The sequence below is a fragment of the Megalops cyprinoides genome, chromosome 4, assembly GCF_013368585.1.
Source record: "Megalops cyprinoides isolate fMegCyp1 chromosome 4, fMegCyp1.pri, whole genome shotgun sequence".
Classification (NCBI taxonomy): domain Eukaryota; kingdom Metazoa; phylum Chordata; class Actinopteri; order Elopiformes; family Megalopidae; genus Megalops; species Megalops cyprinoides.
Genome location: NC_050586.1, coordinates 29,361,633 through 29,422,447, shown reverse-complemented (window position 1 = coordinate 29,422,447; position 60,815 = coordinate 29,361,633). Strand labels below are relative to the sequence as shown.

The window sequence follows — 60,815 nt, the reverse complement described above, 5'->3', positions numbered from 1 at the left end:
GTTTGAAATGTAGTGTAAGTTAGAGCATAAAGTCATGTAGTGTAAGTTAGAGCATAAAGTCATACACCTTTTAATTTGTTCTCAATTTTCTCTTCTGTCTTCTTTTCTGAGGCATCGCGTTGGTGAAGTACTTTGCAGTAGATTAAACTGACCCCTTGATGACCCAAAAGTCATGGCAGTAGCTGTTTACATAACTAAATGGGTGTGTCTTGGAGGGGTGTGGGGGGCAGGGTCATTTTTAATAATATAATTGTGAAACAGAGGTTTTGGCATAATTAAATGAATGAAAATATGTAAATGATTTTTTCCTTTGTAAATAAGTGTGCATATTTTATAGGACCTTTTCTTCTACCAGAAAAGACTGGCTAAAGATGAACAAAAGCATTAAACACAGAAGGGAATAACCGGAAACAGCTTCCAGCGAGCTGCGCACCAGGAATAAGAGCACTACGTTTTTTCTCAACTGAATTTAAAAAAAGAAGCTCAAATCAAAACTTTAGAAGAAAATCAAATCAAAACTTTATTTCAATGTATTTAATTTTATTTAGGTACCTATTGTTTTCTACTCTTTTTTATGCTCATGTGTCCGGTCTTTTTCTGTTGAACTGTTATGAAGACATGCAGCCTCAAATAACTTAACACTTGGTAGTTTTTTTTGGCAAATGTTGCTTTGTTCCTGAAAGACCATGAAAATCTGATGAAGGCTTTGGCTTTTCTATGTTTCAGCTCTGTCCTCTGAGGGTCAAGAATCAAATGCAAGCCGTCACTTAATGCTGATTGTCATACACAGCAAACATGCTCTGTGCATTATGATGTCAAAACAGAATTGATTGAGGGGGAAAGTTTGATTTTTTTTAATGAGTTTTCCCTTCCAGGACAGCCATCTTTCATTCCTGCGTGTTTTACTAACTACGTATTTGGGGTATGTGTCTGTGAGCAGACTGTACTGGGTCTCTGTGTTCCTCTGACAGAGTGAGAGACTGAGCACCTTTTGCTGACCAGACTACACTGGCACTCTTCTAACCTTCAGTTCTATTCAATCTTCATATGCAGAGCATGTAATTCACTTGCATATTATATTTGCTCTTGACCAAATCTTATTTCCCCAAATGTCAGGCATAACAAAGAGTGCAGTTTTCTATGTAGTAGTCCAAATAGACTTTGACCCTCGCTGTTGACCGGGTTTGATTTTAACTACAGGATTCACACTCAGAATGAAAGAGTATGCTGAACTAGTCAAAAATGATTACCTGCATTGTAATGATGATCTGAAATATCCAGCAGATAGACTGTTCTCCTACCGATCCTTTTCCGATTTCTTCCATCCTTTTTCACACAGTGGTCATGGTTATGATTTTAGTTTATGTGACCTGATCCAGGATAAGCTGAGAGGAGCAGATAGTGTGTTGTGCCCTGGTTGAAATATTGTTTGCCAACTTGCAGCTGACTAAAATGGTAATACTTCTTGTGCCTCTCTGGCCAATGTAATTACACTCCCTCATGGTGTCCACCAATAAGCAGCATAGTTCTCTTGGACTGAGTTCCATCCACAGAGTCTCTGTACCCACTGCCACCTGCACTGAGTTCCCATTCATCAGTACACCAAATCAGTACTGGCTTGACTACTTGGAAGAAAACCAGTGCAGTGCTTGTTACTGAGCCAACTGGTGTTATGTTCAGAACAAGCATTCAACTTGCCGTGTCTCACAGTTGCCCCCCAGAGAATAAATCAACTACAAATAAACTTTATATTAGTTTTAAGCTTAATATGATCACAGTATGCATATATTGACAGCCTGGTTGGTAATGAAATATTTCAGAAAGACATCTGTCAATCATAAAATTAAGGCAAAGAAGAACTCAGTGTGGGAATATGGGAGAAGTTCTGTGTATGGAGCACTAACTGCCTATCATCATAAGAAGGACTTCTCATTGGACAGTGTACTTCCGTGTTCCCACCCTTATTTGACACTCTGCTACCAAGGGTCATCTGTAACCTATGAAAAAGACACATCTCAGTTTAGCCTGAAATAAAGCACAGTCTACAAAAAAACATTAATGTGCGTCATACTGCAGTATGTCAGTGTGAGTGTTTGGGTGTGCAAGTGTTGGGGTGTGTGTGTGGGTCAGAAATAGAAAAGCAGATGTATATTGTATAGGGTTATAGGGTTATCGCTTTGTTACCTTCAACTTCTCCTTCCCTCCCTCCCTCCCTCCCTCCATCCTTCTCACAGTTTTTTGGGAACCATAAGCAGAACATTATGACTGACGGGATGGAAATGATTAGCTTGTAGCATTGTGTTATTTCCACTTTTCCTGTTAGCCCTGTCCAATTTGCCTCGTACAAAACTGTCAAAACGCCCCTCCCCCCTGCCGTGTCGAACCCCGAGTAGAAAGCCTTCAGTCAAGAGAATGCTGAATTATTCATTAGCTTTTCTTCAAAGATAAAACAAATCTTGAAACACCTTTAATCCCAGGTAATTACAGCAGAGGGGCGCAGTAATCAGCCGTGGGGCAATGTGAGGAGGTCGCGGGATGTATGCTGGCCGACCTCTTCACTGCGTCACCCTCCCTCACGTCCCACACACACGAGAGCTGGGCATGTGCAGACCAGAGCAGGAGGAGGTGGGGTGTGTTGCAACAGTATAACAAAAAAGAGCGCAACCATTAAAGAGTTCCAAGACATTAAAGGAATCCTGTAATATCCAGTCATTTCAAGTGGAACCCATCCAATGGGCAGAAGTGTGAAGGTCTGTTTTTTTTTCCACAGGGAAAGTGTGTAAGAGCCAGAGAAGCATGGGGAGGGGTGGTCAGGAACAGACAGCTATCAGCTACACTCTTAGACTTGGCAAAGACCAGAGAGGTAAGTTAACACTGCAAAGGGAACGACGGAGCTAACTAAAAAGCGTACCCTGGTAAACACTGCCGCCTACAGACTGCATGCTGCCAGTGCAGTTTAAGCAACAGACCTGAAGTAAATGCCTTTTCTGAAGGGGAGAATGTGCACACAGCATTGTCAGAAGATGATGGAGTGCATCGGGGATGTCACTCTTCTTGTCAGCTACATGCTGGACCATGATTGCGAGGAGGACCTAACAGCTTCAGTGTTTTCCAAAGGTTCTCTCTTTGCAGGGATGCTGCAGTGAGACTCAGGCTTCTCAGTGGCAAACAGACTTGTGCCTTCATGTGTCACTGTGGTGCCTTCATACCAGAGCTTTGGGCATATGCGGTATATGAAAATGATGGTTCCTATGTAAATACATCTTAATTCTGGTGAGTGGTGGGTTATGATGAAGATTAATTGATTGATTGGTTGGTTGTAAAAGCCTGCAACGTCCACACCTAATCAGTCATAATATTTTGACCTTGCATGACAGAATGTATTTGAATCTACTATTCTGAGCCCAAAACATGCTCAGAAAAGTGTTTCGCAGTTACAGTGGTGCTGTGACTGAAATAAATGGTTTTAACTGTGTTGGTCTTGCCTAGCAGTAATGACGTGTAAACTGATCCTTTAGGTGTTAATATGGGATGGAACAAACACCAAATACCTTATGCCACAAATAGCACTCGCCTATTATGATGTCACAGACAGCACATCCCTCCAGCCAGGTATTTTCAAAAAGAAACAGTTCACATCTACTTTCATTGATATTCACTAAATGATACAGTATCTGTATGCAGTTAACTACAGAATCTTTAATATATACATTCAAATAGCATGCACACAAACAAATAAGAACAAATAGCATTTACGTCTTGTTTTAGTTATATTTAAGAAGTCTCAAGATCAAACACAAAATGGCTACATTTTATTGTGAATAGAACATCAAAGGTTCAGAACTGTGATAACAGTGAATGCTGCTGTTATCCTGACACCTTCCTGTATCAGGTGAATTTGTATGAGTAAGTGAAAGAGCCAAGATTAAGGTTACAGCTGTGTGTCCGCTCCCCATATCGGACAAATGTGGAACAGGTGCCCAGGAGGTCATCAAACCACACATCATTGTCCCACACCTCAAGCCTTAGAAGACTGCCACTACTGATGTCGTTAAACTCGAAGACCTCGCCCCATACTGGCCGATCATTATCCCTGAACCAGTGCGTATAACGGAGGTGATCCCCAACCATCAATCTCACGTAGGGATCGGCGTGGCTCCAGAAGTCTCCCTGCAGGCCCCAGGCCCTGAGCTGGTACACCTGGAGTTTCCCTCCATGGACCCCACAGAGGCCAGACAGTACCAGGAGGCACAGGTAAAGCACAGGTGGTGAGATTGACTGGGTCTTTGGGGATGTCATCATCACCTGAATCACTCCTGCCCTGATCAGGGATTAGATCTGTTGAAGAAACATCCTGAGAGTCAAAGAGGTTCCATCATAGCTTTGGGAAAATAAACACAGCAGTGTAAAAAAGCTAAGAGGAAATATCTTTCTGATGTTCTTCTTCAAAGGCTTTATTCACAAAATCAGATCAGCTGTTGGCTCTCGAATAATTACCCTTTGCACACAACCTTCAAATTGCCCACCCATCCAATCAAAACAAACAGCCAACTAACTGTCCCTCTGTGACTACAGTTGTATTAATCTGCAGGATTATGCAACGTAATACCTATCAAGATAAAATAGCACAGTCCTTTCAGTTACTGTCAGGCAAACACAGTTTAAGCTGTTCCGTGTCAATCCACCACCCATTTCATAGCAGACAGCTCTTCGCTGTTGGTCTGTGGCAGGTGTCTTACCTGTGCACTGCAACTCTGGTGGCTCTTCTCCTTCCTCCAGGTGTTTACTAATGATAAAAACAGGCAAGGCTGGCTGTACCGCTTCTGTCTATCACAGTATCCAGTTCCTTGACTGTCCTCTAAGGTGCTTTCCTCATTTTTACAGTCAGCCCATCCCTTGCTCCACCCCACTCTTGCGGCATAACCAAATCCATGGACACTGACCAACAAAACATAACATTGGGTCACAGACGGTCACTGACTCAGGTCACTGATCACAGATGAAACTTTCGGATTTCTTCTATCTCAATTTTCGACTAATTCCTTTCCTCTCGAACTCTGACTGAAAATTCCCAGCCAACTAATATGCAAGTCTCCCTTCAATTAAACCACAGAAAATGGAAAAATCATAATCTTTTCAATGCTGAAATCAGATTTTTATGAAGTGCTACCTGTGTTTTGAAGGACAGAGCTGTTACCTGGAAACAAGTCTAATAGAGACAGCTGGATATGGTCAAATATAGTTTCACAGAGTTTGTAAGAGACAGTACAAATACACTCCTACCTGGAGAGATCACACATTACTCTTTTAAATTATGGCTTCATCACACTCAAGATTCGTTTGGGACAAGGTTGGGAGGCACTTTTTATCTTTGTCCATTAAAAGAGGCAGTCCATAAAGATTGCGAAAATATTTTTTAAATTCCCTGAAAATCTCCTCTCGGTATAAACCATAGGGCGACATGTATTTACCACCAAGGTCCGTCAACAAAAAACTGTTGACGCTTACCTTAGGGGCGATCACCCTTTTCTGTTTGTGATAAAAAAGCAATGGCTCAATGAAGTTATCTTTTTTAACATTACAAGAGTGTGTCAGGAGAGTACCATGCATTTTATGGTTCTTTGCCCTGGTCTAGGGTTTTATTAGGGTTGCTTTCTTCCCCCCTTCTCCCGTTCCTGAGCACAATCAGCATGTGTGCATGTGTGTGTGTGTGTTTCCTTGTGTGTATCTACATGTTCAGATCATTTACCCTTTTATACCTCACAGTTAATTGTACCCTCATGTCATGGGAAAAATGTTGAAAACCCCAATGTCATGTGATAATGTCTATTTCTCAATATAGTGGCCAAACCACCATTTTACCAATTCCTCTCAGCCAAGTCTCTCCTCTCAACCCATGCATATTAATGTTTGGTATCACTGCGATGCTCATGAAGACCTGAATGTAAAAATGATAATCTCAAAAATATATCTAGTATTTCCAGATGTTTGGATCTAAAGCACAAAATTAAGTCCTGAAGACACTTTCAGGCTCTCTCCCACCATAAAATTAATTATGCGTGGGTCAGGGAGGTGGAGAGAGCTTCTTCTTAAGTCAGGCCTAGAACAGGCCTCGACGCTCAGTCATCCGCTCAGTCATCCAGCTCAGTCATCCACTACGCTCAGTTTTTGCCTATGCTCAGTCCATGGCTCAGTTTTCATCTGCACAGCTTGGCTCAGTTTTGCTTGTGCTCCATTCCATCTGCTCAGTTTCTCCTGCAACTTTTTGGATTTTTCCTTTTAGAGTTTTGCTGCTGTTGTGAGTGGTTCCTGTGTTGTTCCTTGGGAGAGGTAAACAATTGGCTTGGGTAATTTTCTCTTCATGCATTCATTCATCCATTCCATGATCCATCCATATTCTTGTTTTGTTAATGTCTTTATGTAATTTAGTGTCTATTAAGGTAGTGGACCAGGTCTGTAGCCCAGACTCTGAAATTTGTCTTTGTCTTAGTGTAACTGCTCAATAAACCTTTTAATTTGTTCCAGTTGTGATTGTATATTTCTGGCAAAGGTTGATCCATCAGACTGCTCATTTCCTATCAGCGAAATCTGTGATTTAATTGATAATTAATATATTTAATAATAGTCTTTACATTAAATACATTTTTAAAACTTATTTTACATGTTGGTTAAGTGAGGAGTTTTAGTAATTTTCGTCATTTGTGTTCGGTATTCAGAGTGCCGGACAATAAACAAGGCAGTAATTTCTAAGACCACTGGGCTCAGACCATTTAATTTTTATTAAATTCTCACTTCCCCGACAAGTGAGAAGAAAACAACTCTGGCTGTACATGAAAAAAAAATCATTAAAAAACTGATTAACAATCTTATGTGATAAAAAATATGAATGTGTGTGCGTGTGCCCTCTGCTACACGCCCTGGCCTGACATCTGGCCCAAGCCACAAAAGATGAACAGCTGACTTCCTGCTGGCGTACGAGAATAAAGCTTTGCTCTCCTGGACCAGCCTGAAGACGGCACACAAGTTAATCTTCAACACTCCAATATACTCCATGATCACAAAGACACACGTTTAAGTCACCAGCAGCACAAAGATAGGTACATATGTGATGACCTGCACATAGTACAAAGGTGTGGGATGTTGAAAAAGACACATCTCAGTTTATGGGATGCTGCAGTAAGACTCAGGCTTCTCAGTGGCAGACAGACTTGTGCCTTCATGTGTCACTGTGGTGCCTTCATACCAGAGCTTTGGGTATTTGCGGTATATGAAAATGATGGTTCCTATGTAAATACAGCTTAATTCTACAATTGAGTGGTGGGTTATGATGAAGTTTATTTGATTGATTGGTTGGTTGTAAAAGCCTGCAACGTCCACACCTAATCAGTCATAATATTTTGATCTTGCATGACAGAATGTATTTGAATCTACTATTCTGAGCCCAAAACATGCTCAGAAAAGTGTTTCGCAGTTACAGTGGTGCTGTGACTGAAATAAATGGTTTTAACTGTGTTGGTCTTGCCTAGCAGTAATGACGTGTAAACTGATCCTTTAGGTGTTAATATGGGATGGAACAAACACCAAATACCTTATGCCACAAATAGCACTCGCCTATTATGATGTCACAGACAGCACATCCCTCCAGCCAGGTATTTTCAAAAAGAAACAGTTCACATCTACTTTCATTGATATTCACTAAATGATACAGTATCGGTATGCAGTTAACTACAGAATCTTTAATATATACATTCAAATAGCATGCACACAAACAAATAAGAACAAATAGCATTTACGTCTTGTTTTAGTTATATTTAAGAAGTCTCAAGATCAAACACAAAATGGCTACATTTTATTGTGAATAGAACATCAAAGGTTCAGAACTGTGATAACAGTGAATGCTGCTGTTATCCTGACACCTTCCTGTATCAGGTGAATTTGTATGAGTAAGTGAAAGAGCCAAGACTGAGGTTACAGCTGTGTGTCCGCTCCCCATATTGGATAAATGTGGAACAGATGCCCAGGAGGTCATCAAACCACACATCATTGTCCCACACCTCAAGCCTTAGAATACTGCCACTACTGATGTCGCTAAACTCGAAAACTTCGTTCCATACTGACCGATCATTATCCTTGAACCACCGTGAATGACGAAGGTGACCATCGACCATCACTTTCACGTAGGGATCGGCGTGGCTCCAGAAGTCTCCCTGCAGGCCCCAGGCCCTGAGCTGGTACACCTGGAGTTTCCCTCCATGGACCCCACAGAGGCCAGACAGTACCAGGAGGCACAGGTAAAGCACAGGTGGTGAGATTGACTGGGTCTTTGGGGATGTCATCATCACCTGAATCACTCCTGCCCTGATCAGGGATTAGATCTGTTGAAGAAACATCCTGAGAGTCAAAGAGGTTCCATCATAGCTTTGGGAAAATAAACACAGCAGTGTAAAAAAGCTAAGAGGAAATATCTTTCTGATGTTCTTCTTCAAAGGCTTTATTCACAAAATCAGATCAGCTGTTGGCTCTTGAATAATTACCCTTTGCACACAACCTTCAAATTGCCCACCCACCCAATCAAAACACCCAACGAACTGTCCCTCTGTGACTACAGCTGTATTAATCTGCAGGATTATGCAACATAATACCTATCAAGATAAAATAGCACAGTCCTTTCAGTTACTGTCAGGCAAACACGGTTTAAGCTGTTCCGTGTCAATCCACCACCCATTTCATAGCAGTCAGCTCTTCGCTGTTGGTCTGTGGCAGGTGTCTTACCTGTGCACTGCAACTCTGGTGGCTCTTCTCCTTCCTCCAGGTGTTTACTAATGATAAAAACAGGCAAGGCTGGCTGTACCGCTTCTGTCTATCACAGTATCCAGTTCCTTGACTGTCCTCTAAGGTGCTTTCCTCATTTTTACAGTCAGCCCATCCCTTACTCCACCCCACTCTTGCGGCATAACCAAATCCATGGACACTGACCAACAAAACATAACATTGGGTCACAGACGGTCACTGACTCAGGTCACCGATCACAGATGAAACTTTCGGATTTCTTCTTTCTCAGTTTTCGACTAATTCCTTTCCTCTCGAACTCTGACTGAAAATTCCCAGCAGTGTGCCAACTAATACGCAAGTCTCCCTTCAATTAAACCACAGAACACAGAAAAATCACAATCTTTTCAGTGCTGAAATCAGATTTTTATGAAGTGCTATTTGTGTTCTGAAGGACAGAACTGTTACCTGAAAACAAGTCTAATACAGACAGCTGGATATGGTCAAATATAGTTTCACAGAGTTTGTAAGAGACAGTACAAATACACTCCTACCTGGAGAGATCACACATTACTCTTTTAAATTATGGCTTCATCACACTCAAGATGCTTTTGGGACATGGTTGGGAGGCACTTTTAATCTTTGTCCATTAAAAGAGGCAGTCCATAAAGATTGCGAAAAATATTTTTAAAATTCCAAGAAAATCTCCTCTCGGTATAAACTGTGGGCGACATAAACTAAACACCAGGTAATGTCAACAAAAAACTGCTGACTCTTACCTTAGGGGCCATCACCCTTTTCTGTTTGTGATAAAAAGCAAAGGCTCCATGATCTTTTTTTAACAGTACAAGAGTGAGAAGAATACAACTCTGGCTGTCCATGAAAAAAATCATAAGAAATTAATGAATTAATAATAATCTTATGTGATAAAAAAGATGAATGTGTGTGCGTGTGCCCCCTGCCACACGCCCTGGCCTGACATCTGGCCCAAGCCACAAAAGTTCGACAGCCGACTTCCTGCTGGCTTCACGAGGTTTCCAAGAGCATTCTGGGAGTCAGAACTAAATATACTCCATGATCACAAAGACACACATTTAACAGTCACCAGCAGCACAAAGATTCTAGGTATATGTGATGACCTGCACACGAAGTACAAAGGTGAGGGATGTTGAGACATTTTTGTCAGTCTAAGTCCCTGTACTTATATATGGGTTTCAGCTCAATTTGGGCTCATATCAAATTCCTCATTCAAGAAGGATAAGTCACCTGTGCTACACTTTCACAGTTGCTTTAGTGTCTTTTTCCTTGATTTGCTTTTCAGTGAACATGTTTAAACACATGCTGCTGCTGATAGTTTGCCAATAGTGTTATAGTGTTATTCTTTTCCTCCCAGAGCTCCACACTGTTAAGCCAGCAGGAATGATTTTTGTAACACAGTTCGGCTGTTTTCAAAATTCTGTGATAAAATGCATATACAAAAATATAATAAAATACCCAAAAAATGGCATGGTTTTCTATCTGTCCAGCATCAGGTCCAGATAACAGTAAGAGGATGTCGCCTCCTGGTGGCATTCTTTCGTAAACGCAGGACGTAGGGCAAGGTCACGTTCCAGCACCCACTCAAGTCCAAAGTAGTCAAACAGTTGATGCTGGCCACCAGCTGCCTCGCTGTTTCCCCAGAAACGTCGCAGCGGGTCAGACTCAGATAGTGCAGGTGCTGCAGAGGGAGGCACGCCGAGGCGCCCGCGGCCTCCGGCCGGTGTCCCAGCACCGCCTGGAACACCGAGTCCATGAGGCACGGAACAGCCACCAGGGAGGCACTCTCCAGCAGAGGGGAACCACCCAGCAAGGCCAACAGCGCCCACTTCAGGGACCTCCAGGATATGACAGGCCTCAACTGCCGCTGGTCTAAGAAGAAGCTGTGGGACAGAGGAGGCAGACGAACAGCAGTCAGATGCAAACCCCTCACACGGATGGCACTAGGGAACGACCCTGGGTGTGATGGCAGCCGGAAAAGGAAAAACATTTTACATCTTTACATTTAGTTCATTTGGCAGATGCTTTTATCCAAAGCGACTTACAAGTGAGGATCAGCAAGCAAGCTACAGTGGTGTAGGAGACCTTGGAGTAAGCTTTAAGTGCAACTTAAACAAAAACACAACAGAAAGGGATGGAACCAATTCACATAACACCCGCCTACAACAAGTGTGCAAACAGTCACGATCCACTTAAGGTAACTGTGGTATGTTCTCACAGGACACCACCCAATGTGACAACAGACAGTAGGATTACTCATACAAACTAACAGTGGAATGTGTACAAGAGTCAGTCAGCCATATTGAACAGGATCTGTCTAGGAACACGGACTATCTGTGGCAAAAACTACCGTGAGTTTGCTGTAGGGTCACTATAACACACACACACACACACACACACACACACACACACAGTGTGTACAACCCCCCGAGAGCTACAGGTCATTACCCGGCATTTACAATTACAAAACAACCCTCTCTCCTCCATACAGTCTGTAATCTTCTCCCTAGTCACAGTACTCCAGACTCATCAGCTCCTTCTTCACACATCTCCAGACCCCCCTCCCACGCCACAAGAACAACTATGACCAAAGGTCAAAAATTATAGAACAGTCTTCAATTTCCCCAATCACTGAAATCATTAATTTCCCTGAATCCCTCATCAAGCCCTCTTGTGCTTAGTCCCGGAATGAGCTCTGACCCTCCTGTCCTTGTTCATTCCTCCCTCCCCACCTCTACTTCTCATTCTGCAGGACAGGAAACACAACGGAAATGACTTTCATCAACACCAACAGCTGGTGCTTTTTTATATGCATGGGAAACATGCATTCAAAGACATTTTCATCTAAAGACATGCTTAAATATGTGAAATTTGTTTCTTAGACAAATATAAATAGGGAAGTTGATGCCTATGAATGAATTTCTTTCTAAAAAAACATTTAATTTGAAAAATTCTTTTTTGACTCCTTTGAATAATCTAAAATATAAGACAGTTTTGGTTTGTTTATAACACTTTTTTTGGTCACAGCATAATTCCATTTCTGTTATTTCATATATTTGATGGCTTTACTATTATTCTAAAATGTGGAAAACAGTAAAAATAAAGAAAGAAAAGTGTGTCCAAACTTTTGACTGGTAGTGTGCATTCATTTGGGTTGCCATGTTGGATAGCACAGCTGTTACCCAAAACGAGCAGCACTGCCAACCAGTGTGGAAGACCCCTTAACCGAAAGGTTGCCAGTTCAATTTTCCACTGGGGCACTGCTGCTGTACCCGTGGAAAACCCACAATTGCCTCAGTAAATATCCAGCTGTATAAATGGGTAACATTGTAAGAAAAACTATAACTGATGTAAGTCACTCCTGATAAAAGCGTCTGCTAAATGCCAATAATGTAATGTAATGTACTCACTTGAGTGTGAGAGAACGGAGTTGGGGAAGGCAAGGTAGATCCCGGAGGTTTTGATCTTCGTCCTCTTCTTCATTGCTGTTTGGAGGCTCTGTGTGTATGCAGAGGGTCTTCAGCCTGGGACAGTCGTATAGGAGCTGCAGAAAGGATGCAGTGCCGTCCATCTTAACTCCCTCTAGAGAGAGGGAGAGCAAGGAGGCTCCCACAGCTCGTACAGCAGGGATCAGTTCAAACAAAGTGGCGGTGGATTGGAGAGAGAGGCTGTGCAACTGCCCCACCCATTTTGCCAGCGCCCTGGCTAACTTCCCCCCTACCACCCCGTCACAGTTCAGCGACAGGGAGCGCAGCTCTGAACACAGGCGTCCCAAAGCTCCCAGAGTTTCCCATGACACGCCCTGCGCTTCCCGCAAACACAGGCTCACCTGTGTCTCATCATCGCCTCCTTCCCCCCTCCTCTGTCTGTCTCCCTCTGACTCTCCTCCGCTCAGCCACGCACTCTTCCCTCCATCTCTGCTCCTCCACTTCTTCCCTCCTTCACCCTCCTCCTCTTCCTCGTCCTCATCCTCACTCTGTGCATCTGACGGCTGTGCGTCCGACAGCCACCCGCCCTGCTCTTCGCCGTCCGGATCCTCCCCCTGGCCCTTCCCCTCCGCCGCCGCCTTCCCCTCTCGCCTGAACTCCCCCCGGACCCTCTGGCCCCACACCTCCCTGAGGCTGGGCACCCCCGCCCTGGCAGTGAACTCCTCCGCCTCCCTGAAATCCCTGCCCGCTATGAGGACACAGGCCTCGCCCAGCCCCTCCAGGGCCACGCTGCTGAGGAGCGGCAGGGCCAGCAGGAGGAAGGCAGCGGCGGCGGCCCTGTCGGGCTCCTCCTCCCCGAAGCCGATGTCCAGAGCCTGCAGGCTGCGCAGGGGCAGGCCGGTGTAGCCGTGCGGCTGGTGGGCCAGGCACAGCAGGCCCCCGGGAGCCAGGTGGTGGCAGCGTGACACGTCCAGGCTCTGCAGCGCCGGGCAGCGGGCGCCCACCACGCCCACCACCCCGCCGTCGCACGCCGTCCCCGCCAGCGAGAGGGAGCGCAGGCGGGGCAGCAGCCCCAGGAGGTCCCCCAGGACCGCGGTGGAGATCTGCTGGGCGCCTGAGAGGTCCAGAGAGCACAGACCCTGAGGGAGGAGATCAACAGAGAGCAGTGTCACAGGCTGGGGTGCACCAGAGGTAAAACAGTTCCTTCAGTATGTAGAAAACACCTGATATATATATGCTTATATAGAGCTTGGCTGACAACATATTTTGCAACACAATCACAGATAACTGAAATAGTTTTAAATGACATTATCACACATATATTCCTCCTCTCTTCAAGGCACAAAAGAATGATCAGCATGTTAAGCACATGCTCTCAGTCAGCTGTAATTAATTCATCATTCCTTTGCAGCTTCATATTGTCAATTTATGTCAATAATCCTTCCCCCAAAATCTAATTTTTAGATATCCAGAGGTACTCAGGATTAGAGGATGTAGGAAAAGATAACCTGGAAATGAGCCATGTCAATGTTAAAACCTGCCTTGCCTGAACTGAGAAAATTAAGTACATATTTAACTTCCTCTGGCTCTGAATATTTCAACATCTGAATATATAATACTATATTAAACAGTAACTTTCTAACTGTACACTACAAGTGTTAGTAAAAAGTCCATGAGCATGCTGGTTAGTGCTGTTCCTCTGGAGATACTGAAACAAAGCAAAAGCAAGAGGATTCAAACGAATTTGACTTATTTAAAAAAGGGTATCATGCCAAAACAGATTCTACTGTACGTTTTTTTCTTCTGTCAGTACAGGACTTCTTGGACACTAACCCCGCAGCGAATCCCGATGATGTTGCAGAGGCCGGGGCTGACCAGCGTAGAACAGGTAGCCAGTGAGAGAGAGCGCAGCTGCGGCAGCAGCAGGAGGTGCAGGGCGGCGCGCGTCACCAGGCGCCGGGAGGAGAGGAGCGAGAGGAGGTCCTCCACCAGCTCCCCAGCTACAGGTGGGAGGAGGAAGAGACACAGGGTTCAGTCTACGCAAAATGGTACAGAATGTGGCTCGACTTTCTCAGTTGTTTAGCAATGCATATATTTACTCCATAGATCTGAACATAAGCAAAGCGTCTAACTCTGTTCATACTTTGAACAGAGAGAAGGTGAAGTAAAGTACTCGATTTTCCCCTATCACACGAGATGATGCCGAGTTGACTCATAACACAAAGATCCAACCATTCTACTCTATTAGTACTCCCCAGACTCCCCGGGTATTTACATATTGCTCTCATAAATCCATGCATCTCTCTCACATCCTCCCCTTTTTCTCACATCCTTTCTAGCGGACGGAAACGGAATCTCTATAACTCACGGAGCATGTTGAACGGGCCCATGACGTAACGAAATGAGTAACGGTCGATGTAGTTCTCGGTGTAGTCTTTAGTCCACACGTCTTTCATGTTCTCAGCCAGGCTCCACAGACACAGCCTCGCGAGGGAACTGCAGCGTCCCTCTTCCCCTCTGTCCCTTTCTCTCCTTGCGATCTTACTCTTCCTCTTCGTAGCTCCATCTTTTTCCACCGCAAGAGACGCAAGCCCTCGAAAAAGCGGCATCTCTTGTCCGCTGATCAGTAAACTAAATGGGACTCTACCGCCTTCCTGCTACCCAGTTGTGTTTCTGAAAAAAGGAGATAACTGAAAATGTCACATGTTTCCACATACAGTCCCTGATTGAATTCGTTCTTTTGGCAGAGTTTATAGGCTGTTACATGTTCCCTTTAGTTTGGGCGTCACTGGAAACACATGGAATGGAAATGCAGCAATCACTCCTAACATTTTGTTAGTCATCGCAAGGCCACTTGTGGGATATCGCGTAGTCCTAGTTAATTCAGACCAGGTCGCTTGAAACCTACTTGTTACTAAGTGTACTGTGAAGTTACCCTAAGTTGCTACGATTGTGAGGATGAGCACGAACCAATCATACATACTTAAACATGTAGACACTCAGCATGGAGATGTACGAGCTTTGGTAGCAGAATTCCTGATCTTTTCACTTGTGCTCTTCCTTGCTGTGTCCGCTGTGAGGGCGTGGCGGATGGAACCGTGAAGCTTATTGCGTTCCAACTAGACATAAGCGACCTTTGTTCTATTAGAAAGCAGTGAATCCGAACGCGCCAACCATACAGTTTGTAATGTCTTCTCCTTTATAGTAAGGTAACCAAACAGCTGATGATGAACTACTGGTCAGCGAGTTAGCTAGCTGTCAGTTCCGAAAATTCCTGTGACTCACTTCACGTAAAATAAATTAACTTGCTCTTGGTGTCGGGTATCATTGTAGTACATAACTGCAGTCACTCAAATAGTTGTACAGCTGCAATACATTAAACATGTGTCTATTGATCCGTAGTCGTCTTTCGTTCGATTGTATCACCAATAGTCAAAGCTACACAATATTTTTCGAATATACTTAAAGTTGTCTTGGCCAGCCTACTTACCTATAGTTACTCACTGCTCTCAGGTACCAAAATCTCGCGATATTGAGACGTAATCTGCGCTCTTGCGTGCGCGTACAGTGACCCGTCCTGGGAAAGTAGCACGCGCGTAGTGAGGCGCAGGAAACTAGCGTCGTTTCATGCTACACGCGAAAACTTTTGCTAATTATGGTGAGTCAGTTAAACATATGCATGCGTTATTACTGACAGTTGCTGGAACAACACGACCGGAATTATCCATAGAATTTTAGGTATTTGCAGAATGTTGGCCTGTGGGTTTAAAGGGCTGGAGGGAGACGACATAGTTAGCCGCAGACTAGTTTGCACTAGCTAGCTAACTCCACGTTTTAGGATTAGCTGTCCTGCTATCGGACGCTCGCGACACATGTGTTACTGCTTTAGCTGATGTGCATTTAGTACATTTATGGCAAGGGCGCTGGAGCTAGCTAGTTCGCTTGTCACTGGTCCGCAGAGTGTTTTGGCTATCGAGCTAAACTACACCGGAATTGTGGTTAGCTACCTGGTGTACAGACGTAAACAAGGCCTCAATATGCAGTGTAGTACTATGATAAAATGGCCAAATTTTTTATTGTTGTAATATATGATACGAACAAGTTAATCGGTGCAATACCGCATAAAGATAAACAACGAGATAGACTGATTGGTGTTATTGTTTTAAATTACTTTTTAGGGTTGTAGTGATCCACGTGTTTCGATTTTTATGGTGGTTGCTGTAGCTAAATGGCAACCGTAACTAACTACAATACAACCTGTAGCAAACTCAATCTCAGAATTGCAATCCGAGCCACTGGGACTACATGTTTGGTTAGTAAATAGTGCGTCAGAGATGACGCTGTCGCCTGGTCGTTTCCCTTACATGTTTCATATCATGCCTTGCGGATACATTTGGTGGCTAGTTAGTTGTCTAACGCCTCACCGTGGTAGATCGGAGTGGCGTGAAGCACGTGTGGACCAAATTATCGCACTATTGTTCGGATATAATCCGCTTTGTTTCTACCTGGACTGACCCAGCACACGATTGCTGCCCCCCTCCCCATCAGTGCTGTCGTAAATTGCTGTGCTTTTTAAATTGTCTCTTGTCGCCGCCTTTACTCTGACACTCATTGCGCTGTTTGAAGTTGTTGAAGTTTGCTTTTTGAAGGTGTATCATATTAGTTGCCCTGTACGATGTAGTTGTACAAATCTGATAGTACTGTGTCCTCAAACAGACCTTGCTCTCAGCTGAGAACTGTCTCATTGTCGAACTGTACACATCCTGTCCCCATACTGTCGCTATACTTACTGTATGCACTTTTGTGCTTTGGATAAAAGCGTCTGCTAAATAAATAAATGTAAATGTAAATGTTTCCAATAAGATGTTTCACTTGCTCTGTCGCTGTGAACCTGTTTTCTGAGAGGCAACGGTGGCGTCAAACTATCAATTTAGCTCTCATGTTGAGGCTCCCACAACAGTCCATTTAGAGCTTTCTGTTATTTTGTCTGTCACTGTATACTGTCCATTTCTGTCTACTTTCTATCATTACCTTCACACCTTTAATCACTGCAGTAATGTCAGTTAATGTCAGAGGGGACCGAAAGCAAGAATATGAATCGTTTGTTAGTAATGCCCTACGATTATTGAACGAACGAAATAAACTGAACGATTATTTACATAATATGCACATAATATGACCTGATATCAAAATAAATGGAAGTTTATGGTAACTGTGCATTTGCCATTATTTAACATTGGCTTGGTTGTTGAAGGTAATTCATTATTGCAGTGAAGATTCTTTTGGGGGGTATTTTGTGTGTAACAAAATTTGTGGTACAGCGCAAGTAGTGTGCAGACTGATTTAAAGTAGCTACACATTCTCCAAAATACCACAAATGGTCATTTGTGGCACAGAATCGTTAGGCAAAGTAAGTTATTTCTGACCATGCAAGAATGTCCCTGCACATTTCTGTTCTCCTGTAGGTGCTGTTGCACGTGCTGTTTGAGCACGCGGCGGGCTATGCCCTCTTCGCGGTCAAAGAGGTGGAGGAGATTGGCATGCTGCTCCCGCAGGTCAGATCTTCAGTGGTGCAGTGGGTGTTATTGCAGTGCTGTTCTTAGTTATTCAACTAATGATCTAATGGCTCGCTGAAATCCAATGATAAATTGTGTGAATCTGTCCTTACTATTGCAAACAATCAGAGAACAAAACTGCCTTGTACTGTAATTGTTTCTTAGTGTTTTAGTTGACCTTTTTTAACACCTTGCCACAGGGAACTGCTTTTGTTTGGTGCTGCAGATTTAGTTGTAAGTGTTTGGTTTGCCCTGAGTGTGTGAGTGCCTGTGTGACTTGCTGTTGTCGCTGTCTCAGGTGGAGGAAAGTGTGCTCAACATCGGGAAGTTCAACAACATGGTGAACCTATCTGCGTTTTTCCCCTTCAAGTCAGCCCAGGCGGCCCTGGAGAACATCAATGCCATCTCCGAAGGTGAGAGTGCGGGTCAGGTGTCAGGGAGCGGACAGGTCACTCTCTCAGTCCATTTCCTGGGAGGTGTTTGGTTTTCCCTCCCTTGGTTTCCGGAATTTGGGTTGGATTCGACAGTGTGTCAGTTATCTGGCAACCCACTGATGGCTGGTGATGTCGCAGGAGCGGTTCCCTCCCTGTGGTGGATGCTTTGTGTGGGTTTATCAGGATATGGGTCTTCATTTCCTGCCTTTAACTCTAAATGCCTCTATAGTTCAAGCTAGACATGTGCACCTGTACACATTGTAGCACTGTGAGTAAAGCCTTAAGTAGTTAAGAATATTGTAAATACATGGGACTTCAACCCATTCTGTTGTGGCAATTCAGGTAATGGTGCTGGTTGTTGCGAAAATTATTCACGGACCAAAACAATGAACCGCATACTATGTCCTCCCCCCAACCAGGAGTTGTGCATGCAGACCTGAAGTTGTTCCTTGAGACAAATCTGCCCCCCGGTGGTAAGAAGAAGAAAGCAGTGTTAGGGGTGTGTGATGCAAAGATTGGAGCGGCACTGCAGGAGGAGCTGGGGATCTCCTGTCAGACGGGGGGTGTTGTGGCAGAGATTATCAGAGGTAAGAGAGTGAGAGGCACTGGGGGAGTACAAACTCACAGGGTTCTCACAGTCCTTTAGAATCCTTGGAAATATTTTTATCCTGGAAAGCCTTGCAGAGATTACAAGAAAGGGGTGGGAAGTTGTAAGGTGTGTAGTTGGTTAACATCGCATCTCTGGCATGATATAACATGTGCAGGAGGCAAAGATGAGTCACAGTGTAATGATATTGATTTTGTGGCAGCCAAAGCTTTGACTTTTTGCCTCTTAACCCTCCCACCCTGCTTTGGAAGGTACAAGACCAATACCATCATATGATCCCTCCCCCAGGCCAATGTCAAAGTCCCAGATAGGTGGTTTGAATGGTTTGGTCAACAGCTTATACATTAATTTTATAAGCATTTTGCCGTGTATGTGAAATGACTTTTGCTATGGGGAAAATGTTCTGATTAGCATGGTTTCACGGTCTAGAAAGGTCCTCTCTTCCATTCCAGTCCCTTCTCTCCCTGCCAGTAGATTGGTTCATATTCTGATTCTCTTACCCATCATCCTTTGCTGCCTTTCCCCACCCCCCTCCCCACTCAGGTGTGCGTCTGCACTTTCACTCCCTCGTCAAGGGGCTGACCGCCCAGGCTGCGTCCAAGGCCCAGCTGGGTCTGGGCCACAGCTACTCCAGGGCAAAGGTCAAGTTCAACGTGAACCGGGCCGACAACATGATCATCCAGTCCATCGCCCTGCTGGACCAGCTGGACAAGGACATCAACACCTTCTCCATGCGTGTGCGGTATGGCAGCTGTTCCCTGTCCCTGTCCCCTCCCTGTCCTACTCTCTCTCTCTCTATACCTCTTCCTCTTTTCCCTATTACCTGCCTCCCTTTCTTTCATCTTCTCCCTCTCTCCTCCCCGTCTCTCTCTCACCCTTTCTCTCTACCCCCTGCCCTTTTCTCATTGTCTCCCTCCCCCTCTTTCACTCCCCTCTCCAACTCTCCCCCCTCCTTACCCTCTCTCACTCTCTCCCTCCCTGTCCCTCTCTCTCCCTCAGCCCCTCCCTCCCTTGGAATACTGGTCTCTGCCATATTTCTTCTTCATATCATATAGCTCAAATGTGCATGGAATGTGTCAGTGAAAGCGGCAGGGATATAATGCACCAACAGTTCACCAGAATTTGTAGTAGTTCCAGTTTTGGAACATCATGTCACCTCAGTTCTCCCCCCCATGACCCGATGCAGCCATGAAACAAACCTGCCGTTTCACAGCACACACCCCCACAGTGTTCACACATTCTCTTCTCCCCATCACCCCCCTCTCTCTTGCTCTCCTCCCTGTGTCCCTGTGCTGCAGTGAGTGGTACGGGTACCACTTCCCCGAGCTGGTGAAGATCGTGAGCGAGAACTCCATGTACTGCCGTGTGGCCCGGCTGATCGGGAACAGGAAGGAGCTGAGCGAGGAGAAGCTGGAGGCCCTGGAGGAGGTGGTGATGGACAGCGCCAAGGCCCAGGCCATCCTGGAGGCGTCCCGCAGCTCTATGGGTCAGTATCTGCCGTCCTTTGCTTGGTCAGGAGATGGGCCAGTGGTACAGTATACAGTAGAACTTCAGGAGAAAAACCAGCTTTCGGCAGAGTGGACTAATTATCATAAACTAGGAAGCTGCAGATTTGACTGTGACACACTGCTGTAGTATCCAACCTGAGTTTCTTGAGTAAACATGTAGCTGTTAGGAATAGAGTGTAAAAACTCCTCTATTGTGTGTGTGTGTGTGTGTGTGTGTGTGTGTGTGTGTGTGTGTATGTAGTACACATGCCTGCACAGTCATGCACATGCACGCACACATACACATAGAGTAACCTCATTTACCCAGATAAAATAGTTGTAAATGCAGGTGAATTAAAGTACATAATGGCCTTAACATGGTCATAATGCTCAGCTACATTCCATTTGTCACTCACAAATGCAGCTTTGAGTTAGACTGTTCCGTCCCCCCCCGCAGGGATGGATATTTCCCCGATCGACCTGATCAACATCGAGAGCTTCTCCAGCAGAGTGATCTCCCTTGCGGAGTACCGGCAGGAGCTGCAGGAGTACCTGCGCTCCAAGATGGGCCAGGTGGCCCCCAACCTGGCCGCCCTCATCGGGGAAGTGGTACGCCCGCACCGCACGCTCCGTTAGCATGCCCCGTTAGTCTGCACAATGGACATACGCTCTTCCACTGGAGGGACACAAGATGCAGTGCCAAACCTGTCCATGCAGCGATAACCATTGCTGGATGCGTATCCCACACCTCTCCGCCCCAGCGCTCGGGCAAGAGAGGCAGGGGTTGCCAGCGCAGGGGCTAACGGGATCGCGGTCTCTCCCGCAGGTCGGGGCACGTCTCATCTCCCACGCCGGGAGCCTGACCAACCTGGCCAAGTACCCAGCGTCTACGGTGCAGATCCTGGGAGCAGAGAAGGCCTTGTTCAGGTATAGTGACCACGCTCCCGCACCATGTGTTCAGGCTGTAGGATATTTCAGCATTAGTAGTATTAGACCAAATTTTGCAAGCCATGTTTAAAGATCTGTTGAAACTGCACCAAGAGTGTTGTTACACTGAGTCAGGTACTTGAAGATGAAAGCATATGAGTGTACCTGAGCTACCTCAGTAAGTGTTGTGCTGAATAAATGGCTTTTCTATGAAGTATAAGCTGTGAAAGCTGCCCTGGTTTTGCTGTAATATAATATGTTTTGCCATATAAAACAGTAGAAGTGGGGGTTGGTTGAATATACAAGGGGTTCCTTGGTAACTGTTACCCTGATTGAACCCCCACCTCCAGAGCCCTGAAGACTCGAGGGAACACCCCCAAATACGGCCTGATCTTCCACTCCACCTTCATTGGCCGCGCCGCTGCCAAGAACAAGGGCCGCATCTCCCGCTACCTGGCCAACAAGTGCACCATCGCCTCGCGCATCGACTGCTTCTCAGGTGAGTGGGGGCGGGGTCTGAGCACGGGGCAGGTGAGAGAGGGCGAGCACCGCTGTGAGCGCATGGCTATATTACGGTGACACGGTCACTCTGCCCTCGGCAGAAACTGCAATTCAGGGCATTTGGTCCCTGAAAGCATAATGAGGCGAGTAATGAGAAATGTGTTGGCTGCTGGCAGTGATGGTCATATTTTTCGTCAACAGTATGTCACCCTTGAGGTGGATGTTGAGAGTGTGAAACTGAGCTGCGCCTGCAGTCAGCAGCCATACCCTGTGTCTGCGTTGCCATGTCTTACCCCTCTCTCTCTCTCTCTCTCTCACTCATGTCTTTCTTTCCTTCCCTCTCTGTGGTTGCTCATCCCTCGCTCTCACCCTGTCCCCATCCCTCCAGAGGTGCCCACCAGTGTTTTCGGGGATAAGCTGCGTGACCAGGTGGAGGAGCGCCTGTCCTTCTACGAGACGGGCGAGGCGCCACGCAAGAACCTGGACGTCATGAAGGAGGCCGTGACTGAGGTGAGGGCGGAGGGCGGGGTGTGGCAGGAGCTTAGAGTGTGGTTACATAAAATGAAAGCCACGTGCTGTGGCGGTGAGCGATGTAGAACTGGGGTGTGAGTTATCGCGGCTCTTTAGGAGATTGTTACCTGCGGGTAGAAGCTTATTTAATGAGCCTGGGATTGCACCACCATCACATGGCATGTAAGACCTCAACTGTGTTGGCTGAAGTTGGAATATACCAAGTGCCTTTGTCCAGCATGCATTGACACACCCAATCTCTGTATGCTGTTCTATCAGTATATGCATTCAGTCGGTTCTCAGTTTGCAGACAGAATTGGAGCCAGCTCTTTAGATGAATCATATTGTTGGTCTTACATGGAAGTCGATGCAAGGCATCCACGTGTTACTGAGTAGTGCTGGGGAAGGGGGTGGTATTTTGTGAGTAGTCGCTTCGGTGTGATTGGTCAGTACAGCTGCTGACCCCAGACTGTCCTCAGGCTGCGCAGGTGGCAGCGGAGATCAAGAGGAAGCTGGAGAAGAAGGAGAAGAAACGAAAGAAGCGCGAGAAGAGGAAGCTGGAGGCCCTCTCCACGGCCGAGGAAGAGGAGGAGGGCGAGGTGAAGAAGGCCAAGGTGGCCGAAGAGGTCAGTAAAAGCATCAGGGGAAAGAGAATGTGCGTGAACTGCATGCTACAACATTACCCAGTTTGTATCATAAGTACCTCTCCCCCTTTCTTCCTCAGGAGACTGGGGAGAACGGAGAAACAGAAACACCCGTGAAGAAGAAGAAAAAGAAGAAGAAGCAGGCTGAGGAGGAAGAGGAGAGCCAGGGTGAGGACAAGACCAGCAGCCAGGTAAGTGGGAATCTGAGACGGGGTGTGAACATCCCACCATTTTGACACATAAAAACAAGGCAAGTAGCAGGATACAAAAATGCAGTTGGAGGTGAGGAGGTCATGTCTTTACCAACAGTGTCCTAAGCTCACATTCTTATTTACATATTTCTGCCCCGCCCCTCAGGAGAACGGAATGCCGGAAGAGACAGAAACCCCTGTGAAGAAGAAGAAGAAGAAGAGGAAGCAGCCTGAGGAGGGGGAGGGGCAGAAGGAGGGAGAGGTAACGACGGAAGAAGAAGCGGTGGAGGAAGCAACGCTCGCAGAGAACGGTTTGGAGGACACGACCCCGGCCAAGAAGAAGAAGAAGAAGAGAAAGAGCGAGGTGGTGGAGGCGGAGGCGGAGGCAGAGGCAGAGGTAGAGGAGGAGCCTCCCCAGGTGGAGAAGAAGAAGAAAAAGAAGAAGAACAAAGAGGCGGAGGAGGTGGCCGGCGAGTAGAGAACAGCGTCCTGTGGAGCGGACTTTTTGTACTGGACAGTATTTTATACTCCTGTCAACTGATATGAAAGCCTGTGATGTGTATCTGTCTTGCTCGCTTATGAAAAAATGAAGCGTCATTCAACATCTTTATTAAAGTTTTGCGAACTGGCTTTTAGATTACGCCCCACTCCCACCCCACCCCCATCATTTACCTGTTCGAAAAAAGCTCTTTCAAGTGGTAGTCAGTCGAAAATCCTGCTTATGTGAAACGGTCTCAAAGCACCTTACGTGGTCTGTGAAGGCTGGAGTGTCCAGTCACACACAGCTTTGTGCCTTGGAGTTAGCTCAGCGTTGCGCTTCGCACCCATTCAGTGCTGAAGCTCTGAAGCAGCTGCTGCAGTGTTAATTCATAACCATGTCCTCATGATCAGTGATTCTGTGTCACTCTGCATGTATTTCATGTTATTTTCATACATCTACAGCCCCTGTTTTCACCCTTTTGTGCAAATGAGAGTAAATGTGTGGTGTTGGAGAGGTCAGGTATGAGCTGCAGCCATTAAAGATGGATTTGTAAATATTAACTCATTGTGACCTTGGTGATAGTTGAGACCCTGCCACACTTAAAGTGACTTTTAGTATGTTACAGTTAATCAGTGCTTGAAATCATGGATGTCAGTTATTTTAATGCCATTGAAATAATTTCATGTAGTGTATGTATCCATGTCACAACTTTGACAGCAAGTCGTACTCATAGCATTACTCGAGACACCGAAATGTTGGTTGATTATTTAGCGTATGTAGATGAAGCAAAAAATGATCTTTTCTAATAAAAGTTCTCCTTTGGATTAATGTCTCCTGAGTTGGAAGTGAGCAGCTAGATTTGCATGTGTGTGCGTATTTTGTGCCATTACCGAACTGTAAACTTAGGATCACTATGTGGGGGAGCACTTTGTGAAGGTTCCTACATAGCCAAGCAAGGAGTCAATTTTGCACTAACACAAGGAGTTTAGTTTTTCTCTAACAGTTACTAGTGGAATTAGCTGAGGGAGCAGAGACTTCTCAGTGTTTAAGACCAAGTTTGACACAATGCCAGATTACACTGTAAACTGTAGGTAAAATGATGAGCCTCAAAGGGCTAAATGGCCTATTCTCATCACTGAATTATTGCTCTTGTAAGACCTGCATAATGCATTTGTAAGCAATACATTAACATGCATATATACTTATTCCAACTGAAATAAACTAACACAACATGGTGATGTTTCACACTCTGATTATGTCAGGATGATGTAAGTTTTCAGTTAGCAATAGGATCAATGGATGTGCGTGTGCAATGCTTATGAATTTGTCATGTAGGGCCTACGGCAGGTTTATGCAGTTATCTAGCACCCTTCACTCTAAGTGTTTCTCCACATAGTTCACATGGTATAGTCACTGGAGGGATGCAGGAATATGCTTTCATGTAACTGGTGACCTACCGCTCAAACTGCATTTCAGGATTTACATGCATTGAGCTTGAAAGGTGGTCCTAAACCCAGGTGGTGACTTGAGTCTACCGTAGGGGTCATTTATGGATAGGAAGAAGTGTACAAGATTTGTCAAGATAAAGGTGCCATTTAACATTTCTTTTGACCAATGCATTATACACTACAGACCGTTTCTGGAATCAGCTAGGATCAGGCGTTTGCTTTTTGCTACTGTTAAGTGTAAATAATGCTACATTGGCAGGAGGTGAAGGTCAGCTGTCAAACCAGTTTGAAAAGTTCTGCTGATATTCCTCCACTTTTGCTTATGTGGAAGCATCTGTCAATGCCATATTTTTTAACAGCCTAATAAAATTTTTAAAATTGTAATGTCTCCTTTTTAATATCTACAATGATGCACTTACCTATTTGAATTATGTTCCCAGATGTAAACCAGTGTGTTTTAAACCAGTACATAGAGGAGTAAAATACCCAAAATTCTCCACGATCAGCAATGCCTGTGAATTGTGTGGAAGATCACTGTTGTTTAACTGATACCTTCCTTTGTATGACGCAACTGCTCAAGATGATCAGCAGAAAACTTGTGGGAGGCATGAGGTGACTTTTTATAGGTTTGTGTTAAATGAACCACAGAGACACTGGAAACTGCTCAGAATTTTTATTTGTTGGGCAATAAGGATTAAAATGAAATAAAATAAACTGATTGGTGGCCTTTCATGGGGAATCAGTTTATTTTCAGCCAATTAAGAAGCATGGAGCTTGATGGGAATCAAACTCCCCTGATAAAACAAACAGTGGGGCAAAAAGACCCAGGCAACAAAAATATTCTAAAAATGACCTTTATATTAATAATGACAATTTCCATCATTCAAAGAGTTGTGTATAAAAAAAATCCCATTTCTCATGGTGCTTGTCAGTGCTCCCCCCTTTTAAAAAGTATATATCTTTTAAAGTTCTCTCCTTTTAAGTTTTCTTTTTTCTCTTTAATGCGTTTTCATATCTTCCTACGACTTTGGGAAAAAAAGTAAACAAAACATCCTTCAAAAACAAAATGCAGAAACCACATTTTATGTTCTACTATTACATATACAGTATATATATATATATATATAAATACATACATAAATATTTTACATTTACAACGACAGCCAAAAAATCGAAAAAAGAAAAACTAAATGAGATTGCGTAAGGGGGTGTCGGTAGTGTGTGTCTCTCTTTAGCTTTACACCAGAGAGGGGTCTGACCAGTCATTACACGTGCACGCCCTCAGCTGGGGTGCACAGAGGTAGGAGGGCAGGTAGGGGGGTGGGGTGGACCCCCCACACCCCCCCATCACCCCACTCAGTTGCCCCAGTAGGGGGAGCTACCGTAGCTTGACTTTGTGGCCTGGGTCTTCTGCTGCATGCCGCTGGACTGGCTGCGCTGGCTTGGGCCGCCCTGTAGAGGGCGAGAGGACGCACAGGCACAGTTACGCATTATTTGGGTGTGGGGTGTGTCGGCGCCTCCACCTAGCTATCCTGGGTGAGGTGTACAATTCAGCTGTGGGGACTGTTATTCGGGTATGAGGTGTATTATTCAGGTGTGAGGTGTAATATTCACGTATGAAGTGTATTATTCAGGTATGAGGTATGCTATCTACGTATGACGTGTTACTCAATATTGAAATATGTTATTCAGGTGTAAGATGTGCTATTCAGGTATGGCGTGTGTTATATGAGGTATGTTAGCACCCTCTCCTGGCTGTCCTGGGTGAGGTGTACAACTCAGGTGTGGGGACTGTTATTCGGATATGATGTGTATTAATCAGCTGTGAAGTGTGTTACTCAGTTTTGAAATGTGTTATTCAGGAGTGAGATGTGCTGTTCAGGTGAAGGGGCTGTTATCCAGAGGTGAGGTATGTTAGCGCCCTCACCTGGCCGTCCTGTGTGAGGTGGTGGTGCAGCAGCTGGGAGTGTGGCTGCTGATGGGCAGGCAGGATGTGGAGGAAGGGAGCGGGGGCGTATCCAGGGGCTCCCCCGGGGTTCAGGGGTCCTGTGCCCCCCAGCGCCGAGGGCAGGCTGAAGGGCGGGGGCGTCCCGGTGTGGAATCCCTGCTTATCGAAGGACTGGGGACAGGGGGAGGGGGAGGAGAGCAGGTGTGAAGAACATCCTCTTATAAAAGGGATCACAAAAAAATGCAACATCAGTTATTCAGAAAGCCCTGACGTCACACCAAACCATTATTCACAGAAGAGCGCCTATTCCGTTCTCCCCTGATGCCGTGCAGCACACTGGCTCTCACCTGGGTCTTGTTGTAAACAGAAGTAGTCATATCCGGTACCCCGGCATTGCCGGAGGTCACAGAGATACCTGGGAAGAAAGGGAGAGGGTTTAGTCTCACTGAGGCTCTGCATGTTTGGAGCATCTGGAGTTTTCTTAGCGGCAGAGGTCAGACACTAAGCAGTATGAGGGAGCAGCACAGCTTCTCCTGCATAAATTAGTATTCAAACCTATTTATATTAGTGCATGCACCTGTTCCATACTGACCTGAGGTGTTAGCCCTGCATATAACAGCGTGGAGACCGTCTTATCTTATCTGGGCAAGAGAGCATGTATGTGTGTTGCTGTGTGTGTGTGTGTGTGTGTGTGTGTGTGTGTGTGTGTGTGTGTGTGTGTGTGTGTGTGTGTGTGTGTGTGTGTGTGTGTGTGTGTACGCATCTCACCTTTGCCCGGGCCAGCAGCAGCCTTGGCCTGTGCTTGGGAGGAGCTGCTGTAGCCCCCTTTGCTGTAGTCTCCTCCAGCTGGGCCCTGTGTCAGATCATCAAACCCTGCCAAGGAGGCGGAGGAGAAGGAAGGCTGTTAGCCAATACAGATCTTCAATAAATTATAACTGAATAAATTTTCCCTCCACTGGAAGTTCCCTTTCACGCCGGGAAAAGCGAGGCCACTTCGCAGCCGCTCTGGCCGCAGCGGGGGTGAGAGGACGCACCTGAGGCGTAGGTGTGCTGTCCGTACGAGGCGGGCTGCTGCTGGAACTGGGTGGAGGGGTTGCCGAGGCCGACGCCGTGCTGCTTGGCGGAGGCGGGCGGCACGAACATGGTGGGGCCGTACTGGAAGGCGCTGGGCACGCCCGGCACGCCGGGGTAGTAGGGCAGGCCGGTGTAGCCGTAGCCGGGCGGCAGCGCGGGGTTGAGGAAGGCCTGCTGGGCGCCGTGGCCGCTCTGCTGCTGCTGCGCCGCCTGGCTCTGCGCCTGGCTCTGCGGGGGCTGCGGGGCCTGCGGGGGCGGGGCCGCCGACAAGCTGGTGGGCGGGGCCGGGGAGGCCGAGTCCGCCCTGCCGAATTTCGTCACTTCACCTGCGGAAGGGAGGTTCCCGGAGGGGGTAAACGGGGTTTAGGGACAGCCGATTTGTACTCGGAGAGGAATGAGATGCCAGGGGGTTTATGAGTTTGGGGTGGTCATTATGAGCGCCGGTCTCTCCGGGTTGATGGGCATACAGGGACAGTGGTGCGGTGAGTTTACCTGAGTAAGGGGTGTTGGCGAGACTGCCGTCTCTGCCTGCCAGCGTCGCCGTCGGGCCTGGGAATGTGATTCCGTAGTAATCCTGCGGAGAACGCCAGAAGAGTGAGACGGGACACGGAAATGCCAAAGGACGACCGTGGCCTTCTGCCTGGGGTTAAAGGTCTGAGGTGAGGGGGGACTTACCATCGGCAGCCGCGACTGCAACATCTGGAGGTCCTCGTAGCCGTAGATCTGCTTTGGGGCGTGAAACACAGAAGGGTCACAGGGCAGCAATGACAGCAAACTCATACTGGGATATCAGGTACATGATCTGGCGGTATAACGGCTGGTGGAGACTACACCAGCACCAGAGTGAGGCCTTCAGTGTATTCTTTCCACTGGCTCTTTCTCACACTTGGGTGTGACATTAAGTCTGAAAGACCATGTTGTCTTCAGATGGTAAGATGAAAATCATGAGCCCAAATTACTGGAGGGATATCAGGAAACTCTGAGCATCACTGATTAGATAAGAATGTCTGCTAAATGCCAATAATGTATGCAATGTGAATGTAGATGGAAACTATACTGGACTACGTGAGCGAGCAGCGCTGTACACAGAGTTACGCAGGGAAAGAGGAGAGCTGAGAGGAGGAGCAGGCGGAGCTCTTACCGGGTACGCAGGGAGCAGCCCGCCTGGGCCCATGATGTACTGGTTGGGCAGCAGAGGGGGCACCCCCTGGGCCAGGTTAGGGGGCGCTTTACCTGTGTGGGAGAGGCACAGTATAGTTCTGTTCTCCATTCCTGATCAGGTCTTAATAGTTTAAATGAAGTCACTGTTTGATTGGAAAGTCTAGATGTTCTAGGTAGCAATCCACAGCTCTGCTGAATGCTCAGGACAGGATGTGTGGGACCAGGAGTGAATATCAGCATCATGGATTAATGCAATTATTCACAACAGCTGTATGCTGAACTTTTCCATTCTAATGGGTACATACAGTATCATTTAAGCTGTCTGCATGCACATGTGTGGAGAGCAGTGTGCAGTTCATTATGTGTGTAGTAAGCAGTGTGGAGCACTGTCTGTGAGAGAGTTGCATGCGTGTCAGGGGTCCAAACAAACACCATATTCAAGGATTTTCAACCAGTAACTTATTTTCAAGGAGCGAACCCCTACTTTTTTCTGAGGGCGTGTGCCACAACTGCTCTGTCTCTAGCACTACCTCACACTACTGTCCACAGCTGAGGCGTGTGGCTCACAAGGAGCCAAACATTTATTGCACTCAGGTGCTTTTACAGGTATTGGTTCAGGTGTTGTCTGATTTCCCAGGCATTCCAGAACTTGCATTTTCAGGCAGCAGATTTCAAGCACTTTAAGGGCCTTGTACGAACCCCTGTGTGTGCGCGCGCGAGAGTGCGTCTGTCCCCGTCACCTTACCCGATGACGACGACGGCAGCGGCGCGGTTCGGCAGACAGAGGGAACGGTCGTCCCGTTTCCGGTCAGGCCCAGGGCCCCAGTCCCGTGCGTGCTGCTGGTCACGCTGACCGCGCTGCTACCGCTCGCGGTCCCGTTGCTGCTGAGGGGGGCGGTAGCCGAGGAGAAGGCAGGGACAGAGGAGGTGCTGTGGGAGCTCGTACTGTCCACAATGGTGTGCTGCAACGAGAGGCGGGGAGAGAAGGACAAGTACTTAGATTACAGGCATGTTCAGCATGATATCATGATAAGTATTTACACAACTATGCATCTTTAATACACCTACTAACACCATTCGCATTCCTATGTCCATTACTGCTGAACTGCACTGCTTTCACTTCTGCTGCACCTCTGATACAGTATGCAGGGAAAGCACTGTGAACCTGGAGAACCGGGAAAGCACTGAGAACAGGCAAGCGCCCCCCGTCTCACGGAGGAGGAAGAGGGGTACTCACTGTGAGAGAGGAACTGGAGGAGAGGGTCGAGCCCGAGGACTGTGTGCTGTTCACATGACTGGTGGAGAGAGGGTAAGAGAGAGAGACAGAAAGAGAGCCAGGGAGAGAGAGAGTGAGAGGGAAAAGAGCGGGGGGGAAAGTGACAGGGAGACGATTATGGTTTAGCTATTATGCACTCAGCTCCCTCAAACTGTACTTCCACATGACTTCCACTACTGTTACTATGTAGAATGAACAGAAGCAAACAGTCTACGACTGACAGCCAGACAGGAGATTCAGACAGTGAGGTACTCAACATACTGAGTTCAGGTATGTGCTTGTAACCATCATTATCTCCAAACAAAAGCGCACAAATGCTTTATGCTTTAAAAAAAAAAAAAAAAAAAAAATTTGCTTTAAAATAATATTTAAAATGAGTTTTTGGTATGTTTGGCTCTTTTGACCACCTTTTGACCACCTTCTCACAGAGGACAATACACAGACCAATCACAGAGCGCTACACAAACCATATCTGACCGAGCAGAGAGGGGGCCCGCACAGCCTGGCGCTGGCAGCGCTGGACTCACCTGCTGAGGGCGGGCAGGGAGGCGGGGGGCAGCTCTGAGGTCAGGCTGGGCAGGGCGGCGCTGTGGGGGGGCACGGAGGGGGGCAGCAGGGCGGAGGGTGCCTGGGCAGAGCTACCGCCGCTGCTCAAAGATGGCGACTCTGGCTTTGGAGTGGAGGAGGCTGATGTAGCTGTGACGGAGAGCGAGAGAATCTCATTTATCAGTACCGCCATTATCGACATCGGCTTCTGCTTTCACCTCACCTCACTTTGAAACGGTGCAACTCTCCCATGCTTTAACATTGTACTACGTGCCTCTGTTTTGTCTGTGGTTTACTGCCACTTCTGCTTTTCAACTTTTGAGGTCACACACCGATACGGCTTCGTGAAACGGAAAAAAGGAAGTACAGACATGACTCAAAGATGGCGTCTGAAACCCCAGAGCTGAAGGAAGTAAGATTCTGAAGCTAACTGTGCTATCAGACACATCAGCGCGCTAAAACATAATGTTCCTCATACATGTCCCTGATCGTTGTCTGTGTAAAAGCGCTTATCACTTTCTTAGGATCTGGTTTTAGCTGTACTGTATATTTTAGTGTATACAGAACAAAGGAAGTCAGAAGACTGTTTTTGGCTCACTGATTAAGGCATCTATAATTTATTATCTATAATTTTTTTACAATGATAAAATAAAATTCCCCTTTTTGATCCTTTTGCTGCATTCAGTGCCTCTCTTGCACTACATTATTGCCATTCAGCAGGTGCTCTTATGCAGAGCAACTTGCATCAATCACAATTTATTTATTGACTTATTTTACAATGTCACCCATTTATACAGCTGGATATTCACTGAGGGTGGGTTACAAGGGTACAGCAGCAGTGCCCCAGTGGGGAATCGAACTGGCAACCTTTCGACTATGAGTCCTGCTCCTTAACCACTATGCTACGCTGCTGCCCCTCCTGTTACCCGCTCCTTAACTGTGCATCAGGCAAGATCGCATTGAACACAAATCTGTAAACACCTTGTGTTCTGATGAAAGAATCTTACACTTAGTGTTGCACCCATTTTTATGCATTTACCTACAAAGCAGACTGAGGTTGTCTACTCAACTCATCATATCTTAGAAGGTGAGCATATTGCCAAACTTACTGTCCAGTGGAGTGGGGTTCCTTACACCATTGAAGCCATTCTGAAATAAAAAAATATAAAACCATCATTAACAGTGTCTTAAAACATTCTACGCTTAAACAATGTAATACTTATTACATGCTAACTCGGAAGAAAGTCCCTTGGCAATAACTTGGCCCAAGAGCAAACCCCAAAATCCTCTGGTCCCGTACTGCATGCTGTCACAAACTCCTTTCCTATTTTCCACAGCATCAGCTCTGACTGGCAGTGCAGTACTGGCTGATGGGCCATTACACTGAGAATATTGAAAAGGATAATATTCCTATTCATGGCACACAACAATAGACAGCTGTCATAGCCATAACCCGTGGCAACAGCGTCCCATGATTCATTTCCCCCCGACTCACAGTGACCGGAGCCGCGGGGGGGTCCTGGCTCTGGGGGAAGGCGAGGTGCGAGTGTGAGGGTGCGCTCGTCTCCAAGCTGCTCCCAGAGGATGAGGACGAAGATGACGAAGAGGCAGGGGGCGTGGCACAGCTGGGCGGGGCCAGGGATGAAGGCAGCGGCAGAGACAGCGCGCTTCCCAGCGGCTCACTGTGAGAGCCGTGACAGAGAGAGGGAAAAACAACGTGAAAAACAACCAGGCAGAGAAACGCGTTCCTTCCCCACACTGCAGAACTTTCAAGGTCTTTGCAGCCTCATTACGCTCAAATAAATCACATCTTAGAACTAACCTACCGCCCAACTTCAGTCTGTACTTTTTGAAAAATAGTCCATGGTCCCCCCCCACATTTTTAGGCATTAAATAGGGGTTGTAAATTCCTCCTGATGTTGAGTGAACCTACACCCGCCATGCACACACAAACTCCAGCGGAACTGACCTGATGGGTATGGGGTAGAGGGTGCTCTGTGTCTGTGCTCCAGGAACCGCTTCTCTGGTGCTGTTGTTCTCCGGCTGGCCAAAGTCAGGCAGGGCTGCCTCGGAACCAAAGTCCAGGGCCCCAAACTGCACGTTGAGCCCAGAGACGTCCGCCGAGCCGGGCATCTCCACTGCAGAGGACGGAATCTGGCAGCACAAAAAGGAAACACACGTACGCTCCAGTATCACTTAGGAAAACAGACACACGCAAACACTCCAGTGTCAGAGAGAGACCGACCCATAAAAGTTTCAGCATCACTTAGGAAAACAGATGCACGCACACACGCGCAAGTATCAAAGAAACAGACACACACAAACTCCAGTAAGGCAGAGGGAAAAGAAACACACAAATGCCCCAGTATCCACAGGTAAGTAAGTCCACAGGTATCAAACTGCAACCTTCTGTCTACAAGCCCACCTCCCCAGACAGCTGCAGACCAATACTGCTGTTCCTGTCTGGTGCAATACAAACAAAAAATACAAGCGTAAAGACCACAGGGCTCACTGCTAGGTGGATCTCTAGGCCTGGCGCTCAGCGTTACCTTGGAAGTGGGGGTTATCCTGCGTTTCTGTGTCTTCATCTGCCTCTGCTGGCCGCTGCCACTGCCCTGGGAGTCCCCTGTCATTGCCTTGGCCCCAGGAGAGGGGTCGTCTTGGGGCAGGGAGGCGTCGTGGGGTTTGGGGAAGGGCTCAAGACCCGGGGGTGAGGGGGCGGGGCGGGCGGCGGGGCTTGCAGGTCGGACCTGGGGCAGGTGGCCTGGTTGGGACAGGGAGTTCTGCTGCCTCTGGGCGAGCTGGCTGAGGACCAGGGATGGCTCCGGCTGAGACTTAAATTCCCCTGGTGGAGAGACGGTGGGCCATCAGCGATCCCTCTTCTGCCCTGTACATCTCCACCACCCTGACTAGCTGCACTGGCTCAATCCAGAGCATAGTTCATGCAATCATGCAACTCTGTAGAATGAAAGTCTGCAGACACCGTGGCTCTTCAGAACTAGGAGTGAGCTGTGTCTGCGCACTCAAGTGTTTGTGTCTGAGTGTGTGTTGTGTGTGTGTGTGTGTGTGTGTGTGAGTGAGAGAGATACTCACGACTGAACTGGGAGGAGGCCGCGGTGGTCGTCTGAGTCACCGGAGGCTTGATGTCCCAGGAGGACGTGGAGACAGAGCTCGAGGTCACCGAGACCCCCGGAGCCACCGATGCTGCCGGAGTCACCGACACCCCTGCGGTGCTACTACTGTTGCCCCCGGCGACGGGCTGTGGCGTGGGCCGAGGCCCCAGACCGGGCCCCTTCAGCTGCTCCATTACCTGAGCTCCAGCCGACTGCTGGCCCGGCTTGGAGCCGCCCAGGTTCCCAAAGCCAGAACCCAGCACTGAGGACTGTGCGGAAGAGAGGGAGGGAGGAGGAGAGAGACGGAGAGGGAGGGAGAGAGAGGGATGGAGAGGAACAGAGAGAGAAAGGGAGGGGGAGGGAGAGATTCCACAACTTCATCTATTGGTTGTTTTACTTGGGATTTAAACTCTACACATGTGTTATAGCTATCATGACAAAGACGCCGTTGGCTATTTTATCTGTCTGTCAGCGTGTCCCGGGCCTCACCAGGGCGGCGTGGGCGTAGCTGGTGGCAGAGGTTCTGGAGTTGTGCTGGGAGTTGGTGAACACCAGGCTGTGGCCCAGACCCTCGGGGGAGGGGGGCTCCATCTCCCCCGCCTCCTCCACGCTCGCGGGCTTGTGCAGCAGAGACGCCAGGTCCAGACTGCAAAACACGAGGACAGGACCACCATCACTACTGTCACACAGGCCGCACAGCTAGTCATGTGACAGATGCTCTGGGTCCGAGTGACTTACACAGTAAAGCTACCGAAAGGCATATAATGAGGTCACATGAGTATGGAGAGTACATATATAAACAGCTACTCCACTTTGAATGCAGAATAAGTGCTACAATAAACAAAATTCAGCAACTACTTAAGTGCTTACTTTTAAAAGCAAAACCCAAATGGGAGCACTCCTCCACCCCTCTCCCAAAGTGAGCACTGAGCTTTTACCTTTGCCCAGGTGCGACATGGTTCTCAGCCGCAGGAGCAGAGGAGGCGATGAACACTTTGGTCTCAGACAGCTGCGGGGAGACAGTCACAGCATCACTCTGTTGGCAGAGGCAGGGGTTTGGGGTGTGGTGCTGGTTACTGCTGAGAAGTGTGAAAGTGAGGCCTCAATGTGCGTGCTGACAGTGCGAGTCTGTAATAGAGTCACTCACGTCTTCATTCCAGTCATCTGTGGCCCAGTCATCCAGGGAGTTTCTCCAGGCACCTGTCAGAGGGAGAGGGCATGGGAGAGAGTGAGAAACAGAGCGAGAAAGGAGGAAGGAGAGAGAGTGAGAAAGGGGGAGAGAAAAGCAGGAGAGACACACAGGAAGACGGACACACGGGAGACGGCAGGTGGGCACAGCGTGAAAGAATGGGGGAATGAAAGAGAGAAGAAGTGAGAGAAATGGAGAGATGTCATGGGGAAACAGAGACATGTGGCCAGAGAAGGTGTGAAAGAAAGAGGCCAAAAAAGATGTAAACACAGAGATGAAGTTCAGCTCTTGAAAGCGGGTCTTTATCACGGAGCAGGTCAGGCTCCAGTTTTGAATGATAAACGGTGCTGCGCTAGGCGTTGCCGCTAACACATGGAGGAGGGAGCGTTTCAGGCCTCACCTGTTCCATCGACGCCGTCGTTTGCCCCCGACTCCCAGGTGTCTGTGCGAGTGCCCTCCGCCCCTGCGCTGGCAGTGTAGTCAGCGGGGTTGAAGGTCCTGGGGGGAGGGGAGGGGAGGGGGAGGGGGAGATGGAATGGGAGGATGAAGTAAGGGCAACATACCACAAATCAAAAGCAAGCCGAGACTGGGACAAACAGGAAGATTCAGACAAGTAAGGTCAGCAGCACACTGGGTTCAGTTATGTGCTTGTGCGTACCATCACATCCACTGAACTATGACACCCTGAGGATACAAACAGAGACATTGTGCACACGCACACGAGGACACAGACATGCACATACAATGAGACACACCCACAGACCCCTGGCGGACAATGATCAATCAATCAACAAGGTGCGGCACTCACCCCATTCCCTGGGAGGAAAACCGGCTCCCACCAGCTCCTCTCCCCCTCCCTCGAACTCCCATCCCTGTAGAGAAACAGACACAGGTATGTCTAAAATGCATGCTGACCACATCTCTGATCACATTGCTGGGTCAGCACCCGCCTTCTACATAACATGACTGGGGACAGGTCTAAGGGTGAGTAAGCTGATCCCGGACTGTTTCTTGGGAATAAAAGGCTCCCATAGACACTTCACAGTCATCTCCCTCCCACACTAAAGAAAGCCCCATCTTCCTACAAACAATGGACGGAGGTTACCACTAGGGGGAGTAGGGAGAACTATAGCACAGTATCCCAAACGGCATCACCACCTGTGTCACTCTCGGGACGGCTGTCACCGATTTACCCCAAATCATACGAACTCATCAGCTGACTCATACAGACCCAACACTGACAGACTCAAAAATGTGCCTACAAACCACTAGAATCAAGAAACTTGACTACTGCAATGACTTGCTAGAGTCTCTGCTAAAAGACCAACGGCTGTCACATCCAGACAGTGGCAGTGAGAAGCCATGGCACTGCCGGATGAAAGCTCAGTCTGATTCCACCTCCGGACTCCATGGTCTATTTGCGTTTCCATTTTGTGCGTTTTCTGGTCTGCGCTACATCTTGCTGACGGAGGGCACTTCTTCCCTGCTGGTTCCTTCCTCAAACAGATTTCAGCAAAGCACACACTCAGCACCCTGGCAAAAACAGCCTGTGCAACACATTCGCCTCCAAATCAGCTGGTAAATATCTGCACTGAAGAGACAGAGAAAGCTCCACTGCAGCTGCGTTTAGCCGCATTGATTGGGGGGGGGCTACACAGACAGCAAAAAGCTTCTGAAGACATCACTGTTTTATGGAGTGCTTCTGGGACAATACCAAAAGTGGTCCCATACTATACAATACATGATGAAAATCAGACAGTCTGCTACAACAGGGATTTTTGTTAATAGAGTGAAACTGTATTGACTGCTTCTTTTTTTTTTCCTTTCATAAATGCATATTCTCCTTTCGAGATTACTGACAGCCCTTTTATCTATTTTCATTCTAAATCCATTGTGTTAGCAATGCTGTAGTTTTCAGCATGTCTGAATTAGAAAAATTACACTGAACTGAATGCATGTGCACAAAGACGTGCGGTGGGTACTAGCCAGGACACACAGGTGGCATCATGAGGACAGACAAGGGGACAGACAGGCCACCTCACTCCATTTTCCCAAAGTCGTATTCTGTGGCAGGGGGCAGACAGACCAGCATGACCACTGTGTTCTCTCTGTCCATCTTTCTGACCTTTGACCTCTTTCCCTGCCTTGCCTCACTTCCTCTCCCCCTGCGAGGCCCCTCCTTCTCACTCCCTCTCTCTCCCCTGCCAGCAGCTGCTTGGCATGGCGCATTCCTCGCGTGCTGAGGGCTCTACCACTTGCCGTAATTGCTGCAGGACACAAATAGAAACACTGCCAAAAACAAAAAGGGCCCTACAACCACCCAGCACCCCCCACCCCCCCTCACCCATGGAGTCCCAGTGAGCGTAGGACGGCAGGCGCGTGCTAAATCATTCAAACTGGGCTAAAGCACGAACCTACAGTCATGCAGTCACACTACTGCCCCAGACTACAGTACACCTACTGCAGTAAAGAAACGCTTACACTGGGAATAAAACGAGTTCGTGTTTATCCCATCGCTGTCACCCAATCTCTGCCGGGAAGGGAGTGTTGATGCGATTTCCCAGCAGCGCACTGCGACACATTCCGAAGCCTTCAGCTCCGGTGCCAGGGAATGTGTGGAGCATGTATGTGCGTGGGGGATGGGGTGTCAACATGTGTAACTGTCAACGTTCACGCCCGTCAGAAAGCTCAGGATTCACCTTCTGCGTCTCGACGACGAATCCAGTGACCGGTGTACATCTGATTTTGTTAGTGTCAACTCATGCTATGGGACTAGTTCATGTGTGGCTTTTGTTTGTTGTTTTTTAGAACTCAGAGCTGGTGTGTTGAAAATGTCCTGTAGTTGCCTGTACAGTACCCTACCAAAAGTCATGGGATCCGACTGCCGTAAAATGGGTGTGACCGCACCTGGTTGGAACAGGATAACATCAGAATATTGTGGTGGTCTGCGCAGAGCCCTGACTTCAACCTATCATCATTGAGATAAATCTGAACTCAGAATTAGGGCAGGGCCAAGACAGCGCTCTTCAGTAATAGAACTCACTAATGCTTTAAAGGAGGAGTGGAACATAACACCACCAGCTTTCTGCCAGAAATTAGTAGACAGTCTTCTACGAGGCACTGATGCAGCCATTAAGGCCCAAGTGGGCCAGTATGCTCGCTATTCATTTCTTGAAATGAAGACATGTTTTATTCATAACTACCTCTGTCTCAAAACTTCTGGTAAGACAGTGTCACTATAGTGTGTAACACTGACTTATGCAACTTTACTCACTTGGTTAATTTCAGTGGGCAGTTCAGTACCTATTTAATTGCTCATATGGTAATCTTGCAGCTGATGTAGACATTTTTTATTGTAGCACTTCTACATTCAGGATGGCACTGATCAGTACAGCACCCTGTGGCACACTCACGTCTTTAAATGTGGTCTGCTATTTTCTGTTCAGTTGTTCATGTGGCCTCGTTACATGCATTTTTGTACCCTCTGCAAGTCACTCTAGATAAGAGCAACTGCCAAGTGATTAATGTGGCTATAAATAAAAGCTCTCAGCTTGGAGGGCCCTCCTCGGGATGGAAACGTGCTCGAGCGCTCACCTCGGCCTCTTCCCCTCCCTCTGCGGTCCACTCCCCTGTCTCCTGGACCGGGGTCAACACCGTTCTCCTCCGACCGCACTGTAGAACATGCACACAGCCACACACAGTCAGAACACAGAGCAAGTACATGTGTGAATCAGAACATACTATATAATAATTATAAGGGGCCCATGAGCACAGTTCTCGGGAGTACGCACATGCGCACACACTGGCCCGTTCATACAAGCACACAGAGGCATAGTGTCTCTCTCTTCCTTTCTCACCATCGCGGACGCGGGTGGCTCCCCGGCCCCTTTTGGTTGGCCCCCCACGGCCCCGGCTGGCCTCCCTCTCGCCCCTCTTCTCCCGGTTCTCCTTGTTCTCTGATCCCTCCTTCACCAGGCCTCGCTTCTTCCCCACCGTCTCCCATGAGTTCTGAGTGAGTGAGTGAGTGAGTGAGTGAGAGGGGGGGGGGGGGGGGGGGAAGAGAGGAGAGAGAGACAGAGGGAAGGGAGAAAGAAATGGGGGAGGAGAAAGAGGGAGGAGATGGAGGAAGAGGGACAGAAGAAGAGAGGAGAGAGACAGGAGGAGGAAAGGGAGAAAAAGGGTGAGAGAGGGGACGACAAGAGATATGGAAATAGCAAAAACATTAACATGAAATTTTCCATCTCATAAACACATCAGACACTTGGGCTTATACTCACAAAGACTTACGGTAAGAAAGAAAAAAATCTATTTAGGAATGCAGTTATGTATTTGCTGAAAAGCAAAGACAAATCCATCAGCTATTTACTGAATTGATAATCAGCATCATTTTTCAGTAAGATAATGATCATACATATTCAGATGTGTCTGAATGGATCAAGCTGGGGTCAGTAATGCACAAGCAATGTTCCATTTCAACAGGTTCACATTCAGTTCTTTACCCACTGGAGATGCATTTTAGAACATCAGGTAGCTTTCTTACTACGTGAGAAATTTCATTCAAGACACTTCACTGGACGAAGCAAAGACAAATTGGCTGGACCAGTTCCCACAGCTAATTTCCACACAGCTGTGCTTTGTCTACATAGTGGGCTGTCTGGAACACAAACACACAACCACCTGATCTAAACTGGCACCACAGGGGTAATACCTACCCGGATATTGTGAGACACATTATGCTGTACATATTGTAAATTACATAATCAATTCATAGCACAAAATCCAACTCCTCTTGAGTTGTACTCCCCTTCTGGGGTCTATGATGAGCACCCAAGGTACAGGGTTACAGAAGCAGAGTCCTGACACTCCTCCTGTGTGTGTACATGCCCTCACCTCAATAAGTAACCTTATCTCTGGCCTGACCCTGGGCCTAACCCTCAACTACCCAGGGCAGACAGGAGGAACGTCATGAAATATTAAGATGTTACATAATCCGCCCCATGCAAGCTCAACATACATTATGAATTTGTGTTTGCCCCCTCTGAATCTATTTTTCTGTTTCCACAACACTCATTATCCATTTACAGGTGATGGGTGGGGCCAGGTAAAGGCGTTTGTACTCCATAATGGAACAGCACACGGGGTCATTCTGAGAAACAGAAAGGGGGAAAAAAGCCCGTTTCTGAGATTTCCCTGAAAAGGCAGTTTAATAACCAGCCCCACTGTAGTGTTTTAAAAAGCCATAATAAAGATTTCACTACTTTACACTGCTTTGCACATCAGAGCTACCCGTGCCCTGTCCATCTTTCCCATGCCTTTCCTACCATGATGAAGCTCTCTGGTACCATTTTTTTTTTCACACCAGCTGAGTTGCAAATGGAAAGTTGCGTCCTAAGGAAGCATTGCCTTGGTGACAGAAGGATTTTCAGATGTGTGACCAGAATGTCTCCTTACTCTCCTTAATGTCTCGTACATTGTTCCTCTGTTTGGGGGGCATGAGCGCCCCCCCCTCCCCCCCAAACTCCCTCCGCCCTTACCGTGTCTGAGCTGTCCTCCAGGAGGAAGTTGATGGCTCTGTTGACGTCCTCGTTGCAGTCGTGAAGGGCAACCATGCACTCATCCTGGTTTTTTCCCGTCACCTCCATCAGCTAGGCAGATCCAACCACGCATTGGACGGACAGACGGACGAACGGACGGACGGACGGACGGACGGACAGACAGACAGACACACACGCGCGCGCGCACACAGAAGTTAGAAATGCATACGGGAGGGAATTTGTAAAACCCTTTTCACACAAGATTGACATATACATACGGTGGACAACAAAAGATCCCCTGGAGATTTCCAGACCTGAACAAAACACCTGGCTTCACACACAAACCCACTCTCACCTGTTTGACTTTGTCCTCAAAATCTGCATCATTCTTGTCATAGATAACTTGGGCAAGCCGAATCTGTTCTGCGGTAGCCTGCAGGGAGGGGCAGAGTTACAGAGGAGGAAGGAATGGGAGTAAGGAAGAAGCGGAGTAGGTGAAAGAGAAGGAGAGAGGGGGTATAGGGTAGAGGAAGGAGAGGAAAGAGATTTTAAATCTGCCACAAAGATTCTGTGGATGTTCCGCTATGCAATGTGTCAAGAAGCAGGGGTTAAACACTACGACTAAGGGAGTAAAAAATGAACATTTTTACTCTCCCCCCAACACAAAAAAGGAAACTAGGTCAGAATTAGGCAAATTAGATGTTAAATCTGAATAAATTTGCATTTCAAGTAAGCAAGGTGACATCTGAGTTCTCATTAGTAATAAGAAAAAACAGGTGGTTAATCTGAAATGTTAACATTTCATGAATAATTAAAAATGTCTCGCAGTGTCTTAAAATCAACTGCGTTTACAGCACTGCGTGTGAAGGCTGTAGATTACCTATATCCAACCTATATCTGTGGCTGTGCTGGCTGTATGGGTACAGTATATGACCTGCCTGTAGTACACACCTGTATCTGTTTCTGTGGCTGTGTTGACTGTGTGGTTGCAGGCAGTGCTTTGTCCCGGGAGCCCCGGGTTCGATCGCTGACCAATGAAGTCATCATATACAGTATATACAAAACAATGTATGTACAAAATAGAAAATCTGAAAGAGAAAAAGAGAGAGGAGGCCAAAGTTAACAAGGGTGTAAGATTTCACAAACATCTGCAGTTTTAGCTGCAACAGTTCTTTACTCTCTCATGTCAAGATGGGCTGTATGAGGCAAACAGTAATGAGCACAAAACATTTTCCAAAGCCCTAAATGTTTTCATAGGACCATGTCTTTCTGTCTATATACATATATAGAGTTCTTCCTCTATACATGAGGACATGCTGGTCTGTGGATACACAGGCCACACGGTGTAAGACTATAAGCCCACGTAACACTCCCCCTGCTTAAATTTAGGCTCCCGAGGAGAGACTGCGCTGGTGTCCCCTTACACTCTTCTCTGGTAACACACACGGGCTCACTCGCACACACTCACAAAGCTCTGCACCTCCTCACTTGTCTCACTCCTAGCACTTTACAACCACAAACACCACTGCTGAGTGTCCACAACACCTGGATGGTGATCTTTACCTCAAACAGTGCTAAACTGAAATCTCAACATAATTCCAAAGCTCGGGATACATGTTTTAAAGGCCTGTAAATTAAGTGAGAATGCAAAAGCCATGATAACGACAATTAACTATATATTAATAAAACAACTTATACAAATGTTTACACAAATACCTAATGGCCTGTAAACACCCTAATACACAAACTAAAACAAATGTTCTGCATAGCTGTCATTAATGAGACGAGAACACAGAAGCCGACGGGAGCAGGAAAAAACAAGGTAACAGCGGTGGAGTCGCTCCAGTTATAAAACAGGTTACTAAGGAAGTAACGATGATGCACAACCAAAGCATTTTCATTACACAACACTCCTTCACCCACTTCACTCAATGAAACACACACGCCCTCTTCTAACAAACATCATGACTCACTGCGCATCACACTGTCACATTACACAGAATACCAGCATAATGGAGATCTCCGTCTTCTTGACCGACTGGCTCCCTGGAGACTCATGCACAGCCTTAAATGCCACCTGATTTTTTTTTGTTCGATTGTATGCCCTATTTTTTCAGATTTAAGGTACAGATGTCAAAATATTCTTTGGTTACTATGCCAACGGGAGACAAATTCAATTGATTAAATAAATCAAATTGAATGAAATGGGACAGGGACATGCAAGTGGCAGAATTCCCAAGAAACAACCTTTCTCAGACACAGGAAGAGCTCTTCACCACTGCTAGCCATTTAGAAATTCAAAAACATTTTTCCTCCCATACAGTTTTGGACCTCTTTCTTCACAAATGTGAAAATCTGCTTTGCTTTTTCAGGGATTTGTTTAACTCTGTATATGCAGCAAACAGTAGGTCAACTGTTAGCAGTGACTGCCCTTCCAAAATATTACGCAAATGATTACGACACCCTGACTTGTCTCTTTTGGCCCTATTTCATACAGTTCCTATCCATTATATACATCTAATCCACTTCCTCCTCTACCTGCTGGTTCTTGTTCTTATGCCAAACAGCATTCAAATGAGTTGCACTGAAATGCCCTGTACAGAAATGGCTGCATCTGCAGCCCCATACCCAAAAATCACTGCACCTGCAGTGTCTAACTCAAACCACTATGCTGTTAGCTCATATCCAAACATCACTGCACCAACAGTACATACCATAAACTATACCAAACGGCTCCAACTCAAAAATCACTAGACAGCTTGCACCTAAAAATCACTGTGCCAGCAGTGTCCAACTCAAGCCACTGCACTGTTAGCTCATATCCCACAAATCACTATACCCACAGCTCACACCCAAAAATTTCCAGCAGCCTGTATCTAAAAATCATTCACTATACCAACAGCTCAACCTCTAGAATTACTGTACCAACAGCTCAAATTCTAGAATCACTGTGCTGGCAGCCTGAGTTTTGTTTTCACCAGCTGCGCACTCCCCTAAACGAGCCCCTGTGACAGCGCCATGGATATCCAGTGCTTCACACTTTATTTTTAAGAGCAGACGCACAGTTACATTTAGATCGCACAGCCAGTCATAATACTGCTTCGTCAGTACAGCCCGTATGAGTCACTCCCACTTGCTACAATCTGTTATGGATCCCACGGCTGCCCATTAACAGAATCAGACGTTTAGCTTCATTTACACTAACACAAAATCTTGACCTGCTTACCTCCGAGGCCGTACAGAAACCAGAGATTTCCAAAGAATTTTCGCTTTCATTTTCTGTAAGGTTATGCTGCAGCACCAGTAAGCCCACTGTGTGACTGTGAGGACTCAGGCATATCGACAGCAGCTCACACCCTAACGCTTGTACAGTATCAAGATTTATTTCTAAAGGACCGCCAACACATACAGTTAAAGGCTTTAAACTTAATCTTACGTACAGTGTTCATTCCAAATATATATGAGACAGAAGAGCCTGAAATAACAAGAACCATTCACTTTAATTTCCATTTAACACCAGCATATCAACAATTATGAACACAAACATTTGGAGGACAAAGGATGATTCACCTCAATATTGTTCAGTACTTTTGTAATCATGAGGTTCTTCTTATGCTGTTTTCTGTAATATAGTTTAATGATCACCGAAGAGGTCTGACAACCTGCCGGTAGTAAACAGTATCAGGTAGCTATTTTACGCCACAATCAGAACCTGTTATGTCATAACTAATGAGTGCTATCATGTTTTTGGAGTCAACAGAATACAACATGTCTTTTAACTAAAAAATATAATTACCCCACTTTCGGCCTCACAAACGGCTAGCTGTAGAAGTTACTCGACCTTTAAAAAACGGCTTTAGCAACATAATGTAACACTGCATTTCTCCATTTCGTACTCAGCCTGCCACCTAGTTTGGTGTGGGATGAGACACTGAATAAGGTGAACTTGCATCAGACGTCTTCCATGGTCACCCTCACCGGGAGTTCCCCCTTAATGTTTTCTACCAGCTATCACTTCACGGCCACAACAGTTTCCATCCTGCCACTGGGTATCGAGATGTGTTTAAATATAAAATGGCCTCGGAAATACAACTACCTCTCTTGCAGACTGTACACACACAAAGCCCCATTAGTATCTATGTGCAATGAGTAGCACTCATCGTTGGTATAGCTAGCTGACCATTATTTCGAAGTGTTCAACTTTCAATAGACAAAACCAACTGGCGTAAGCAACCGGAAACTAGCTACTCAGACACTAATTTTGTGAGCTAACGCTACCTCTCAAAGCTAGCCAGCACACATGCTACTGTTGTCTTGTTGTGACAGCTTGTTACACGCATACCGCTGACTCCGTAGCTAAACAAATTACAGTCAACATGTAAGATTATATTTTACAACCAGCACATTATTAGCCTCGCTAGCTGGCCACTTAATGAACATCACCACAGAACAATAGCGGCCCCGCAATCCAAACATTTCTAACAACCCAGCTAGCAAACTCACCAAATTACACTAACTACATTTTGTCAGACAAACAAGGTAAATTACCTAGTAAGACAACAAACCAGCTACGAAAAAAAGTGTCAAAGGGTGATTTGCTAGCTACGATGCGTGATTGCTGGGTAGATACGGTCTTTGTTTGATGGCGCTGGCTAGCTAACGTTACCAAGCTCGACCGCTAGATTCCCAATCGCACTTTTGTTAATGGGATTTAATTTTCAGCAGTACACACGTACCAGTAAGATACCTTGCTCCCAAACAATTTCTAATGTGTGGCATTCACCGGGCTCCAACGACAAAAACAAAGATACCCAGATAGCTAGGCTAGCTACCAAACGAATGCAGTAAGACGCCTTTGTGTGACAGGCTAGCCTGAACAGCTAGCTAGCTAGAAGGCAACCCACGTTCTTAGCTGGCCAATTTCTTTTTCCACTGACCAGCAAACATACAACTTTACCGGTGTGACGTTACAACTAGATTAACGTTCACTTATCAGAACACCTATAACAGGAGTATTTAAACACAATTTTAACCCAACGAACATGGCCCGACATATTGTGGCTAGGTAGCTTTTCAGCCAATTTAGCTAGCTGGCTAATTAGATAGCTAGCCAGCTAGTGTAATGAATAGCTTTAGCTAACGACACGAAATAAACGCCTTTCTGATAGCTAAATACCTCAACGTCTCGTTCTACCTTAAGAATTACAACTACGAGTTCAAAAATTGTACCAAAGTCACAAGTAAGGTAAAAAATTTTTAGGTTTGTCCGCCTCACCAGATAATTTTTTCTTTCCTTTTTACCTGCAAACACGCTTCACTCAGCCAGCAGCAGACCCCTGTCACGTGACCAGTCGCGCGCCGTTCAATCCTTGGTACGTGAGACAGCACTGACGACATACAGCAAACCCTCCTTCAGGCGCGCGCGCGTAACGTGCTCGCACACGCAACGTGCTCGCTCACGCACGCTGAGAACACGAAACGCGAGCACGCCGGTGTTGCCAAATTGAGCAAAAAACTCCTCCAGTTTCAATCGAATGAGAACAAGACGGTGTAGGAAAAGGAAGGAAATATAACTTGTTTTCTGAAGCGTTTTACCAACCAAAATATTTTTCTTCTCAAATATAGACCTTAACACGTCTATACATCATTATCAGAGCTGGTGTGTATGAGAATAGAGCTAAAATTATTTTGAAAATAGTCACCAACCACATTTGTACCACCTTTTGTGGCCAGGTTTAAGACAGATCACTGTGAATGTTAAACTGTGTTAGGGGGATAGTGGAACATTTTGTATCCTTTGTATAGTGAAGCTGTTCTCTCCTGATTCTCCAATTATGCATTGTCCACAAGACTTACCTGGTATAATTCCTCTGTGAAAAGTCTGTCATTTTCAGCATAAAACTTCCCACCTTTTAATTAATTTATACATTATGCATGCATAGAAAAGCCTAGCCTTCACATCTTTGATCTGTTGGAATTAATATAGTTTAATATACTCCTCTCAGGAAGACGTCCAAGGTCTTATCTATACTCTCATTCTCTGTACAACTGCAGTTACCACCTACACTTGAGGGAAGAGAAGTGCTGAAACACCAACCTGTGTTCTGAACATGGCACAACCCAGGCTTGCTACATGCAGTGCTCACATTCACAATTCATGCTAAGGGTGTACACATGAGATGTGATGTGACCCATTACCAGGAATCCTGGACAATATCTTAGGTTAAATACAACAGGTTATGTACACTAATAAGAAGGCATCCTCTTCTTAATAAATAAACTGAAACTGGAGCCTGTGGTCCCTTTCATGATTCTGCTGCATGCAAGTGCTTAATTACCTGCTTGAAACTCAGAGGCAAATTTAATGGAACTCTCAAAGAGTTTTTGCACTCAAAAATACAGAACTTCACAATATAATTCAAAGTGCAAAGACAAAAAAAAACAACTGAGCAACACCATTTTCAATAAAAAAAAGTACATGAATAGGTTTTTATTCATTATTATTTTTTAAAGACTGTACGGGCTATTTGTTTTTGCTTCGTTTGATGTTGTACAGAATTCCAAGACTTGTAAAAACATTCATGAGGTGCATATAGAAATAGAGCACCACCTAAATAAAGATGGATTAGTCAAACTTCCTCATACACATAAATGTGTGCATATATCTACATATAATTCCCACACACTACATTTACATATTTATATATAAAATCAATTTTAAAAAGTGATTTATTAATTTTCAAATAAACTTATCATGGGCATATTTGCACTATACAAACAACTCCATGGCAGAACCATGTAAATGGAAAAAAAAAAGCTAAGTAATGCCTGCCTGTGACGGTCTTTCACAGAAAGACTGTCTGAACATAAAACAATGTGTGGCAGTTCTACTCCTGACCACCGCTAATGGCAGTCAAGAAATGTGCCTCCCTCATGGGGAAATACATTTCAGAAGTAATAACAGCGGTCAATATAGGTCAATATAATCTATAGTATGGGGTGATGGGGGGAATAAATAAGAATGATGCTTAAATTGAGGACAATAATAATAGCTAGTTAATGTCCAAGCACACATGGCCAAGCCAGAAGTCATTCAGATTAAAAGACAGGAAAAACAAGCACAAAAAGGAAAACACCTTCAAGATCACGACTTGTCTAGACTTGTCTGGGCGTTAGTCCATGAATGTCCATTGTTCTTTATGACTTCCCGGAAAAAAAATAGCATAGTCCATTATGAAACAGAAAGTGAACACGCTGTGCACTGGCGTGCCCAGACACCATCCAATCAGCTGGGCCGCTGTGAAGGATCATAGTCAACCCATCACGTGTAGAGTAAGAAGGGCAGAGTTGACCATTTAGCGCCTGGGTGAGAGAGCACAGTCACAAGGTGAGGAGGGTGCGGGCTACTCCAGAGGGTGAGGGCACAGTCAGCCCACAGTCCTGATCTTCAGGAGTGCAGAGCAGGACGAGACGAGTGTCAAAAAAACCCAAAACCCAAAACTAAGGAACAACATGCTTTTCCATGTAGTACCTGATTCCATTAATCTACTTCCGTTCATATTCCCTCTGTTGTTACAGGTGTCCGTCCTTCTCCTCCCAACTTTAAAGCAGTCCTTTCAGTTAGTGAGGAGAAATTAACCCCGTCTGACACCACTTCAACATGACGCAAACAAAACAAAGGAAAGGTCTTTCTTTCATCACACACACACAAAATATTCAAATCCTCTACAATGTGACTGAGCTATTTTTAAAGTAGGCATTTGCTGTATTGTTTTCCAGAACTGGTGTGAAAGGTCTGTTCAAGCCAGGAAAGGAGAGACGCTACTACTACCACTCCTCATTCACTCTTTTTCACCATGCTCTCTCCATCTTCAAGGGTCATCAGCAGTCAGAGTGAACACCCGAAAAAAAAAAACAAACGAAAACGACAATTTCAGCCGTTAATATAATCTGAGTGAAAGAAAAAAAAAATCATTATCCAAAGAAAGAAAAAAGAAAGAGAGAGGCCGATTTAGGCTGAAAATGACAGAAGTTGGAGAAAAAGCGAGCTTGTGATGAGAACAAAAGATCAGCAGAGAAAAAGAGATGGAGACAGCAGGACTACTGGTTTATTCCAAAAAATAAATCAGAGGGTGGGAAAGCAAGAGGAGAGGAACAGATGGAAAGAATGAGAGTAAGTCAAAGTAGATGAGAATGCAATAGAAAAAGAGAAGGATGGAGAGACTGACAGAGGCATGGAAGAGGAGTGAGAGGATGGGGAGAGGGTGTGTCCCCGGGCGTGTCCCAACGTGCTAGCTCCAGAGGCCAGCGTAGTTTCCATGCAGGCCGGAGCACAGGGGTCCACCAGCTACAAAGAGCTTGGTGCCTGAGGCATCATAGCAGTGCGTGTAGACCGCATTGGGGAAGGAGCTGATGTCCGAGAAGTAGCTCCTCCATGTTTCATCATGATTCTGAGGGAAAAAAACAAGGTCACATTGTTAAAGTGTCATTTCACAACTTATTTCGCAGCTGGCAATAAAACTCAAAGTTTGAACCACAGCAACGCTTTGCATGAGGATAGCTTTAAAAATCGTGCTGCTGTACATCCCTGAGAAAAGCACACCACACCAACATCCTCCTTTACAGCAGGACAGAGGATGAAAAGCAGCATGACTGACCAGCCAGCCCTTGCCAGTGGTGAGTCTGAGGTTTCCCTCGCCGGGGCGTGGCTTGTACCCACGGGACGGACTGGACGGGTCTTCCAGGAAGCGCTGGGCCCGGATGTCGTAGAACAGCAGGGAGCCCTGGCCTGTGCCCACGGTCACGATGTGCTCATAGAAACTCACAGAGCGGATACCTACGGACACAGCGTTCCTTACTACAGGCACAGTGTTCCTCACACAAACACAGCCTTCCTTACTACGAACACAGCCTTCCTTACTGTAGACACAGCATTTGAAAGTGCTGACACAGTTTTACCGATTGCTTCCATTCCCACCAGCCTCGTGGTCAGGTTAAAGGACGGAAGACGAAATGTCTACCACTCAGCTCTGAGAGCATCATGCGATGGCCACTCACCGCTGCCCCGCTCCCGGGAGCTGACGGACCTGATGTGGTGGGGGGGCTGGCGGGGGTCCAGAAAGGAAACATGAGCCTGGGAACCCACAGCGTACACAGACCACTCCTGCCCATACGCCAGACACACGTTCTCCTTGCAGTGTGGGAGCTTCATCGACAGCATCTGAGAGGGGGGGAGAGAGAGTCACTGGCACACAGGCCTACTTGGAACGACTATACTTTCACACAATGACAGTGAATAGCCCCAAGATGCTAATACTACTGTCAGATACGGGGCCCCCAGGACACTAATACTACATCTTCTGTACCTCCACAAGTCTGCTACTGGACCACAGGGCCACGGAGAGGGACACGTACAGAGAAAAAGACAGACAAAAGGAACACTTTGCTCACCTTGCACAGACTATGCTCCGCCTCCCATAGGTGGAAGTAGCCATCCAAGGAGACTGCACCTAATTCCTGAGGAAATAAGAGAGGGATGCATGAAAACAAAGATGGCTGCAATATCCTTTCATGCAACGATTTCACTTAGGCACAGAGAGGGGTTGCATGGTGCAGATTACGGTCTGGGTGACACCTCAGCCTACCTTTTTGTTGTTGTTGAAGGCCAGCGCCCGGACTTTGCAGTTGTAGGGGTTGCTGTATTCCTTCGGCAGGTCCTTCAGGGCGCGGTGGGAGATGTGCAAGTAACTAGGGACCCCCTCGGCATCCTGGTGCTGCTCTGCCCTGCTAAGCACCTCCTCTGTTACCTCCCACAGTCCCATGGAGCCGTCCCGGGATCCTAGCAGGACCGAGGAAACAGGGTCAAGACTCCACCCTTCTCCTTCCCTGCCTCAGGTTACACTTGGCTACATTTGACCACCAACTCACCTGACACAGCCATGGTGTCACTGATCCAAGCGATGGAGAAGATCCAGTCATTGTGGCCATCCTGAGAAACGGGTAAAGAGAGGAAGGATGGCATGAAAAGAGTCTGCCCAGAACTCACCTTATCCACCACCTGTAAAGTCATTCAGTACACCTTCTTGCAGCTCCTCATCCATTCATCTTCCACATCCTTCAGACCATCTCCCATCTGCACTGCCTCTAAACCTCTTCCTAACCCCTACACACCCATCTGAGAAACCATCCATGAGCTCCACCCCTCCAAAGCCCCAGACTCTGCCAGACACTCACATCCCCGACGCAGACAGGATCCAGCGTGGGCAGGCGGTAGATGGCCAGGCTGTTGGGATTGTCCCCTCCTGTGGCCAGCAGGGAGCAGGACGGATTCAGCTCAATGGCATGGATCCCACAGCCCTGCTGGTCCAGCCTGGACCCTGATCCAGAGCCCAGAGCAGAGCCTCCAAGCCCCGTCCCCACTCCAACTGCGCTGCTGCCCTCCCTGTCCTTCAGCATGGGGATCCGGGTAATCTGGCCCGTCTGGACATCCACCACAAACAGCTGAGAGACACAAAAGGAGATATATATAGTACGACCTCAAAGACATATACACACACACACACACACACACACACATTCACTACAAAGAGCTGAGAGAGACAGAGGGAGATGTATACAGTAAAACCTCAAACATATACACGCACACATGCTCCAGCATGCTCGAAGTAAGAGACATGTGCAGCCCTCTCTGTCCAGTACCTCTCAAAAAGAGATGTGTGTATGTGTGCAGTTCTCTCTGTCCAACACACTCTGAGAAAGAGACGTGTGTGTGTGTGTGTGTGTGTGTGTGTGTGTGTGTGTGTGTGTGCGCGCGCGTGTCCCCGCCCGGCTCTCACCGTGTTGCATTTCGTCCCACACACCACCTGCCGGTGGTTGAGCCACTGGGAGGCGAAGACCTTGTTGAGGCGGCCCAGCGAGAACTCGCGCTCGCGCAGGATCCCGGGCAGCTGGCCGGCGGCGACGCCCCGCAGGCTGCGCTGAAGCAGCCACTCCTGCTGCGGCTGCGGCCGGAACTCACGGCCGCGCAGCGCGCACACCACCGAGCGCTGCCACCTGCCGGACAGCTGCGCGCGTCGCCAGCACGACGAGACGCGTGCGCGCTTGTGGGGCGACTGGCACCAGCCCAGCTGAGGACAGACAGACACAGGGGGACTGCGTGAAAGCTCCACACAGTCACGTTCCACACACAGTCACATTCCACAGCAGCAGAAGACGGCATTTGATTCCTGATGCAGATATGGGCACACAAACGCTGGAATAACCAGCAACTGCTTAGCTGTTGTGCTGAAAAACGTAACACCATTCAACATTCAATTCATTTAGAAATATATATATATATAGAAACCTCAGATCACAGATTTGCCTTATTTTGAATAAACAATTTCCAAGGTACTGAAGTTATTGAAGATTTGTAAATGGTAGAACAAATTCACATTCTTCTAGCAAAAGGAGAAGCATGTACATGAACATGAATCATAAGTGAAAGCAACATGACAACACTCATACAACCTGCCATCCAAACAGCGACAAATTAATTTACTTTCATGCCATAAAAGACCTTCCTGAACACATATAACAATGAAACACACTGAAAGATGTGTAGCACGTGGGGGCTTACTAAGAGATAAATGGGAGGAAATTATACAGATTCTTCAGGATTGTCTCTTGACCAACAGATTTTACTGGGTTGTTACTGGTCGGAAATCAGATGCATTCCGTTGCAGTCAAGAGTGTCTTTTACACCACCCCATTAATGTCACTACTGTCTTCTAAAACAGCCCATTACAGTCAATAGTGATTTCTACAAACCCATTAAAATCAACAGTTTTTCCTACTCCACCTTAATCACCCAGATTGGTGCGATTTTTGTCATATCGGTAAATTTCTACCTGGGTAGAAGTCCATCAGTAACCATTTAGACCAACTCACAGACAAAAAAACTGCATGTGCTAACTGATTCTGACATGATACACAATGCAAAAGTTGCAAGCAAATCTTAGTTTAATAGACATGTTACATTCAGTATGCAAATGACTTGACACTCACAGTCTGGCTCTCATTTTGCAAAAAAAAAAAAAGAGGTTAACAATCTATCACACTTCACTATGGTTTCATACCAGGAGTTGAGAGGGGGGACTCCTGCATCATACTGCGGATACTCTGCATATACTGGAGCATGCTGAATTGCTATTAGAGGAAATATACTGAAAACGAATGTCCCCAAAAAAATGGCGAGATTACTGAAGAGTGCAACTGAGCTTCAGCGCAGACCCCATCTGGCAGTCAACCGCATCCAATTACCTAAAAAGGTTCAAGTGCCTAAATGACTCCGCTCCCAAAAAAAAAACTTGAGTACACTCTCTTCATTTTGTTTTACAGCCACAGAAGCTCTGCTCGTAGTTTCTCATCTTATCTTGGTTTGCAGCCAAAGTTGACAATGAACCATTGACTATGGAAAAAACACACTGTCGGTACAGCACAAGGAAAGACAAAAACTACGAAAAGGCATAACATTATGCCAACAGTTACACACAGCATAGCACAAACAACCCGACAGAACCTGGTGGGAACCACGTTCTGTGTGCGACTGGATATAAATATAGTGAATTTACAAGTCTGACGGAAGACTGCAGCTGTTACCGTACAGTATGGCTCTTTGTACTTTTGAGAGAGTGCCTACTTGTCCTAACCCCTCCCCCGCTCTCCCCAAACTGGTTCTACGTTTAACTTAATGCAGAAGACACAGGAACATTGGCTATACATTTAGCTACAACGTTAAAACGTTTATAAATCCATCCAATTATATTTATCGTTGTATTATGATGCCCCAGTCTATTCATGAAATAGGTTCACAGCCTATGAGGACCTCAATCCGTATGAAGAGGCTTCCATAATACATTATTATCTAGCTACATTTCCAGACAACCAATGTTAACTCTAACAAGGATAAATCTAGTTAGTAATTTGCTGCACCCTATTAACAGATCCTTTCCTTAACGCAAATTAAGTCTGGCAGCTACCTGGTAGCTAAATATGGTGTATCAGATTTGATGCAAACACATGAGTTGGCAAGATAGCTCACTAGTCAGCAAAGTTACCTAACAGGTTATTATCTTCTATTAAGATGGTGCCGAATTACCAAGCATGCGATCCACTGCTGTTAATTCAAACAGACGCTGGTTTAAGCATGCGCAGTAATCACAGGTACAATACAAACCTATCCGGCAGACAAATTCTCACTTACTTCGCTAGTGTGATATGAATGCAAGTTAAACTAGTGTACTACTGTAGCAAAGTAGCTGACTCCCTAGCTAGCTAGGTATCGGCTCGTAATTTTCCGTTAGCCAAAGCTAAGTTACATAAATAGCAGACGTTGGCTAACGATACCGAGTTAATTAGCTAACGCTGCTAACTAACGTTAGCTATGTCAGATGCATAACTTAAATCAGCGTTTCCCAACCCTGCTCCTGAAGGCACACCGTCCTGCATATCTTCTATCTATCCCTGCTCTACCTACCTGACTGAACTCATCAGTGGCACTTTTGATTAGCTGAGCACACCTGATTTAGTCAAGCAGGAAGGATACATAGAAGATATGCAGGACAGTGTGCCTCCAGGAGCAGGGTTGGGAAACACGGACTTAAATGAACGTCTTTCAATTGAAAACACAATGAGCAAACTGGACCGTTCACTACCCAGCCAGCTGTTTATTAACTATCCTGGCTAGGAACCAAAGCATGTTGCTCTTGCCTCGATACTGTAAAAAACAAAAATACACACGCACCAGACACACCATCATCATGCATTATACTCTTTACTCATGCACTGTGTTCAGTGTCTATAGATACCTGTCGTTAGCTATAAACGTGGCTGTTAATCTGTTAATCAAGCAGTCTAACGTGCACAGATGATTACCGTCAGCCAACCCTACAAAATAAGACAAACCACAGACGATACCCAAACCTGGTTTCAACCTACCTGTTGTTCTTTGGACTCTGCTGTCTTTCTTTTCCTGCTAACTGTTTTTCTCGCCATAATCCGACAAAACCAGGTCCCTCGCCCACATGGAGGGCAACAGTGGCGCCGGGTCCTGGATCATATAATGGCGATTCGCTAATTATATTGCCTGGTGTGGAGCAGAGTTCCGGGAGTGAAGGGCATTAATTTACAAGAGCGAAGACTGGCCAAGCTGGCTGACCAGCTAGCTAATGTTAGCTAGCCAGCTAATTAGCTAATCGCACAATCGAGGCACAGGTATCTTGCGACCTAGCTGGATATTCCACCCTATCCCCCCTCCCAGCTCTGCCACCTGAACACCCAGACACTCCAGTAACTTGCTATTCCAGTTATCCCTTTGAAAAAACCAGCTGCAACAATGCAACCCTCTTTCGCAGCTTGCAAGTAGTCCTTTTCCTTCCTCCGTCTACTCGTCTTTGCGAAACCGCGTCACCAACGGCAACAAGGCATCGCGCGCAGTCGCAGTTAACTTAAACATCAACAAAAACAAGGTCAAACGTGCCTGTCCCCGTACGTGCGTGCGCGTCCACCATGTCTCATTGACGTCATTAAGAGCGCTCCTTTAGTAATCTCGTCTCTGTCATCACTTCTGCAGTTTTATCCGATGCACCCCTCCCTTATTAGAGGACTTCTCTTGTCGTGAAATTACTTGAAGTTCCATGCCAGGCAGCTATGCCTTTACTAAATCGTCTGACATAAATGCTTGGAATGACTTGTCTTTCTACTGTATTGTGTGGCCTTTAAACGGCATACAATTCGAATGATAACATGTATCTATCCATCATATCAATGGTTCTGTCTCATATAAACATGCTATACCTGAAGCCACATAACCCTATAAACTCACTCACTCCCTCTCAAAATCCTGACACACAAGTGTTTGTTCTTGAGATGCTTTGTATTTCACATGAAATTCTAAAATGGCAAGAAATGTTCCACAAAACCCGTTTTAATAAGGTGATGCTTCAGAGGCTTAGGTCTTGGAGCTTCGTACATGCATGTGGGTCTAAGTATTGCCCCGATTTTTAGATAGATTGCAGAATGCCAATGTTTAAAATGATAAGCAATGCCTCTTCCTGGTAGTGCACTTGCTTCACAAAGAAATACTCAGTTGAAGTCTATACCAATGCACTGACATTTCCATATACCATGTTTCCAGTGATCACAAGAACAACAAAAAGAAAAATTCATACCTATCAAGCGATTTCTAACTGAGCGTCTCTTCAGTGCAGTTATTACGCACTCCACCTCTGCAGATCATCACGTCCCGTGCTAACGTCGCTGCAACATAACTCCTGCTGTTGCGGCAAAGTCGTCTCCTTGTTTTCTTGCTGACTGCCACTCACTTCTGTGGATCAGGACACTATTATTATCTGCTGTGTCCTGAGGAAAACCTAATTTTAAAAAAATGTTCCAAAAAGAAAAATTGCAGTCATCATTTTTATTTTAGTCTTTTTCAAAAACCACTACCTTTGCAACTGAATCACAGGCACATGTGTCACTTGATTAGAAAAGAAATTTGACAGATTGAATCAGACAGAATATTTCTAGGACCACAACTGGACCAGAACACCAAACCTAACCAGACAATAACAGAAGTAGTAGTATAATGTTAACAACATTATAGAAAACGTTTGGAGGGGACTGCTTTGTTCTTCTTATGTTGGCACTATCGTGTTTTTGCAAAATTATGTTGGTTTAGAGGCAATTGCCATTGGTGACTGATGAGCTAAAACGACAGGATTAGAGGTAAGAAAGCTGGATTTGTAATTTAAAGATGCACATCTGAATCGCTGTCTGGGATGTTGCATACCTAAAGCCAGGAGACCTTCCCCAAACAATTATCCTCTGTTAATCCAACACATTATGTGACACTGTACCTTAAGGCACATAACTTTTATGGGTCTTAATTTAAGACAAGCCATCCAATGAAAGCACAACAATAAATCACAGAGAAGTTGGCGTATATGTCACTTAATTTGTTTGCTAAAGCATTCAGGATGGAGCCAATGTTTTTTGCATCCTGTCTGAGTCTCAGCAATAGGTCATCTTTTTCTCCAAATTCAGAGATTATTGCCCTGACATTTATCTGAGTAGTCCCCCAACCCCACCCACCAAAGAAACACCCATTCAGACCATTCTAATGTTAAAGCAACTATTTTTATTAAAAGGGGTAAGGGCTGAGAGTTCAATACCATGTCTGCAAGAAATTCACTCCACCTGTTGAACTGGCAGCTGATTTATAGTGTCTCACAAGTTCAGTGTGCAAAGAGTAAGATGGCACTACCAATAAGTTACGCCGAATAATGGCCCAAAGTTGGAGCACTGTGTGGTTTGTACTCAGGCAACTGCGTGATTAACCCAAAGAGTGAACATCAGCATGGTCAAATTTAAGCATGAGAACTGACAAACAATATATTGCACTCCCTCACAACCCAGTGAAGGTGTTACCTACCAAGTTACTTCTAAGTCTCTTAAGTTGCAAAAACATAAAACCCATATACCACGTATTAAGACTTCAGCCCAGTGCAGATTCTTGGGCTTTCACTGCCTCACGTAAGACCACTTACTTGTTAATCTCATGATACGTCTAATCAGAGACAAATGACTTTTGATTCATGAAAGACAGTTGCCATGGTCGTTGCTTTTTAATGAACAATTTGAAGCATCCATGCGGGCTGGGCCGCAGGGGCAGCTGGGTGTTCAGGGGGAAGATTAGCCCACCCAGAGAAACTGGGAGCACACAATTCTGAACACCACCTGCCTGTGACCACTGGAAGTGCAACACACTGTTTAACACTGAACCTTGGATAGACAGGCAGAGGTGAGATGGGACATTCAAACAGCAAAGACAAAGGGAAACTGATAACATTCAACAACATGGCACTTTTGCACAAACACAATTGCTTCCCACAGCTCAGATGTCAATGCAAGTCCAGCTCTTAAGCGCTGGAGGCTATCCACTGAGAGCCAGTACAAAAACAAGGGCAAATGTCATTGCTGCTGCTGTAGCTATCTGAAAGTTACAAATGACATCAAGCTCCACTGTGTAGGACCAAACTTCCTGAAATTCATAAATCTGTTTCATTTTGTTGTTTTTACTACGGAACCAGGAGGCAAGATCCTTTGCAGGCATACCCATAACTAACAGGTAGCGAAGACACCAACCCCAGCCTGTCAATCATTCATTCTCAATATGCAAGGGGATGCTGTTGAGGACTACAGAGACAGAGGTTCCCAACTTCTCAAAAGCATCCGTGGCCCACCCTCCCCAGAAGAATCCAGTCAATCATCACCTCACCCCACCCTACTTTCTATTGCACTAATGGTTGGCCTTACACTGCCAAAAGGTAACATTTCTCTTTTCTTATGGTGAAACCTTTCATATTTAACAAGACCTTTAAGAGCAGCTTTCACAGTTTTTACTTCACGATCAGTTTCATTTACATAGCTTTTTATTATAAACTAGTAGTGTTTTTTCAGTGTGTATTCACTTACACACTGTGTGTGTCTTTGTGCACTTTGCTAACATGTGTTGTGCGATGTCAGTGTGTTTTTTGGCTTGTGTGATTTAAAGATAGCTTTCCTTTTGTCTCTGTTTTAAGGAGTCTGTTCCAGTGTAAGAGCCGAAGGTGCAGCAGAAGGTATTATATCTTATTCTCTTTTATTCACTTATATTAAGTCTATTTATATTTGTTAATGTTATTCCTAAAACAGAAAGAGAAAAAAAAGAATCTAATAAAATAACAGACAGACAGACAGATGATGACGCTGACAGCGAGTCACAGCAGAAAGGGCACTTCCGGGTTTTTGCTTTCGCTTCGCTCCTCGAGCCGCGCGATGTCACAGCCACCCTCGCGGATTCTGGTGAGGTGGCGGCCCGGCAGCGGATGACGGCAGCATCGTAGCTGGGAGAGTCAGTTTCCTCTGTGCGGGCCTCCCTGCCACAGGACAGTGCAGAGCACCCAACGCAGCTTGGGAAGAGGCCCTCAAAGTGCTGAACAGCATGTACCTTGCCGGTAGGCTACTTTTCTAGTCTTTTTGTTGATGTTTTTTTTTTTTTCGTCCTGGCGATTCATATCCAGAAAAACCTCGATATGTGTGGCTCGGCCTTTTGCCTATCCACACACACCCCTCGTTCTTTGTCTTCTTTTGCTCCTCCATTTCAGGGAAACTGTTGTCCGCAGCCCCTCTAGAACGATCCTTCTTTTTCCTTGACATTTCCTTAGCCCAGATCTTATCAGAATCTCTCTCCGCCTCACTCTCCCTCCCTCCACTGGGAGTGTGTTGTAAGCTGAGGGTTTGATGTCCACTTCTCTGCAGGAGAGAAAGAGGTGGGAGGACAGTCAGGAGGGGGGCGGTAGCCGGCCTCAGCTGGTGGCTGCCCGGGTCATGAGCGCCTCCAGGGCCTTGTCCTGGTCATTGTTGTGGGCCAGCAGCACCTCCTTGATGGCGTCCTTCTCAAAACCCATCTCCCTGAAACGGGACACGAGCTGCAGGAAATGAAGGGCCTAGGAGAAGAGAGAAGGGGACAGAGTGGGCTCCAGCAGAAGGGAAGGTGTCAACGGTGTTCTGGCATCAAAGTCATCGCAAATCTAGGACATGCTATTCCAAAACCTCAAAGGGAAAAAGATACGCGGAGAAGCAACTGCAAGGTGGGAACTGCTGTAGTACACTTGCAGAAGGTGCTAAACAAATTGCTTCTATATATCTATTAGTATAAATGGATGTTATGTATGGCACATGCTATGCAAAGAAATACTGGCAGCAGAGATTGTCTGTTTAAGCAAATGGACTTTGGCGAGAAGGAAAGCAGCCAAAAGGCCTTTTGTGACTTTTCAGGTGAGTGTCACATCTTTTACATCTTGTACAAAAAGCCGTTTATCAAACCAGTGCTGAAGAGCACATGACCAGTATATAAGCGTATGACTATGTGAGATTCAGTGCTGAAATCAGACATCATGTGGGACTTACCTTCTCTTCAGAACACTGGTACATCTCCAGGCCCTCCTCCACAGCGCTGGCGTCGAACCCTCGCTCACAGAGCCGGCTGTGCACAAACAGGTAGTCCAGCACCTGAACCAGCGTCGGTCAGGGAGAGGGACCCGGAGGAGAGGGGACATGGGGACAGAGAGACATTGCTTTATCTGTCATTTCCTCTGCGGAGTCACATGCGCGGCTGTGGGATTACAGAGGCGGGTGTGTCCGTACCTGCTCCACATTCTGGCCCTGTCTCTGCATGGCCTTCAGCACGCCCTCGTAGGGGTAGCCCATCGACACAACGGTCTCCACACACTGCCGCTCGCTGGGCGACAGACTGAGCAGAGCCCTGCTCTGACCAGGCTTGTCATCAGAGGGCACCACCACATGCGCTGGAGGCGGCGGGCCGGGGGCTGTGGTTGGGATGGGCGGGGGCTGCAACATGGAGGGAGAGAGAGGTGGTCAGCGTTGTACTATGAGTATACACACATATACACACACATATAACACAGACAGAAGCCTGTGAGTGTGCTGAGAAACAAGATCAGGTACTACAGTAAATCATTTAAATAGGAGGTGCAAATATGTTAGCCCTGTGAGGAATACATCTTTCATCCAAACTTCTGAGAGTGTTTCACAGTGATATGCAAGCAGAGAATGACATTCACCTGAGGAATTAATGGTTCGGGGGCTCTGATCAGTGCTATAAAGAAAAACCTTGTGACAGTGCGCGCTCACCTGTTTCGGGCTCTCCTTGAGGGCGTGGCCGTGATAGTTGTTTTGTGGGACGCCCCGCAGCGTGAGAGGTGGGGTTCCATTGTGGAGGCTACGCAGCGGGGCAGGGGTGTGGACGCTGGGCTCCGCGGAATCAGAAAGCTTGGGGAAGGAGAGAGAGCGGATGTTGCAGGGGCTCCCCCTGTTGGCCTTCTCCAGGTCCGGCAGGCCCACCAGGCCGTTGGG

General features: G+C 46.4%; 5 protein-coding genes across 9 annotated transcripts in view; 1 reads left to right on the top strand and 4 right to left on the bottom strand.

Moving 5' to 3' along the window:
• Positions 1 to 9,744: 9,744 nt before the first annotated feature.
• si:ch211-214j8.12 (uncharacterized protein LOC100000539 homolog) lies at positions 9,745 to 15,747 on the bottom strand. Its single transcript, XM_036527838.1, has 5 exons — positions 15,724 to 15,747; positions 14,602 to 14,906; positions 14,067 to 14,233; positions 12,216 to 13,372; positions 9,745 to 10,688 (listed from the first exon to the last, which is right to left on the bottom strand). The coding sequence occupies exons 2-5, from the start codon at positions 14,840 to 14,842 to the stop codon at positions 10,298 to 10,300; spliced, it is 1,956 nt and encodes a 651-aa protein (XP_036383731.1). The 5' UTR covers positions 14,843 to 14,906; positions 15,724 to 15,747; the 3' UTR covers positions 9,745 to 10,297.
• Positions 15,748 to 15,824: 77 nt separating this feature from the next.
• Positions 15,825 to 25,373, top strand: LOC118777220 (nucleolar protein 56-like). Its single transcript, XM_036528000.1, has 13 exons — positions 15,825 to 15,891; positions 17,699 to 17,788; positions 18,087 to 18,201; positions 18,642 to 18,809; positions 19,373 to 19,571; positions 20,128 to 20,315; positions 20,774 to 20,925; positions 21,143 to 21,243; positions 21,594 to 21,742; positions 22,133 to 22,254; positions 22,734 to 22,880; positions 22,979 to 23,089; positions 23,256 to 25,373. Exons 1-13 carry the CDS (start codon positions 15,889 to 15,891, stop codon positions 23,565 to 23,567), a joined length of 1,857 nt encoding a protein of 618 aa, XP_036383893.1. The 5' UTR covers positions 15,825 to 15,888; the 3' UTR covers positions 23,568 to 25,373.
• An 848-nt stretch (positions 25,374 to 26,221) lies between these two features.
• On the bottom strand, positions 26,222 to 46,231 carry LOC118776583 (ubiquitin-associated protein 2-like). 5 transcript variants are annotated; one of them, XM_036526988.1, is made up of 27 exons: positions 46,161 to 46,231; positions 41,811 to 41,947; positions 41,215 to 41,292; positions 40,860 to 40,970; positions 39,183 to 39,333; positions 38,920 to 38,997; positions 36,134 to 36,197; positions 35,726 to 35,823; positions 35,284 to 35,336; positions 35,075 to 35,172; positions 34,626 to 34,782; positions 34,117 to 34,405; positions 33,573 to 33,868; positions 32,993 to 33,177; positions 32,519 to 32,705; positions 32,133 to 32,172; positions 31,005 to 31,173; positions 30,439 to 30,496; positions 29,947 to 30,163; positions 29,182 to 29,273; positions 28,716 to 28,766; positions 28,533 to 28,614; positions 28,001 to 28,366; positions 27,735 to 27,839; positions 27,314 to 27,381; positions 26,946 to 27,137; positions 26,222 to 26,470 (listed from the first exon to the last, which is right to left on the bottom strand). In XM_036526988.1, exons 2-27 carry the CDS (start codon positions 41,904 to 41,906, stop codon positions 26,375 to 26,377), a joined length of 3,477 nt encoding a protein of 1,158 aa, XP_036382881.1. In that variant the 5' UTR covers positions 41,907 to 41,947; positions 46,161 to 46,231; the 3' UTR covers positions 26,222 to 26,374. The 5 variants fall into 5 exon arrangements, with proteins under 5 accessions (XP_036382881.1, XP_036382884.1, XP_036382885.1 ...); XM_036526991.1 differs by having other exon boundaries at positions 28,716 to 28,763; XM_036526992.1 differs by having other exon boundaries at positions 35,075 to 35,145.
• Positions 46,232 to 48,869: 2,638 nt separating this feature from the next.
• On the bottom strand, positions 48,870 to 55,271 carry LOC118776784 (DDB1- and CUL4-associated factor 12-like). Its single transcript, XM_036527332.1, has 9 exons — positions 54,837 to 55,271; positions 51,695 to 51,985; positions 51,093 to 51,359; positions 50,787 to 50,847; positions 50,504 to 50,697; positions 50,310 to 50,375; positions 49,917 to 50,079; positions 49,517 to 49,695; positions 48,870 to 49,309 (listed from the first exon to the last, which is right to left on the bottom strand). The coding sequence occupies exons 1-9, from the start codon at positions 54,891 to 54,893 to the stop codon at positions 49,151 to 49,153; spliced, it is 1,437 nt and encodes a 478-aa protein (XP_036383225.1). The 5' UTR covers positions 54,894 to 55,271; the 3' UTR covers positions 48,870 to 49,150.
• Positions 55,272 to 58,675: 3,404 nt separating this feature from the next.
• Positions 58,676 to 60,815, bottom strand: part of LOC118776785 (ubiquitin-associated protein 1-like) — a 9,542-nt gene continuing 7,402 nt past the window's right edge. Inside the window, exons 4-7 of the mRNA XM_036527333.1 lie at positions 60,594 to 60,815; positions 60,087 to 60,290; positions 59,850 to 59,951; positions 58,676 to 59,386 (exon numbers count right to left, since the gene is read on the bottom strand). The exon at positions 60,594 to 60,815 is cut by the window's right edge and continues 435 nt beyond it. Of these exons, the coding sequence (XP_036383226.1) occupies positions 59,246 to 59,386; positions 59,850 to 59,951; positions 60,087 to 60,290; positions 60,594 to 60,815 (669 nt within the window). The 3' untranslated portion in view covers positions 58,676 to 59,245. The remainder of the gene's footprint in view (positions 59,387 to 59,849; positions 59,952 to 60,086; positions 60,291 to 60,593) is intronic.

What these genes read in the sequence shown, in the direction of transcription:
- LOC118776784 (XM_036527332.1), bottom strand. Translation starts at nt 54,893, where the DNA reads ATGGCGAGAAAAACAGTTAGCAGGAAAAGAAAGACAGCAGAGTCCAAA. An exon ending in ATCCTGTCTGCGTCGGGGAT is followed by an intron (nt 50,848 to 51,092) that starts GTGAGTGTCTGG and finishes CCCGTTTCTCAG; the next exon opens with GATGGCCACAATGACTGGAT. An exon ending in CCACTGGCAAGGGCTGGCTG is followed by an intron (nt 49,310 to 49,516) that starts GTCAGTCATGCT and finishes TTTTTCCCTCAG; the next exon opens with AATCATGATGAAACATGGAG.
- si:ch211-214j8.12 (XM_036527838.1), bottom strand. Translation starts at nt 14,842, where the DNA reads ATGCCGCTTTTTCGAGGGCTTGCGTCTCTTGCGGTGGAAAAAGATGGA. An exon ending in TCATCGGGATTCGCTGCGGG is followed by an intron (nt 13,373 to 14,066) that starts GTTAGTGTCCAA and finishes CTCCTCCCTCAG; the next exon opens with GGTCTGTGCTCTCTGGACCT. An exon ending in CTCCGTTCTCTCACACTCAA is followed by an intron (nt 10,689 to 12,215) that starts GTGAGTACATTA and finishes TCTGTCCCACAG; the next exon opens with CTTCTTCTTAGACCAGCGGC.
- LOC118776583 (XM_036526988.1), bottom strand. Translation starts at nt 41,906, where the DNA reads ATGATGACTTCATTGGTCAGCGATCGAACCCGGGGCTCCCGGGACAAA. An exon ending in CATGTCGCACCTGGGCAAAG is followed by an intron (nt 34,783 to 35,074) that starts GTAAAAGCTCAG and finishes CGTGTTTTGCAG; the next exon opens with TCTGGACCTGGCGTCTCTGC. An exon ending in CGCCAACACCCCTTACTCAG is followed by an intron (nt 28,367 to 28,532) that starts GTAAACTCACCG and finishes TCCCTTCCGCAG; the next exon opens with GTGAAGTGACGAAATTCGGC.
- LOC118777220 (XM_036528000.1), top strand. An exon ending in GCGCATCGACTGCTTCTCAG is followed by an intron (nt 21,743 to 22,132) that starts GTGAGTGGGGGC and finishes CCATCCCTCCAG; the next exon opens with AGGTGCCCACCAGTGTTTTC. An exon ending in TGAAGGAGGCCGTGACTGAG is followed by an intron (nt 22,255 to 22,733) that starts GTGAGGGCGGAG and finishes GACTGTCCTCAG; the next exon opens with GCTGCGCAGGTGGCAGCGGA.